The sequence below is a fragment of the Cherax quadricarinatus genome, chromosome 99, assembly GCF_038502225.1.
Source record: "Cherax quadricarinatus isolate ZL_2023a chromosome 99, ASM3850222v1, whole genome shotgun sequence".
NCBI classification, from domain to species: domain Eukaryota; kingdom Metazoa; phylum Arthropoda; class Malacostraca; order Decapoda; family Parastacidae; genus Cherax; species Cherax quadricarinatus.
Genome location: NC_091390.1, coordinates 8,397,704 through 8,469,792, shown reverse-complemented (window position 1 = coordinate 8,469,792; position 72,089 = coordinate 8,397,704).

The following is a 72,089-nucleotide window of genomic DNA, read 5'->3' as shown; positions in this document are numbered from 1 at the left end:
TTATCCTTGAGGACATTCTTTTGCCTGAACGCTCTGGGAGTTTCAGAGTGATACACTAATAAAGGCTTCACTTTGCAATCACCAGTAGCATTGGCACACATCAACAAAGTAAGCCTGTCTTTCATAGGCTTATGTCCTGGGAGTGCCTTTTCCTCCTGAGTAATGTAGGTCCTGCTTGGCATTTTCTTCCAGAACAGGCCTGTTTCATCACAATTAAACACTTGTTCAGGTTTCAGTCCTTCAGTTTCTATGTACTCCTTGAATTCCTGCACATATTTTTCAGCCGCTTTGTGGTCCGAACTGGCAGCCTCACCATGCCTTATCACACTATGGATGCCACTACGCTTCTTAAATCTCTCAAACCAACCTTTGCTGGCCTTAAATTCACTCACATCATCACTAGTTGCAGGCATTTTTTTAATTAAATCGTCATGCAACTTCCTAGCCTTTTCACATATGATCGCTTGAGAGACGCTATCTCCTGCTATCTGTTTTTCATTTATCCACACCAATAAGAGTCTCTCAACATCTTCCATCAATTGCGATCTTTGTTTCGAAAACACAGTTGAACCTTTGGCAAGAACAGCTTCCTTGATTGTCTTTCTGGTGCCCACAATAGTAGCGATGGTTGATTGGGGTTTCTTGTACAGCTTGACTAGGTCGGCTATACGCACTCCACTTTCATACTTATCAATTATCTCTTTCTTCATCTCTATAGTAATTCTTACCCTTTGAGGTGTAGGGTTGGCACTAGAAGCTTTCTTGGGGCCCATGGTCACTTATTTTCCAGAAACAGCACCGAAAATACTGTAATAATACGAAATATTCCGAGTGTATGCTTGGATGTTACCGCGGAGGCTGGCTGGTAAACAATGGGACGGAGCGGCACATGTGAGGCTGGCTGAGGGCACATTGGACGCGTCTCGGACGAAAATCGGTATGCGGGTTTTTAATCGGTATGCGGGGCAAAAATTTTCCGATAAAAGTAATCGTTATGCGGAAAAATCGCTATGCGATGCCATCGTTATGCGGGGGTCCACTGTATATATATATATATATATATATATATATATATATATATATATATATATATATATATTCTTTCTTTCAACACACCGGCCATATCCCACTGAGGCAGGGTGGCCCAAAAAGAAAAACAAGTTTCACTTTTTAAATTTAGTAATTTATACGGGAGAAGGGGTTACTAGCCCCTTGCTCCCGGCATTTTAGTCGCCTCTTACAACACGCATGCTTACGGAGGAAGAATTCTGTTCCACTTCCCCATGGAGATAAGAGGAAATAAACAAGAACTAGAAAGAAAACAGAAGAAAACCCAGAGGGGTGTGTATATATATGCTTGTATATGTATGTGTAGTGTGACCTAAGTGTAAGTAGAAGTAGCAAGACATACCTTAAATATTGCATGTTTATGAGACAAACGAAAGACACCAGCAATCCTACCATCATATAAAACAATTACAGGGTTTCGTTTTACACTCACTTGGCAGGACGGTAGTACCTCCCTGGGTGGTTGCTGTCTACCAACCTACTACCTAGGATATATATATATACAGTGGACCCCCGGTTAACGATTTTAATCCGTGCAAGAGGGCTCATCGTTATGCGAAATAATCGTTATGCGAATGAATTTTCCCCATAAGAAATAATGGAAATCAAATTAATCCGTGCAAGACGCCCAAAAGTATGAAAAAAATTTTTTTTTACCACATGAAATGTTAATTTTAATACACACAAACTGAAAAAGGCATGCACAATTAAATGACACTTACTTTTATTGAAGATCTGGTGATGATTGTATATATATATATATATATATATATATATATATATATATATATATATATATATATATATATCTTTAGTTCAAATTCATGGAAGTATCACATTAATAAGGAAGATTAATTTTTCTTCCTGTAATTAAGTCTTCACTAACATCTATGTCTTTGCCTTAACAAGACTGTGTAAACTCAAGCTACAAAATGTACAAGATTCAACAAGACCTTTGAATCCGGCAGTAAAGAAAGTAGAAAGCAAGAGTTTGTCTGAGAAGACGTATCTCTATGGATTACTGAACTGACCAAGAATATAAATATAAAAACAATCTTCAGAGCAATGAGGAACAAACTGAGTCAGCTCTAGAGCCTAATTCTCAAACCCATTCAAACTGCATACACCTAAGAGAGAACAAATATACGATCAGTAGTCAAGGCTAGAACAGGGAGTGGACTGACTACCTGCCAGTCTGTTGACCCATCATCAGGTTGGATCACGTGACCCAAACGTCAGTCAGCCGGTCATAAACAATTGAACAATTTACCTGATGGTTCCGAGACTTTTGTATGTTCTATATACGTAAGAAATCCTACCTAATAACAATAATAATAGCTAAAAATCATCAATATCAATAATAATAATAAAAGTGATAATACCATGGTATATTTTATATTCTGACAGATAATAATATAATGCCGAAAGTCTTTATTTTAGCTATAAACGGGGACCTTCGTGCTATAATATTAAGTGATAATCATCTTCTCTTAAAATAGTTAAATATTACAAGAAGACCAGTTTCCAAGATACAACAAAGCGCTAAGCCACCTCCATCACATAGTTGCTGCTAACACTACATAAAGACATATAAGAGGCAGTACACTGAAACAGACCTTCTCAAAGCCAACCAGAAATATTTGCCCAAGTAATCGCTTCAATAACCTTTTTTAACTCATGTACAAGATGACTTTCTCTACTACATGTATCACTACTTATATATACCTCTGCTAGTATTACAAATACTACACCTCATTCCATGCCTATATATACCCTCTGTGTCCATGTATTGTTTGTAACAGCTTGATAAAGCTCCTGGAGAGTGAAACATTGCCACAGTAAAATGTCATATAAGTTGCACTTCTGTCCTTTTACTTAACAGAAGGCAGACAAGAAGGAAGGCAGACAAGAAGGAAGGCAGACAAGAAGGAAGGCAGACAAAAAGGAAGTCAGACAAGAAGGAAGGCAGACAAGAAGGAAGGCAGACAAGAAGGAAGGCAGACAAGAAGGAAGGCAGACAAAGAAGGAAGGCAGACAAGAAGGCAGACAAGAAGGAAGGCAAACAAGAAGGAAGGCAGACAAGAAGGAAGGCAGACAAGATGGAAGGCAGACAAGAAAGAATGCAGATAAGAAGGAAGACAGACAAGAAAGAAGGCAGACAAGAAGGAAGGCAGACAAGAAGGAGGGCAGACAAGAAGGAAGACAGACAAGAAGGAAGAAAAGGAAGGCAAGAAGAGAAGGCAGTTATGTAAGGAAGGGAAGGCAGGCAACCAGAAGAAGGAAGGCAGGCAGGCAAAGAGAGAAGGATAGACCAGAAGGAAGAGAAGGCAGATAAGGAAGAGAAGGAAGGCAGGGAGGTACCACCCACACCATGGGCATGCACACCATACCCATGGTGTGGGTGGTAGTCACACCATACCCATGGTGTGGGTGGTAGTCAAACCATACCCATGGTGTGGGTGGTAGTCACACCATACCAATGGTGTGGGTGGTAGTCACACCATACCCATGGTGTGGCTGGTAGTCACACCATGCCCATGGTGTGGGTGGTAGTCACACCATGCCCATGGTGTGGGTGGTAGTCAAAAGATTAGAGGTACATAATGGGTCCAGGGACTGGACCCCAATGTTGTGATAACTGAACAAGTTACAAAGATAATGAACCCCAGGTAGATCTGGTCACAATCATGACGAGTTACAAAGATAATGAACCCAAGGTAGATCTGGTCACAATCATGACGAGTTACAAAGATAATGAACCCCAGGTAGATCTGGTCACAATCATGACAAGTTACAAAGATAATGAACCCCAGGTAGATCTGGTCACAATCATGACAAGTTACAAAGATAATGAACCCAAGGTAGATCTGGTCACAATCATGACGAGTTACAAAGATAATGAACCCCAGGTAGATCTGGTCACAATCATGACAAGTTACAAAGATAATGAACCCCAGGTAGATCTGGTCACAAAGATAATGAAGCATCTATATTTTTTTTTAATTTTTTTAGTGCAATTAATTGCTCAACTTATTATATACAGTGGACCCCCGCATAATGATTACCTCCGAATGTGACCAATTATGTAAGTGTATTTATGTAAGTGCGTTTGTACGTGTATGTTTGGGGGTCTGAAATGGACTAATCTACTTCACAATATTTCTTATGGGAACAAATTCGGTCAGTACTGGCACCTGAACATACTTCTGGAGTGAAAAAATATCGTTAACCGGGGGTCCACTGTATTACAAAACAGATCTTACTCCCAAATCAATATTATATCATAGTGACTATCTGTCCATTTAACTTTGTTTACCATTACTTAATTTAGTCCCTTATATATTTTCTCCTTTATTTTAGCTTTATATAACTACCTTATTTCATATATTCACAATTGTTAAAATAATCAAGGTGCTATTCTCAGGTGCTAAAGTGTAATAAGTTCACTGTTTTGCCATTATATTCCCTAGCTCCTTTATTTGATTACCACTTTATTTGTTCACCACAACTTATATTAGTCCCTTTTATATTGTCTCCTTTATTTTAACTTTAAAGAACTGCCTTTAAATAACTACTTACTATTATATTCCCAAGCTCCTTTATTTGATCATCACTTTATTTGTTCACCACAAATTATTTTAGTCCCTTTTATACTGTCTCCTTTATTTTAACTTTAAAGAACTACCTTAGTTCATATATTTACATTTGTTAAAATAATTCAGGTGCTATTTTTTAGCTTTAGAATATTTACTTTGTCTTATATTTAATTCTAACTATAGATTCACTATAAATCTTATGATTACATGCATTGATCCTGATACCAACCTCTTATTGAATGACTTAAATGAATCAAACAGTAACTGTAATTACTACACAGCAGAACAATCAAAGGCACTTCTCAGAGCCAACAACAACATAACTGTCTTTAACTACAATATCAGATCTTTAAGCAAACATTACGATGACCTCATAGCATTACAAAATTCCCTGCATGCCAGTATGCCCATTATTACTCTCACCGAAACCTGGCTAAAGCCTGATACTACAGATGTCTATGCCATTCCTTATTACACAGCCATACACAACTGTAGGCCAGATCAACAAGAGGGTGGCACAGCTATATACTACTCAGACCAACTAGAATGTATCACTAATACTTGCACAAAGGATGAACATGGGGAATATACAATAGCTAAATTCAAATCCAAATACCTACAAAAACCTCTCAAAGTGATAAACATCTACAGAGTTCCACAGTCAAACATTAGCCGTTTTAGTGAAAACCTAGGAAGTATGATAACTGATGCATGCATGAATAAAGATCACTTACTACTCTCAGGTGACTTCAATATAAATCTCCTGCAAGACCAGGATCCACACGTTACTGAATTCACAAACACTATGAATAACTTGATTTCCTAGACGACAAAACTGAACAAGATGAGTTGTCTGATGCAATTATAATAAACAGTCCAAACATTCCTAGTGAAATAACCCAAGAACAGTGCAAAGAAACTGCTATCAGGATAATGCAGGACCACGTAAACGTTATCCTGCAAATCAATGAAATCAAAGTAACACGTTTGCTAGGAAAACAAGGTAGTAAACACAGTATTATGACCAGACTTCATTCATATGTTAAAAGAAAGGACTTAATTAAATCAGCAATTACAATGAAAAATGGAGTGTACATCAACGAGTGTCTAACGAGAAAACATCAAAACCTTCTGTCCAGGTTGAGAAAACTTAAACAGGAAAACAAAATACATCAGTGTTTCACTTGAGATGGGAAAAAACTACATAGAAAAACATCAACAGGACAACAATATACCATCTCAAATGAACATGATTTCTCTACCTTCCTTAGAAAAGCTGACATTTCTGTAACAGATTAGATAAGTGTCCTTAACACATATATACGTGTGGTACATATAGTGTATGTTACTATTATATTATTGTGCATTATTATTTTTTTTCTTTTACTAGCTAATACCAGCTGCCTCAAATACTTTTTACTTTTTAATTGCTATTAATTGTTCATAATTTTGTGTTGCAAGTCAAATCTTGCTCCAAATTAATGTTATTCATCGTTGCTATCTGTCCATTTAATTTTGTTTACCACTACTTTTTTTAGTCCCTTTTATATTGTGTGTGCAATTAGTGTATATTCCAATTACATTATTGTGTGAGTCCCAAAACTATCTTTTGCTAGCTAGTACCAACTACCTCATATTTCTCTACTTTTTATAGTGCAATTAATTGCTCAACTTATTATACATTACAAATCAGATCTTACTCCCAAATCAATATTATATCAAAGTGACTATCTGTCCATTGAACTTTGTTTACCATTACTTAATTTAGTCCCTTATATATTTTCTCCTTCATTTTAGCTTTATATAACTACCTTAGTTCATATATTCACAATTGTTAAAATAATCAAAGTGCTATTCTCAGGTGCTAAAGTGTAATAAGTTCACTATTTTGCTATTATATTCCCAAGCTCATTATTTTTTTTTTCTCTCCTCTTGTCCATATAGTCACATTTATTAAAATACTCCAGGTGCTACTGACTATCTCAGGTGCTACTGATTTTGCTTTTAATACATTCTTTTATTATTATATTCATTAGCTCCTTTATTTTAGCTGTAAATATCTACTGTAGTTCATAAACTCACTTGTTAAAATAATTAAGGTGCTATTAGATGCTTAAGTGTATAACTGAATTATCTATTCTGTAATAATCCCTTTTTCTTTCAAATTTTTACAAGTTTTAGATTAATCACAGTCTTAGTCATAAGTCTAGTTATAGATTCAATATAAATCTTATATCATTTTACTCAGAAAATCTAGTTTGTAAAATTACTCTCATCGTATGATTACAGGCATAGATCCTGATGTAAACTTTTACAAAATGAATTACACGAATCAACCAGTAACTGTAATTACTACAGAGCAGACCAAGCAAAGACATTAATTACTCAGTGCAAACAATAACATAACCATCTTTAACTACATTACGATGACCTCATAGCATTACTCAGTTCCCTTCATTCCAATATATCAATCATCACACTCACAGAAACCTGGCTTAAGCTTGATATTACAGATTTCTATACCATTCCTGGCTACATGGCCATACACAACTGTAGAACAGACCAGGAAAGGGGAGGAACAGCTATCAACTCGAACAGCTAATCAACTCGAATGTATCAATAAATCTTGCACATGGGACAAATATGCAGAATATATCATAGCCAAATTTAAATCAAAAGACCTGCAAAAACCCCTCACAGTTATAAACATCTACAGAGTACCACAGTCAAACATTTATAACTTTAGTGAAAAACTAGGAAACATGATTACTGATCCTCACATGACTAAAGACAATGTACTAGTAACAGGAGATTTCAACATAAACAACTACACGACCAGGACCAACAAGTAACCTAATTCACAAACACAATGAGAAACTGCCTGCTGCTACCAGCAATATCTAAACCTACAGGAATCTCCAGCAAGCATCTCCTTAATAGACCACATCTGGACAAACACCATATCCCCTTTAAAATCAGGCATAATCACAGACATCACTACAAACCACTACCCAACCTTTCTCATAACTAATCTGGGCAAACTGCCACAAGACATTACTAAGATAACCTTCAGACTACATAATGAGACAGCAGTTAACAACTTTATAGCAGTTATGAATAACATTGATTTGCAAAATGAGCTCGATACATATACAGATATGAATGAATGTATAAATAATTTTCTAAAAGAAAAAAACCAATGCATCTATAACAGACATTGCCACCAAAAAACTAAACAGATCACAGCAAAGAGACTGAGTAATCCCTGGCTAACACCAAGCATCCTCAATTCCATTAACACAAAGCACAAATATGAAAAACAGTATAGAATGGGTCAAATAACTAGAGAACAGTCTAAACATTACTCGTCAGCACTTACCAGCCTGATAAGAAGGTCACAAAAATTGTATTATGAAAATAGATTACATAACATCAAAGGTGATATGAAAAAAACCTGGAAAACTCTACCTCAAATTCTTGGAAATTTGAGGTAGATTGTTTTATCCAAAAACAAAACAATCAAACTAACAAAATCAGATGAACTCCTACTCACTCCAACTGAAACAGCAAACAGACTTAATGTTTTTTTTCTCCACCATAGGAAAAAATCTAGCAAACAAAATGCCAAGCACAAACATCCATCTATCAGACTACCTCATAGGTACCTACCCAAATACACTATTCCTAGTTCCAACCAACCCCATTGAAGTTACACTCATCATAAACACCCTTAAAAACAAGGCAGGAGACATAAACAACTTGCCTGCTTTTATGTACAAAAAAGCTTCTCAAGTATTGTCACCAATTATTGCAGCGCTCTTTAACAAATCCATTGAATCATCTATCTTCCAAACAATCCTCAAAATAGTGAGGGTCACTCCAATCCATAAAGGAAGTGACCAAGCTGACTTGAATAACTATAGACCAATATCTAACTCACCACTGCTCTCTAAAATCTTTGAAAAATTCATTCATAGACGGATCTATTCCTACCTCGTTTCACACAACATATTAAACCCTTGTCAGTTTGGATTCAGGAATAATAAAAGCACAAATGATGCTATCATACACATGCTAGAACAAATATATACCGCACTTGAAAAGAAAGAAGTCACGCTGGGCATTTTCATTGTTTTATGTAAAGCTTTCACTACAGTTGACCATGAACTGCTCTACTCCAAATTAATGCACTATGGTATCAGAAGCCACTCCCTCAACTACCTAAAATCATACCTTAGTAACAGAACTCAATATGTGTATGCAAATGATGCAAACTCTTCCACCCAACCAATCACAGTAGGAGTCCCACAAGGAAGTGTCCTTGGACCACTCCTCTTTCTCATCTACATCAATGATCTACGGAATGCATCACAGCTACTCAAGCCCATATTATTTGCAGATGACACTACATATGTCTTTTCCCACCCAAACACAGTCATACCAGCAAACAGTCAGTGCTGAATTACAGAAAATATCTGCCTGGATGATGACTAACAAACTTACCCTGAACACTGATAAAACCTATTTCATTAAGTTTGGAAACAAAGCTGCAAATGATCCAATTAACATAACACTAAATGAATCATCAGTCACAAGACTCACAGAGGGAAAATTCTTAGGTATCCACCTTGACAGTAACCTTAAGTTCCGGACACACATACAACAAATCACCAAGAAAATCTCCAAGACTGTAGGCATACTCTCAAAGATAAGGTACTATGGCACTGTACCATTCACTTATATACCCTTATCTTACATATGGAATTTGTGCAAAAGGCAGCAGTAAGAATGATAACAAATTCCCAATCACACCAGCACACTCCACCAATTTTCAAAAGTCTGAATCTGCTCACCATTTAGAACATCCATACTTATTCATGTGCCTACTACACACACAGAACAATACACGCAAATATAAACCCCCACTCAAACTTCTCCTCACCAACCTAAACAGGACACATGACTACAACACAAGACACAGATCTCTTTTTGATATATCTCGTGTCCATATCACACTGTGTAAGAACTCTATGCACATAAAGGGCCCCAAAATATGAAATTCATTACCAGAAGATATTAAATTAACCCAGTCTGAAAATCAATTTAAGACTCTTCTCAAAAGCCACTTAATCACCCTAGACTAAATGCTAAATACTCAGTACACACTTGCTCACCTATGTACTTCCACATCATAACTAAAACAATCACTTTGAACCTTGTATCAAATGTTGACAGGAATATAATTGAATTGTTGTTTTTCACAAAAAGCATTTTTGAATATAAATATATCTTTATATTATACAAATTTTGATTCATTTATAATTAATATTCTACTGTACAACTATGAAATAATTATTATCCTACTGTACAACTATGATATACTCCTTAGTGTTAAGTAGACTGTAAGCCAATAATGTTAAGTTGGCCCATAATGCTTTGGCATAATAGAGGCTCTCTTTGCATTGCAACCCACTATTGTAAATACAAAATCTCAATGTACTGTTTGCAAAGACAAAATAAATAAATAAATAAATAAACAAATAAACTGCTTGTTGTTACCAACAGTAACAAAACTTACAAGAATTACAGAGACTAGTGTTTCCCTACTAGACCACATCTGGACCAACAACATATCCCCTTTAAAATCAGGCATAATCAGAGATAATACCACAGACCACTACCCTACCTTCCTCATAACTAATCTAGGCAAATTACCCCAAGACACTACTAAAGTCACTTTCAGACTTCACAATGAGGCAGCCATTAATAACTTCACAATAGCAGTGACAAACATTGACTGGCACAATGAGCTAGAAATCTATACAGATATTGATGAATGTATTAATAATTTTCTAAAAAAGACCTAATACTTCTATAATAAGCACTTCCCTAAAAAACTAAACAGATGACAGCTAAGAAACTGAACAGTCCCTGGCTAACACCCAGCATCCTCAAATCCATAAATACAAAGCACCTATACAAAAACCAGTAGAGAATGGGTCACATAACCAGAGGCCAAACAAAATGTTACTCCTCAATCCTAACCAGCTTGATAAGAAGGGCAAAAAAAAATTGTATTATGAGAACAGATTATTCAACTTAAAAGGTGATATAAAAAGGACCCGGAAAACCCTATCAGAAATTCTAGGAACAAAAAAGATATCACGAAAAAGCACAATTGAACTAGCAAAACCAGATGAATCCCAACTCCCACCAAATGAAACAGCAAACAGACTCAATGATTTCTTCTCCACCATAGGAAAAAACCTTGCCAATAAAATCCCAAGCTCAAATACCCCACCCAATGGCTACCTCAATGGCAACTACCCGAACACACTGTTCCTAGCTCCAACTAACCCAACAGAAGTCTCCCATATTATCAACACACTAAAATACAAGACAGGAGATTTAAATATGATACCACCCATTATATACAAAAAAGCGTGGCAAGTGCTGTCACCAATTATTGCAACACTCTTCAACAAATCCATCGAATCCTCTACCTTCCCATCAGTTCTCAAAATAGCGAGGGTTGCCCTGTTCCATAAAGGAGGAGACCAAACAGACTTGAACAACTGGAGGCCAATATCCAACTTACACCCTCTCTCTAAAATCTTCGAAAAATTAATTCATAAGCGAATCTATTCCTACCTCATCTCCCACAACATACTCAACCCCTGTCAGTTTGGGTTCAGACCTAATAAAAATACGAATGATGCTATTATACACATGCTAGAACAAATATGCACTGCACTAGAGAAAAAAGAAGTCCCACTTTTGATATTGACCATGATTTGCTCCACATAAAATTGTCGCAGTATGGTATAAGAGGGCACTCCCTCAACTACCTAAAGTCATACCTCAGCAACAGAAGTCAATATATGAACACAAATGGAGCAAAATTTTCCGCACAGCCAATTACAGTTGGTGCCCCACAGGGAAGTGTCCTAGGCCCTCTTCTCTTTCTCGTTTGCATAAATGACCTACCAAATGCATCGCAGCTACTCAAACCCACACTATTTGCAGATAACACTACATACGTCTTCTCTCACCCAAGCCCAGTCATGCTAGCCAATACTGTGATTACCGAATTACAGAAATTATTTACCAGGATGATGACTAACAAACTTACACTAAACATTGACAAAACCTACTACATTCAGTTTGGTAACAGAGCTACAAATGTTCCTCTTAACATAATGCTAAATGGATCACCTATCACAAAGCTCACAGAGGGAAAATTCTTAGGAATCCACCTGATAATAGACTCAAATTTCAAACACATGTACAACAAATTTCCAGATCAATGGTTCAGTGAACCGACAAGCTGATAAATTAGACACATGTGCAACTCTTGGATATCTTTTTTGAGGAAACGTTTCACCACACAGTGGCTTCCTCAGTCCATATAAAGGAGAATCTTTAAGAACAGGAGGAGAATGAGGTAATCAGTCCCTCAGCCTTGAGTCGATGTGGCCAGTCCATCAATCTTGAATAGAATATGCCATAAGTGCAGAGAAGGAGCTTATAAACCATAGGCAGGAGAGGTGCAGCAGTCGTAAGTGGTGTTACATTTGTTCAATGTGGAAGTAGGTTATGCCCAAGGGCTAGGAAAGCGAAGAATTCCCAAGTATTAAGATCCCAAGAAGTTGCAGTGTCTGACAGGATTGTAGATCAATGGTTCAGAGAACCGACACGTTGATAAATTAGACACATGTGCAACTCTTGGGTATCTTCATTGAGGAAACGTTTTGCCACACAGTGGCTTCATCAGTCCATATAAAGAAGAATCTTGAAGAACAGGAGGAGAATGAGGTAATCAGTCCCTCCTAACCCTTGGGCATGAACTACTTCCACATTGAACAAATGTAACACCACCTACGACTGCTGCCCCTCTCCTGTCTATGGTTTATAAGCTCCTTCTCCACACTTATGCAGTATTCTACTCAAGATTGATGGACTGACCACATCAACTCAAGGCTGAGGGACTGATTAGGAAGCCTATTGCTTCCTACTTACTGGTCATTCTCTGTGTATTAGTGTTTATTTGCTTTTTTGCGTACATTCCACATGATTGATGGACTGAACACATCGACTCCAGGCTGAGGGACTGATTACCTCATACTCCTCCTCTCCTTACGCCTTCCTCTTTGTATTGGACTGATGAAGCCACTGTGTGGCGAAACGTTTCCTGAATAAAGATTCCCATGTGCTGCATAAGTGTCTCAATCTTCAAATGTTTTGTTAGTGGGATGAATTGTAAAGGACCTGCCTAGTATGGGCCAACAGGCCTCCTGCAGTGCTCCTCCTTCTTATGTTCTTATGTTCCGAGGGGTTGACCTGGGTTTGCAAAGTTAGCCAAGCCACCAAGCCAGTCTGTGGGGGGGAGTCTAGCCCAGCCCTACACCATCCAGCTTTGCCTGCTAAGCCAGCTTTCCGCCCCTGCTGTGTTCATCGTTACAAGTTATCAAGCCAGTCTGTGTAAAGGGTTAAGCCAAACCAGCCAGCAACTAACCCAGGTGACTTAACCCAATATTCAAGCAAGCCATGTGGGAACAGTCTTCTCCATTGCTTTGTGCTTCCAATTCTAGCTGTTCTGAGTGTTTTATCATCCCTGTGGTGTTGTGGTATTTTGTGGGTTGTTTTTAAGCCAGCCTGGATTAGGATATTTTCGTGCCTAGTGCGGGTGTCCCCAGATTGGCTTATGCTGCTCATCCCATAGGCCCAGTCACGACGCGGTGTCTCACCGCACTGCCTCAAGCACTCACACCACCTCCCCACTACCACTATATTTTTTTTTACCCTTATTACGGGTCCTAGCACCTTATTTTACGGACTACATAGGGGGTAAAGAGACAAGTGTGTTCCTTCGACCATGTGTGCCTATGTAAAAGCCTCCCAAGTCAATTGTCGATTTAAGCGCAAATTCGTCGAGGCGTCAACATGTTGAGAGTAGTAGCGAGTGCCGCGCCAGCCATAAGACTCCAACCAACCTTCCTCACCTCACATACTACTCTCATTCTTCACCTACAGTGATAATATATTTTTATAGACATTTGCGTGTGTTGAGACAATTTTCTTTTCCAATGACTCTTGATCAGTGTTCATTACATCCTGTTTGCAATATTTTTTTTCCTCTTACTTCAGTGTTAATTTTCGTGCTTTATTTTATGTCTGTTGTGTTGTGTTCATTTTTTTTATATACTTGAAGTAAGTACTTTAATGTTTTTCCTTGTTGTGTGCAATATATAAGCAGTATAACCTTGTGTTTACACTTCACAATTATCTTGTGTTCACAGTATTGTGTTCCTTGCCTAGTAATTTATACAGTGAAGTAATTCAGTAACTTGTTATCTTATATTCTGCATCACAACTCAGTGTTGTCTCAGTTATTTTTTTTTTCTCCCAGCATTTGTGTGATTCTCTCTATTTTTCTTGCCTTTATGGCCTTGAGTATTTCCCCTGAGATGTCCCAGTCACTTTTGTTTGCTTACTTAGTGTATCATGCCAATCAAAGTCAATATGAATCAGTCCACAGTACCAATATTCCCTTACTGACTGAAAGACAGTACCTAGCTAGACAACGTGTTTGTTCTCACAGCTTGTATCTGAGATTTGTTAAAGTGGTGCAAAATGTGAAGTTCAGATTAAGTTCCTATAGATTTGTTCATTACTTATTAATGTAGCCGAATGGTAAGGCACTAGTAATACTGTCACTCCTTTCTGGAATCCAGCCACAATATCATGCATGCAGGTTTCAGAGGAATCTCAGATGACCCTGGGTGCTGAGACTACTATCCATGCGATGGTGACTTGTTAAAGTAGTCGTTCCTTCCAGGGGACGCTTTGTGAAGAGTGTTACTTGTAATGAGTTATGCCATCTCTTGCTGATGTCGCAAGCCATTGCAGAAAGACGTTTCTCTGGCTATTGTACTCACTTGAGGGTTGTTGTTCCTCGTGTTCCAGATGGTGATACTATCCTCGTTGACAGTAATTCGTGCAATGTAAGAAGTTGTTTCTCGAGCAACTTTCACATGTTGTTAATGTTTGTAAGTGTAGTTCCTTTATAGTTGATACCTCGTGTCACTGTGTATGACTCAGATTGAATATCAGTATTGTTGACTGTGTTCATTTATTTTCCCCTGTGCTTGTGGTGAGAGATAGTAGATCCGTTCTCCCTTGCTCATATTTCATGTTATAGCATTATTTTTTTCTACCGGGGAGAGTCATCCACTCCACCAAGTTTGTTCATTCCTCCAGTAAGAAAGAACCGATCCCATGTGGTCTGGTGTGATTAGATTCCTGCTCCAGGAAGATCTTATTCTGACTGTGAAGCCACCAGCACCCATTAGTGACTTTGTCATAAGTCAAGAATTACTGTATCGAACAGCCGAGTTGGGTACTCCAAGCAGAAGAGTATACCAGTTAGTAATTCCACAGTCACTAGTGAATGTAGCTCTACAGCTAGTTCATGATGCACCAGATGTTGCACACCCTGGTATGGATCGTTCTGTGAAACAAGCCAGAACGAAATACTTTTGGCCACGTATGGCAACTGACATTTCTGAGTATGTTAAGAAATGTAGTGTCTGTATGAAGCATAAAGGAAATGTCAATGGTCCTAATCCAATCCAGGTATATCCAACTACTAGCATACCATGGGAAAGAGTTCTGCTAGATTTGTTAACCAATTTTAAATATTCCCTCCAAGGCAACAAACATCTGTGTGTTATGGTAGACCATTTCACCAGATATTGTGAGTTAGTTCCTATTGCAGATAAGACTGCCAAGACAGTAGCTAAAGTGTTTAAAGAATGCATTATCTGCAGGCATACCACACCTAAGTCCTTAGTAACAGATAATGGAGATGAATTCTGTAATGAGATTCTTGAAAATTTGTGTACCTTGTACAAGATCTCTAAATCCACCTTTGTTCCTCATCATCCTGCCAGCAATGGGTTAGCAGAACAAACCAATAAGAAAGTACAGTGGACCCCCGGTCTACGATCAGCTCCAAATGCGACCAATTATGTAAGTGTATTTATGTAAGTGCATTTGTATGTGTATGTTTGGGGGTCTGAAATGGACTAATCTAATTCACAATATTCCTTATGGGAACAAATTCGGTCAGTACTGGCACCTGAACATACTTCTGGAATGAAATAATATCGTAAACCGGGGGTCCACTGTACTAGATGTTTTGAGAGCCACTATCAACCCCAATAGTGAAACTTGGGATGAAGTTATACGAGATGTTCAATGTGCCATAGATTCTGCTTACAATGCTTCCATAGGTGACACTCCACATTATGCATTGTACGGTGTAGACAAGCGTTTACCTTATGAGTTGTTATATTCCACACCGAAACCCAATTATAACCCTGATGATTTCATAGCAACTCGTACCAGCATAGCTCAAAGTGTTTTTAGAAGAATCCGTGATATACTTCATAAGTCAACAGCAGAATTTACTAGAGTAACTAATAGCTATGCTAAGCCGACAAAAGTTAAAGCGGGTTCGAGAGTAATGCTGACTAATTTCAACAAAACATCCGCAATGCCTAAGCTCGACCAAAAGTGTGTTTGCCCTTATCGAGTAGTTGAGTTGAACATATCAATGGCAATATGTATAAGGTTAGAGAAATTAGTACGTACTGGTCAGTATAAAGAATCGCATTTAGATCATATGAAATTAGTATGCAATGTCGAGGATAATTCTACCCAGACTAATGTGACAGATGCTGACAATCCTCTTGACTCAGTACCCTCTACCTCTAATACTTAGCCAGATAGTCAACCCGAATGTCGTTATTCTTTGCGTACTCGACAAGTAATGAGAAACCCAGAAGTATCTTTTGTAGATACTTGTTCAGATCTCCCTCAGTCAAGGCATGTGTTAGCCATTGCAAAGGAATTCGATCCTCCCAAAGATGATAACCATTCTGCATACGTAAATCTTACCCTCACAGAGTTGGGTTTAAATGTATTTAGCCTGTATAATTAAACACCCATTATGTTAAAACCCATTATGTTAACATCCATTATGACACCATCCATTAGTTCTAAGTTACTTATGCCCTTGCTATTGTATAGAATCAGCCCAAACCCACCTGCCTGTTCAGCCTATAGCGTAGTATTGTATGTCGAGACGACATACATAACATGACCAAGCTGTCAGTATAGCTAGTGAATCCCCTTATATGTATACTTGTGTAGTATATTGTGGATTGTATCATCCATATATATATATTTAGGCTCCCTGGTCAGTAGGCTCAGGGACTAGCATGTGTGATGTCACGTGACACTATTGTGAGCCCTTTGCGCCCGGATCCCTCTCAGTTCCGTTAGACCTACCAGCTGGGCCTCCCTCTTCACACACTCTGCAATATAATGCTACTATCCAACAAGTGTGTTTATCTCCAACCTTCATATCTCCTACGAACCCCATGATGACACCATCCCTCTTAAATGCTCCATCCCACTTTAGTGCTCCATTCCTCTTAAGTGCTCCATCCCTCTTTAGTGCTCCATCCCACTTAAGTGTTCCATCCCTCTTGTGTGCTCCATCCCTCTTGTGTGCTCCATCCCTCTTGTGTGCTCCATCCCTCTTGTGTGCTCCATCCCTCTTAAATGCTCCATCCCTCTTGTGTGCTCCATCCCTCTTGTGTGCTCCATCCCTCTTTAGTGCTCCATCCCACTTAAGTGTTCCATCCCTCTTGTGTGCTCCATCACTTTTGTGTGCTCCATCCCTCTTGTGTGCTCCATCCCTCTTGTGTGCTCCATCCCACTTAAGTGCTCCATCCCTCTTAAGTGGATATAACTTGCAACTGACTGGCTTTAACCAGTTAATGGGTTGTATTTGAGAAGAACCTGCCCAGTATGGGTCAACAGTGCTACTACAGTGTTCCTCATTGCTTATGTTCTTATGTAAATATGTCACTCTGTTATGTATTAGCCTGGGTAATGTATACATATATTGCTATGTATGATAATACATGTATTTATGTTTAGCTGAATAAACTTACTAGGAAGACAGAACTGTTAACTTGTATCATTATTATACATTGTTCTTAAATAATAACTAAAACAAGACTTAAATGTTAAAAATATGAGAGAATAATAAACCTTATTTACATCTCAGTCACTCTCAACTGTCTGTCTAATATCTGTCCAAGTGTCCGTCTAATATCTGTCCAAGTGTCCGACAAGTATCTGTCCAACAGTCTAATATCTGTCCAGCAGCAAGTCTAATATCTGTCCAACAGCCAGTCTAATATCTGTCCAACAGCCAGTCTAATATCTGTCCAACAGCCAGTCTAATATCTGTCCAACAGCCAGTCTAATATCTGTCCAACAGCCAGTCTAATATCTGTCCAACAGTCCATCTAATACCTGTCCAAGTCCATCTAATATCTGTCCAACAGTCTAACACCTGTCCAACAGTACGTCTAATACCTGTCTAATACCAGGCCCGGTGGCCTGGTGGCTAAAGCTCCCGCTTCACACACGGAGGGCCCGGGTTCGATTCCCGGCGGGTGGAAACATTTCGACACGTTTCCTTACACCTGTTGTCCTGTTCACCTAGCAGCAAATAGGTACCTGGGTGTTAGTCGACTGGTGTGGGTCGCATCCTGGGGGACAAGATTAAGGACCCCAATGGAAATAAGTTAGACAGTCCTCGATGACGCACTGACTTTCTTGGGTTATCCTGGGTGGCTAACCCTCCGAAGTTAAAAATCCGAACGAAATCTTATCTCTTATCTCTTAACAACCAGTCTAATACCTGTCCAACAATCCGTCTAATACCTGTCCAACAGCCTAATACCTGTCCAACAGTCCATCTAACACCTGTCCGACAGTCCCTCTAATACCTGTCCAACAGTCCGTCTAACACCTGTAAAACAGTCCGTCTAATATCTGTCCAACAGTCCATCTAACACCTGTCTGTCCAACAGTCCGTCTAATATCTGTCCAACAGCCAGCCTAATACCTGTCCAACAGTCCGTCTAACACCTATCCAACAGTCCTTCTAATACCTGTCCAACAGTCCGTCTAACACCTGTAAAACAGTCCGTCTAATATCTGTCCAACAGTCCATCTAATACCTGTCCAACAGTCCGTCTAATACCTGTCCAACAGTCCGTCTAATACCTGTCCAACAGCCTAATACCTGTCCAACAGTCCATCTAACACCTGTGCGACAGTCCCTCTAATACCTGTCCAACAGTCCATCTAACACCTGTAAAACAGTCCGTCTAATATCTGTCCAACAGTCCATCTAACACCTGTCCAACAGTACGTCTAATACCTGTCCAACAGCCAGCCTAATACCTGTCCAACAGTCCATCTAACACCTGTCCGACAGTCCCTCTAATACCTGTCCAACAGTCCGTCTAACACCTGTAAAACAGTCCGTCTAATATCTGTCCAACAGTCCATCTAATACCTGTCCAACAGTCCGTCTAATACCTGTCCAACAGTCCGTCTAATACCTGTCCAACAGCCAGCCTAATACCTGTCCAACAGTACGTCTAATACCTGTCCAACAGTCCGTCTAATACCTGTCCAACAGCCAGCATAATACCTGTCCAACAGTCCATCTAACACCTGTCCAACAGTACGTCTAATACCTGTCCAACAGCCAGCCTAATACCTGTCCAACAGTCCATCTAATACCTGTCCAACAGTCCGTCTAATACCTGTCCAACAGTCCGTCTAATACCTGTCCAACAGCCAGCCTAATACCTGTCCAACAGCCAGCCTAATACCTGTCCAACAGTCCATCTAATACCTGTCCAACAGTCCGTCTAATACCTGTCCAACAGCCAGCCTAATACCTGTCCAACAGTCCATCTAACACCTGTCCAACAGTACATCTAATACCTGTCCAACAGCCAGCCTAATACCTGTCCAACAGTCCATCTAATACCTGTCCAACAGCCAGCCTAATACCTGTCCAACAGTCCATCTAACACCTGTCCAACAGTACGTCTAATACCTGTCCAACAGTCCGTCTAACACCTATCCAACAGTCCTTCTAATACCTGTCCAACAGTCCGTCTAATATCTGTCCAACAGCCAGCCTAATACCTGTCCAACAGTCCGTCTAACACCTATCCAACAGTCCGTCTAATACCTGTGTAGTCCCAGCTGGTTGTTGTTGTTGGGTTAGTAAGGGTCACTCTCAGCTCAGCTTCCAGATTCAAATTCAATTCAAATTCAAAGTTTATTCTCTATAAGGATTACAATGCTGAGTTTACCAGATATACTAAGCAAATTTCCTAAATTTGCTTGTAACAGATAAGTGAACTATAGATATGTAGATATAAATCCATATGTATTCCTGTTAACCCTTTGGGGCCTAGTTCCTAGGCCTTTTGTGTATCCATATGCTCTCGCGCTACCGTCCACAGGATGGATATGGGGTGCACAATAAACTAGCCACTTCGGTGGCAAAATCTAAATCTGCTGAGTTTACAGAATTTGGTTATTGTGTGGTTTACATGTAGTAAAATAATAATTACAGAGTGTACCACTAGAACACCTAGCATGGCTAGGTATTACAGAGTGTACCACTAGAACACCTAGCATGGCTAGGTATTACAGAGTGTACCACTAGAACACCTAGCATGGCTAGGTATTGGTCCCTCTCAAATCCAGCCGCTCTCACTAGTGGGACTGACCACCTCAAAACTTTAAGGGTGATGGACTGATTACATCGTCTTCAAGTATATTCTGCTTCTATCAACTTTCCTGTACTTGACTGAAGAAGCCTACTGTGTAGGCGAAACGTTTCATAATAAAGATACCTAACTGTTGCATATGTGTCTTACCTAACAACCTGTCGGTATTTTATACCATTTTAATGTTCAATCTGTCAGACACTGCAACACAAGGGTATCTTGGTACAGACCTGCAATCAACTTCGACAACTTCCACTAGTGACAGCGGCTGGATTTGAGAGGGACCTGACCTTTCAACATCTGAGTTCTTACCTCTCCTAGTGGCCTATGGCTAGGTATTACAGAGTGTACCACTAGAACACCTAGCATGGCTAGGTATTACAGAGTGTACCACTAGAACACCTAGCATGGCTAGGTATTACAGAGTGCACCACTAGAACACCTAGCATGGTTAGGTATTACAGAGTGCACCACTAGAACACCTAGCATGGCTAGGTATTACAGAGTGTACCACTAGAACACCTAGCATGGCTAGGTATTACAGAGTGTACCACTAGAACACCTAGCATGGCTAGGTATTACAGAGTGTACCACTAGAACACCTAGCATGGCTAGGTATTACAGAGTGTACCACTAGAACACCTAGCATGGCTAGGTATTACAGAGTGTACCACTAGAACACCTAGCATGGCTAGGTATTACAGAGTGTACCACTAGAACACCTAGCATGGCTAGGTATTACAGAGTGTACCACTAGAACACCTAGCATGGCTAGGTATTACAGAGTGTACCACTAGAACACCTAGCATGGCTAGGTATTACAGAGTGTACCACTAGAACACCTAGCATGGCTAGGCATTTCGGACAGACTTATTTAATTCTTAATTTTAAAATATTACAAATTATGAGGTAAGTTGGTATTATGGCTAAGTAACTAAATACTAGTTTGTGAGTTTAACAATGTGAATGGTTAAAAACAGACACACACATATTTGCCAGTAAGGCCTGAGTGGTTGAGGGGAGAGGATTTGTGTGTTGAGTGAGTTCCTAGGCCTTCTATATCAGAACTGCTTATCTCACCTGACTGATAACTCATCATGCAACAAATATCGTTGGAGCGCAGCTGAATTGCTGCTGGAACTCTTATGTGTGAACTGTGACTGGAGTTTACCTGGAGTTTACCTGGAGAGAGTTCCGGGGGTCAACGCCCCCGCGGCCCGGTCTGAGACCAGGCCTCCTGGTGGATCAGAGCCTGATCAACCAGGCTGTTGCTGCTGGCTGCACGCAAACCAACATACGAGCCACAGCCCGGCTGATCCGGAACTGACTTTAGGTGCTTGTCCAGTGCCAGCTTGAAGACTGCCAGGGGTCTGTTGGTAATCCCCCTTATGTGTGCTGGGAGGCAGTTGAACAGTCTCGGGCCCCTGACACTTATTGTATGGTCTCTTAACGTGCTAGTGACACCCCTGCTTTTCATTGGGGGGATGGTGCATCGTCTGCCAAGTCTTTTGCTTTCGTAGTGGGTGATTTTCGTGTGCAAGTTCGGTACTAGTCCCTCTAGGATTTTCCAGGTGTATATAATCATGTATCTCTCCCTCCTGCGTTCCAGGGAATACAGGTTTAGGAACCTCAAGCGCTCCCAATAATTGAGGTGTTTTATCTCCGTTATGCGCGCCGTGAAAGTTCTCTGTACATTTTCTAGGTCGGCAATTTCACCTGCCTTGAAAGGTGCTGTTAGTGTGCAGCAATATTCCAGCCTAGATAGAACAAGTGACCTGAAGAGTGTCATCATGGGCTTGGCCTCCCTAGTTTTGAAGGTTCTCATTATCCATCCTGTCATTTTTCTAGCAGATGCGATTGATACAATGTTATGGTCCTTGAAGGTGAGATCCTCCGAAATGATCACTCCCAGGTCTTTGACGTTGGTGTTTCGCTCTATTTTGTGGCCAGAATTTGTTTTGTACTCTGATGAAGATTTAATTTCCTCATGTTTACCATATCTGAGTAATTGAAATTTCTCATCATTGAACTTCATATTGTTTTCTGCAGCCCACTGAAAGATTTGGTTGATGTCTGCCTGGAGCTTTGCAGTGTCTGCAATGGAAGACACTGTCATGCAGATTCGGGTGTCATCTGCAAAGGAAGACACGGTGCTGTGGCTGACATCCTTGTCTATGTCGGATATAAGGATGAGGAACAAGATGGGAGCGAGTACAGTGCCTTGTGGAACAGAGCTTTTCACCGTAGCTGCCTCGGACTTTACTCTGTTGACGACTACTCTCTGTGTTCTGTTAGTGAGGAAATTATAGATCCATCGACCGACTTTTCCTGTTATTCCTTTAGCACGCATTTTGTGCGCTATTACGCCATGGTCACACTTGTCGAAGGCTTTTGCAAAATCTGTATATATTACATCTGCATTCTTTTTGTCTTCTAGTGCATTTAGGACCTTGTCGTAGTGGTCCAATAGTTGAGACAGACAGGAGCGACCTGTTCTAAACCCATGTTGCCCTGGGTTGTGTAACTGATGGGTTTCTAGATGCGTGGTGATCTTGCTTCTTAGGACCCTTTCAAAGATTTTTATGATATGGGATGTTAGTGCTATTGGTCTGTAGTTCTTTGCTGTTGCTTTACTGCCCCCTTTGTGGAGTGGGGCTATGTCTGTTGTTTTTAGTAACTGTGGGACGACCCCCGTGTCCATGCTCCCTCTCCATAGGATGGAAAAGGCTCGTGATAGGGGCTTCTTGCAGTTCTTGATGAACACAGAGTTCCATGAGTCTGGCCCTGGGGCAGAGTGCATGGGCATGTCATTTATCGCCTGTTCGAAGTCATTTGGCGTCAGGATAACATCGGATAGGCTTGTGTTCATCAAATTTTGTGGCTCTCTCATAAAAAATTCATTTTGATCTTCGACTCTCAGTCTGGTTAGCGGCTTGCTAAAAACTGAGTCATATAGTGATATACCTTGTGGAAATTATTTAATTTCCGAAGCTATAGTGCCTAATAAGTGTTTAATGCGTTGATTTGGGTCAAAATGTATTTGTATTATGAATGGAACCAACTGGGTTCCCGCTGCGCCTGCGCAGATGTGCGGGGGTATAGGTCGAGCTGGGGCACGAGGAGGCGGCAGTGTTTTGAATGTAGTGAGGAAGCTGTGAAACATGGGATCAGGAAATTGGCGTTCACGGCGGCCTAAGGATTAATATAGGCCTCACTTCCTAATAGGAAGTGTCGTAACTGTTCCTGGTGAAGAGTGAGGGAACGTGATTTACGTGACCATCGTAATAAAGTGGTAAAATGAGAGGATAATAGTAGGACCGGGGTGACGGGTGCGCCGCCATGGAATGTGTCCAGGGGAAATTACCCGTGAGTTAATCCTCACTCATCGGTCTCAGAGCTTAATGGAGTGACCTCTAATGTGCATAATAATTATGAGACGTTAAATCGTCTTGTGAATGGTAATGTAATCAGTGATAATAACATTAAGTTAAGATTTTAGATTTTGCCACCGAAGTGGCTAGTTTATTGTGCACCCCATATCCATCCTGTGGACGGTAGCGCGAGAGCATATGGATACACAAAAGGCCTAGGAACTAGGCCCCAAAGGGTTAACAGGAATACATATGGATTTATATCTACATATCTATAGTTCACTTATCTGTTACAAGCAAATTTAGGAAATTTGCTTAGTATATCTGGTATCTTATTTTCATTAATAAGATATCTTGACATGTCACATAGGTTATTATACTGTCTGTCTCTGTATTCCTCAATAAGTGGACAATTAAGCACATAGTGTTCAAGAGAGTGACCATATGCCTGATCACATAATTTACATTTAGTTTGATCATCATCTGTGTGTCTCCCAAACTACCAGAAGTATTTGTAACCAAGCCTAAGCCTGGCCACTACAACATCAGTCAGTACTTGTAACCAAGCCTAAGCCTGGCCACTACAACATCAGACAGTACTTGTAACCAAGCCTAAGCCTGGCCACTACAACATCAGACAGTACTTGTAACCAAGCCTAAGCCTGGCCACTACAACATCAGTCAGTCTGTTCACATTGCAAGTTGCTCCATAAACATACTTATCTACGTTCATGTTATCATAGTGGGTTATAGATCTACTCAGGCTTCTAACTGCATTCCTATAACAATCATTTTCATTATTTACTTCTCTCCTAATATTATTCCTAATGCTAGACACAGTTATACCAAAATTATATTCTACATTCTCCTTCTCGATACTCTTCTTGGCTAACATATCAACTTTATCATGAAGGAGTAATCCAATGTGTGATGGGATCCATAGCAATTGTACATTAATTCCTTTGTCCCTAATTTTTGAGTATCTATACCTGGCTTCCCCAATGAGCATGTTGTTGGAGTCATTATATGAGCCAAGAGCCTTCAATGATGACATAGAATCAGTAATGATGATAGAGTCAAGCTCAGTGTCATAGGTTAGCTTTAGCGCCATTAGGATTGCAAACAATTCAGTTTGCAGTGTAGACGCCCAGTTGTTAATTCTTATGCCTAACTCAACAAATTTATTATCGTTCTTAACTAGGGAGGTGGCAACAAGAGCAGATGCAGCCCTGCCAGAAGACTCCTGTTTAGATCCATCAGTGTATATAACTTGTGATAACTTGTTACTACCAGCTAGGTGAGAAATTTCTTCTTGAGCATTTGCTCTAACAAGAGATTTAAGGAAGGGATTACTAGCAATGAGCTTCTTGGGAGGGACTTGTAGGTATGTGATATTAAATGAACACATCTTCCATGGAGGGGTGAAATGCTCTTGTTGCCTACAGTGATACAGTTCATGCAGGTTATAAAACTTAATGCAATTGCACGTTTTCACAATCCATTTAGATCTGTGTGTATTTACCTCTAGACACTTGGTAAGATTCACTGTGACAGTGTCTGGTTCGTTTCTCAACATTCTAATACCGAGTACAGTGTTAATTTCAACAATCCTATCACTGATACTAGAAATACCAAGCTCCTTCCTCATGTTAAGAACTTTTGTAGATCTGGGACAGCCAAGAATAATCCTGAGAGCTTCATTTTGCATTAACTCCAAGGGTCGGAGAGAACTTTCTCTAGCTAATATCAACATGGGAGCAGCATAATCAATTAAGGACCTAACATAGGCTATGTACATCATTCTCACGATTCTCACATTTGCACCATAGTTGGGATTGTAGCCAGCAACAGCTTTGAGAGCATTTAGCCTAGCTTTACATTTCTTGTTTAGTTGTGGTATAGTGGATTTGTTAAAGGGTACATCTACACCAAGATATCTGTAAGTTTTAACGTAGCTAATGATTTCACCCTGCAAATAGATGGGTGGGGGATGTCATTTGCTTGTTAATATCTTAGTTTTAGAGGAAGATATTATGAGGCCTAGTCGATTACAAATTGCTTGAACTTCATTAAGAATGGTATTCATCTTCTTATGCCCTGTTGTATGGATCATGATATCATCAGCATAGCTTATAGCTATATGTTTAGGTGAGGCAGGTAGAGCATTTAGGAGAGCATTAATCAGAATATTAAATAGCATGGGACTAAGAACTCCTCCCTGCGGTGTACCTAAAGACATTTCTTTAGAATCACTTCTGAAGCCTTGGTAAAGGACAGAGGATACTCTATTTGACCGGTATCCTATTATCCAGCAGAGTAAGCTACCACCAATATTCATTTTGGCTAGTTCATGTAGTATAACGGTTCTGTTCGCAATATCAAATGCAGATTTTAGATCAAGAAAAGTGGTAAAACTAGTAGAGGTGTGTGCAGTGAGAAAGGTGGAAATACAGTTCTGCACACTTTTACCTTTCATGAACCCATAGAGGTAGGGGGAAAGTTGATGTCTGATTCTGTAGTACAGTCTGTTAAGCATCATTCTTTCAAAAGTTTTACAAAGACAACTAGTTAAGGAGATCGGCCTAAATGTATCAGGCTGTTGGGGCTTAGGGATAGGCACAATGAGACTATTGGTCCAGGAAGTAGGAAGAACGCCCTCAATGTAACTGAGATTATACAGTGCCAACAAAGGGTTATCAGGCACGTGCCTTAGAGTTCTGAGAATATCATAGGTTATACCATCCTCTCCAGGAGCAGTTGATCGACCTTTGGTTAATGCATTATCTAATTCATACTCGGTAAAGAGGCAATCACTCTCATCAATATTTTGGCTCATAAAATTAATCAGTTTCAACATTTCTTCAGAAGTACTCTCTAAATTTTTTCTAATATGAGATGGAAGGCTTTCATGCCTGGATGTTTTGGACCAGTCATTTATGAGGTCATTTGCTTTTTCAAGAGGAAAGGGATGAGCAACATTGCCAGTCTTTTTCCTGGTTATTTTATTTATACCTTTCCAAGCCAAACTCAAAGGGGTGGACCTATTTAATCCACTAACAAACTGTTCCCATTCCTGTTGCCTAAGTTCTTCCTTTCTATTCCTTGCATTTGTTAGTGCAGCTTGGAACGTTCCGAGCAGGTCTGGGGTTCTACATTCACGGTATGCTTTACAAATCCTCCTAGCTGCATGTGTTAGATTGCGCAGCTGTGGATCATTATAATATTTACATTGGTTTTTATTGTTATTTATAGTGGAGGGTTTTTGTTTCCTATTCCTGCCCACTTGATCTATGAGAACACTCTCAATAGTGGTAATTAAATCATCATTAAATTTTTGTGTGCCAATGGGCTCATATACATCAATGACCTTCCAAACGTATCCCAACACCTGAAACCCATTCTCTTTGCTGATGATACGACTTATGTCATCTCTCACCCTAATCTTGCCACCCTCAACACCATTGTGAATGAGGAGCTGATTAAAATATCGACTTGGATGACAGCCAATAAACTTACGCTTAACACTGACAAAACTTACTATATCATGTTTGGTAGCAGAGCAGGAGATGCACAAATTAACATTAAGATTGACAACACTCTAATTACCAGAAATAATGGGGGAAAATTCCTAGGCTTATACCTTGACAACAACCTGAATTTCAGCACCCATATCCAGCATATAGCCAAAAAAGTATCCAAAACGGTTGGGATCCTCTCCAAGATACGATACTACGTGCCGCAAAATGCCCTTCTCACACTATACCACTCACTTATTTATCCATACCTCACCTATGCTATTTGTGCTTGGGGATCAACTGCAGCAACACACCTAAAGCCAATAATAACCCAACAAAAAGATGCAGTAAGAATAATCACTAAATCCCATCCCTGACAGCACACCCCCCCACTCTTCAAAGATCTAAACTTACTCCCAGTTCAGTACATCCACACTTACTACTGTGCAATCTATATCTACAGGGCCTTAAACTCTAATATCAACCTTGACCTAAAACGCTTTCTTGATAGTTGTGACAGAACCCACAGGCATAACACCAGACACAAACATCTCTACGACATTCCCCGTGTCCGACTAAACCTTTACAAAAATTCAATGTATGTCAAAGGCCCTAAAATCTGGAATACCCTACCTGAGAACTCTAGAACTGCAGACACATTCATCACCTTCAAAACTACCATTAGAAAACATCTTATCTCCCTGATACACTCCATCAACTAACTACACGAATACCACCTGGTGGTTCACACTTACACTCGCTCACTCATTTGACCATAAACAGAAATATTAATCTCAGTCTTAAAATAATGAATCCTGTGATACTCCAATACTGAAACTATATACTGTGCCAAAACAAAAGCATTCACATTGCTAAACTCATAAACTAGTATTTAGTCACTTAGCCATAAGACCAACTTACCTCATAATTTGTAATATTTTACAATTAAGAATAAAACTAAGTATGCCTGAAATGCCTAGCCATGCTAAGCGTTCTAGTGGTACACTCTGTAATCACAATTTTACTACATGTAAACCAAACAATAACCAAATTTCTGTAAACTCAGCATTGTAATCCTTATAGAGAATAAACTTTGAATTGAATTGAATTGATCCAAGTGGTTAATAAAGTTGTCTCTGTGTTCTGGTTTGAGAATAAGTTTCCTCCTTCTGTACTTAGCTCCTTGATTGCTGGAGATGTGATCAAGATTGACAGTTGTTAGTCTTGGGAAGTGATCAGATAGAAGATCATCAACTATGACAGAGTCATGCATCGTATATGATGTATTAAATCCAAGACACAGATCTAGTATGCCACCATATATGTGAGTAGGCTCAGTAGTGCCCACAATTCGAACATTATCATGCTCATTTAGCAATCTCACTAGTTTAGTTCCATTGGTGTTTGTTATAGACCCACCAATATTCTTATGTCTGGCATTAAAATCTCCAAGAATGATGGTAGGTTCACTATTGATGCGATCTGGTAGAGCATCAGGTCGAAGCTGGTTCGCTGGGGCATAGAGATTAAAAATGTTTATGGAAAAATCGCCTGCATATACTTTGACACCATTATACTGCATGTTAACTCGACTCTGCAAGGAAAGGAGTGAATGTGGCAAGCTCTTTCTGACATACATCACACAACAGTTGGTTGACCTTAGGTTATAAGCTGCATATCCAGGCAAGTTTGGTGGAGGTGCTCCATCTTTCAATCTACATTCCTGCAAACAGATGACATCAATATTCTTGGTTGCACTAATATGATGTAAGTCAGGCAACCGCTTCCTGATGGAAGCAATGTTCCATGAAAAGATTTGTAATGTATCCATTGTAGTGAGTTATTACAATCTCTTGCTCATAAGATGGTAAAACTATTATGCTTTGACTACAGTGTGCAGACACTTAAGAGCAAATAGCATAGTTTGTACGTCTTTTTCTTCAGGACCTTTATTTTTAAGCATTTTTCAGCATTTTGGTAGCCAGTTAAAAGGCAAGTCTTGAAGGCAAGAGTTATGGGCTTCTTTCTCACAAATTGCTGGAAGCTGAACGGAGATTGCTGCACTTTTGACATCATCACCATGCTCAAGAGCATCATCCTGATTACATATATTTATTAAACTTATCAGGATCTGTTCAAGATGCTCAATTTTTTTCTGGAAATTTGTTATAATACGAGGAAGGTCAGGCGAATCCAATGCCTCTCCGGAGGATGGCACTTCTGGGTTAGTGCTTTCTTTAACACCTATCACCTTAACAGGTACCATGGTTACATTAGTGTTCTCTGTTTCATCATTCATTGCAGGTAGGTCCTGTGCATCTGACTCATCTCCAATTTCCAGGGAGGTTACCTGTGTGGTGTCCGTCTGACTGTTGTAGTTGTGTGTATTGGGAGAAATGACAAACTCATCCCCATATTCAGGTGTAGCCATAGGTATCTGTAGTGGCAGACCAGTAGTTCCATATGTGCTAGCAGGGATGGCTAGCTCCTCCACAGCTGGTGTGTGTGATGGCATTCTGGTATCACCAGAATTGTTTGCAGTGAGGTGGGGTTCTTGCACACTTTGCAGAGGTTCAGTCTCAGATCTGGCTGTGGTAGACTGGATGGTGTCATCCTCAATTACCATTAAAGGACTGTTATCAGGTTTACATCGAAGGTTGTTTGGGTTCTGACTGCAGTCCTTGTGGGAAACTGTAACCCCAACTTCTTTACAGTTAATACACTTAAATTTTTGGCTGTCAGGGCCTACTGTGCATTCTCTAGTGGAATGTTTCCCAGCACACTTACCACACCAAGAATGTATTATTCCACAGTCTACTGCAACATGGCCATACGGCATTTGTAACACCACCTTGGGGGGAAGGTATGTGACTTTTGTGATAGACACAGGCCTTATAGGCTTTAAACATAGAATCTTCATAGTACCTGCAACAAGTACATATACATCTAATAACTGGGGGAGGGATGTCACAGGTCAAGAGAGTTTACCTGGAGTTTACCTGGAGAGAGTTTCGGGGGTCAACGCCCCCGCGGCCCGGTCTGTGACCAGGCCTCCTGGTGGATCAGCGCCTGATCAACCAGGCTGTTGCTGCTGGCTGCACGCAAACCAACGTACGAGCCACAGCCCGGCTGATCAGGAACTGACTTTAGGTGCTTGTCCAGTGCCAGCTTGAAGACTGCCAGGGGTCTGTTGGTAATCCCCCTTATGTGTGCTGGGAGGCAGTTGAACAGTCTCGGGCCCCTGACACTTATTGTATGGTCTCTTAACGTGCTAGTGACACCCCTGCTTTTCATTGGGGGGATGGTGCATCGTCTGCCAAGTCTTTTGCTTTCGTAGTGAGTGATTTTCGTGTGCAAGTTCGGTACTAGTCCCTCTAGGATTTTCCAGGTGTATATAATCATGTATCTCTCCCTCCTGCGTTCCAGGGAATACAGGTTTAGAAACCTCAAGCGCTCCCAGTAATTGAGGTGTTTTATCTCCGTTATGCGCGCCGTGAAAGTTCTCTGTACATTTTCTAGGTCGGCAATTTCACCTGCCTTGAAAGGTGCTGTTAGAGTGCAGCAATATTCCAGCCTAGATAGAACAAGTGACCTGAAGAGTGTCATCATGGGCTTGGCCTCCCTAGTTTTGAAGGTTCTCATTATCCATCCTGTCATTTTTCTAGCAGATGCGATTGATACAATGTTATGGTCCTTGAAGTTGAGATCCTCCGACATAATCACTCCCAGGTCTTTGACGTTGGTGTTTCGCTCTATTTTGTGGCCAGAATTTGTTTTGTACTCTGATGAAGATTTAATTTCCTCATGTTTACCATATCTGAGTAATTGAAATTTCTCATCGTTGAACTTCATATTGTTTTCTGCAGCCCACTGAAAGATTTGGTTGATGTCCGCCTGGAGCCTTGCAGTGTCTGCAATGGAAGACACTGTCATGCAGATTCGGGTGTCATCTGCAAAGGAAGACACGGTGCTGTGGCTGACATCCTTGTCTATGTCGGATATGAGGATGAGGAACAAGATGGGAGCTAGTACTGTGCCTTGTGGAACAGAGCTTTTCACCGTAGCTGCCTCGGACTTTACTCTGTTGACGACTACTCTCTGTGTTCTGTTAGTGAGGAAATTATAGATCCATCGACCGACTTTTCCTGTTATTCCTTTAGCGCGCATTTTGTGCGCTATTACGCCATGGTCACACTTGTCGAAGGCTTTTGCAAAGTCTGTATATATTACATCTGCATTCTTTTTGTCTTCTAGTGCATTTAGGACCTTGTCGTAGTGATCCAGTAGTTGAGACAGACAGGAGCGACCTGTTCTAAACCCATGTTGCCCTGGGTTGTGTAACTGATGGGTTTCTAGATGGGTGGTGATCTTGCTTCTTAGGACCCTTTCAAAGATTTTTATGATATGGGATGTTAGTGCTATTGGTCTGTAGTTCTTTGCTGTTGCTTTACTGCCCCCTTTGTGGAGTGGGGCTATGTCTGTTGTTTTTAGTAACTGAGGGACGACCCCCGTGTCCATGCTCCCTCTCCATAGGATGGAAAAGGCTCGTGATAGGGGCTTCTTGCAGTTCTTGATGAACACAGAGTTCCATGAGTCTGGCCCTGGGGCAGAGTGCATGGGCATGTCATTTATCGCCTGTTCGAAGTCATTTGGCGTCAGGATAACATCGGATAGGCTTGTGTTAATCAAATTTTGTGGCTCTCTCATAAAAAATTCATTTTGATCTTCGACTCTCAGTCTGGTTAGCGGCTTGCTAAAAACTGAGTCATATTGGGACTTGAGTAGCTCACTCATTTCCTTGCTGTCATCTGTGTAGGACCCATCTTGTTTAAGTAGGGGCCCAATACTGGACGTTGTTCTCGATTTTGATTTGGCATAGGAGAAGAAATACTTTGGGTTTCTTTCGATTTCATTTATGGCTTTTAGTTCTTCCCGCGATTCCTGACTCCTAAAGGATTCTTTTAGCTTAAGTTCGATGCTTGCTATTTCTCTGACCAGTGTCTCCCTGCGCATTTCAGATATATTGACCTCTTTTAGCCGCTCTGTTATTCTTTTCCGTCGCCTGTAAAGGGAGCGCCTGTCTCTTTCTATTTTACATCTACTCCTCCTTTTTCTTAGAGGAATAAGCCTTGTGCATACATCGAGTGCCACCGAGTTAATCTGTTCTAGGCATAAGTTTGGGTCTGTGTTGCTTAGTATATCTTCCCAGCTTATATCGGTTAGGACTTGGTTTACTTGGTCCCACTTTATGTTTTTGTTATTGAAGTTGAATTTGGTGAATGCTCCCTCGTGACTAGTCTCATTTTGTCGGTCTGGGGCTCCACGCATACATGTCTGAACCTCAATTATGTTGTGATCTGAGTATATTGTTTTTGATATGGTGACATTTCTTATCAGATCATCATTGTTAGTGAAGATGAGGTCTAGTGTATTCTCCAGTCTAGTAGGCTCTATTATTTGCTGGTTTAAATTGAATTTTGTGCAGAGATTTAAAAGCTCGTGTGAGTGTGAGTTTTCATCAGAGCTGCCTCCTGGTGTTATTACTGCAACAATATTATTTGCTATATTCCTCCATTTTAGGTGCCTTAAGTTGAAATCCCCCAGGAGCAAGATGTTGGGTGCAGGAGCTGGAAGATTTTCCAGACAGTGGTCAATTTTTAACAGCTGTTCCTGGAATTGCTGGGATGTTGCATCCGGAGGCTTGTAGACTACCACAATGACTAGGTTTTGGTTCTCGACCTTTACTGCTAAAACTTCCACTACGTCATTTGAGGCATTAAGCAGTTCTGTGCAAACAAGTGACTCTGCAATGTACAGGCCAACCCCCCCCTTTTGCCTGTTCACTCTGTCACATCTGTATAGGTTGTAACCTGGGATCCATATTTCGTTGTCCAAGTGATCCTTTATGTGGGTCTCAGTGAAAGCCGCGAACATTGCCTTTGCCTCTGCAAGCAGTCCACGGATGAAAGGTATTTTGTTGTTTGTTGCTGGCTTTAGACCCTGTATATTTGCAAAGAAGAATGTTATCGGACTGGTGGTATTGTTGGTACTGGGGGGGGATTTTTTTTCCGGCATTAGTATCTGTATCTGTTGGTTTGGAGTGGAGGCCATCGACTGTGGTTCCACTCCAGGAATGACTGGATTTGGTGTACGATTTCTGCCATTTCCTGCCAGTTTTTTTTCCTTCCTGGCACTAAAAAACCTCTCCCTCTTGAGTGGCTGTGGCTACCCAGGTTTTCCCATGGCCTGGATGTTTTGTATCTTTTTGTCCCCTTTAGATGGTATGCCTGGCAATTTAAGTTATAGCACAGTCTTTCCTGTACTGAAGAGGTACACATTTCAGGGTGAAAAAGCTTACAGGAAGGGAGTTTGCATTTTCCTGTTGTCATATGGGCATGACATTTTCTAGGGTGGTCATAGTTGCATGTCCCATCTGTTTTTCCAGATTTCCCATGCCAGCAGATACCAAGTGCATAGTATGTGCACAGGCTTGGTTTCCGTTTGCCTTGGGTTTCTGTGACTGTATTCCCTGTTGGTGCATGTTTCCCTGTCTTATTCCTATCCTCCCTAGCACCAACAATGGAGCTCCCACCAGTTGTTTTTGGTAATTTATCCTCACTATTGCTATTGGAGTCCTCTTGTTTGCTATTTCCTGCGGTATTTCTAGTTTGCAATATTGGTTTTATCTTATCTTTGACTACACTTGTTTCCCTACTATGGCTCCTGTCCTCTATGAGGTCATTTATATGTATTCCTTCCTGCGTATAATTCCCGACTACCTGGACAAAATCTCCAGCTTCACCATTACTGTCTCCCAGGACAGTATCTCCAGCTTCACCATTTCTGTCTCCCAGGACAGCACCTCCAGCTTCACCATTACTGTCTCCCAGGACAGCACTATCAGCCCCACATTTACTGACTACCAGGACATCACCTCCAGCCTTACAGTTTGTGACTACATGGCCAGTATCAAGGGCAGTACCATTCAGCCCAGACTTTTTATGTTCCCATCTGTTGTAGAAAGCTTCCAGGTTTTCTATGAAAGCAGCTTTGATGTTATCCTCTTTTAATACCCTTGTGATTTTAGTCCACAGATTTTCCTCATTTGGGCATACCCAAAAACACTTCTCTGTTTTAATACTGCTTGTAGCTAGTTCTGGGATATCTGCACAAGGAGCGTGACACCAATTTCCACAAAAATGACAATTTATCCATGTGGAAGCCCGTTTGTTTGACTGACCACAGACTACACACAGCTTCATAATGATTTGAATGGTTGATTTACTGCAATTCTACTAGCAACCTCTTGAATATTATATTAATAACCTTAAATGAAGCTCTAGCTATTTGTATTTCTGTTTCTAACTCTTTTTGTATATTGGGCAGCTTACCGTCACGTTCCTGATTTTTAATGTTTGTGTTTATAAGGGCGCCTACAAACCCATCCGTTTACAGTCTGCTTTATTGTCCAACGAAACTGTTTGAAACCAGTCCCGGGTTCGGACCAGTCAAGGGTTCGGACCAGTCAAGGGTTCGGACCAGTCAAGGGTTCGGACCAGTCGATCTGCTCTGATCAGTGGGTCACTTATTTAAAACATACTGGTCGGTGATTTGAGCTAACACATGAAGGATCTACTGGAAATTATCTACCCGAGTAATATGTGATTTGACTGATACAAAAGTATAACTTGCGTGTTGAAGAGCCGGTGATATCTGGCAGCTCCTACAATGACGTACAGTCGACCTCTTTGTTTATCAATCGCTGTATCTGGCTTTTCTATTTTTTTTTTTCCGTCTCCACCACAATAAATGCTATATTATCACTATAGTTGACTGGTGCAAATTTTGGAGGAAGGACGCTTTTTCTGTAGTAATAATTGCTTCTCGTTGTGTATATTGCGACCGCTGGTAACTACAGGTTATATGAAATTCACAGTAACGTCTCGTATTTCAAGAAAAAGAAACTAATGAAAGTCACTCCACTCCACTAAGTACCATTATAATACTGGTTAGTTGCTACTACAACACTGTATTCTGCTATTCACTGGTATCACTAGATTATATGCGAGTACACTAGCAGGCCAGGAAGATTATTAAAAACAGCTGACCTGTGGTAAGTTTCTGGCGACTTCTGGCACCTGCCTCTATAGGCTTATCACTTCATTTACAAATTCACCTGTTTTCAAATGACACTTTAGCCTTTATCATCAATATACTAGGGAGCCACTGTAGTATACACTATACACTATGTATACTCAATGCTTTCAGGGAGACTTTCTTTCCTCTGACACAAAGTTCAAATATTATTATTTTTTTCACACGGGAAACAGGCCTATGATTCCCCTCTGGCAGTAAACTCTGCTAGGTAATGCACACTAATTCTCCTTTTTTGACTCAGTATATAATGTTTTCCGCCCAAGATTGGTTCCAGGCGCTAGAGGGATGTATCGTATAGGATTGATGACACAAATTAAAGTTCTAGCACGTAAGAGCGACCGTGAAAACACCAGAAAACCGGGAGCACAACGAGGCACGCTGACAGTCATGCTGGGAGGCAGTTGAACAGTCTCGGGCCCCTGACACTTATTGTATGGTCTCTTAACGTGCTAGTGACACCCCTGCTTTTCATTGGGGGGATGGTGCATCGTCTGCCAAGTCTTTTGCTTTCGTAGTGAGTGATATTCGTGTGCAAGTTCGGTACTAGTCCCTCTAGGATTTTCCAGGTGTATATAATCATGTATCTCTCCCTCCTCCGTTCCAGGGAATACAGGTTTAGAAACCTCAAGCGCTCCCAGTAATTGAGGTGTTTTATCTCCGTTATGCGTGCCGTGAAAGTTCTCTGTACATTTTCTAGGTCGGCAATTTCACCTGCCTTGAAAGGTGCTGTTAGAGTGCAGCAATATTCCAGCCTAGATAGAACAAGTGACCTGAAGAGTGTCATCATGGGCTTGGCCTCCCTAGTTTTGAAGGTTCTCATTATCCATCCTGTCATTTTTCTAGCAGATGCGATTGATACAATGTTATGGTCCTTGAAGGTGAGATCCTCCGACATAATCAATCCCAGGTCTTTGACGTTGGTGTTTCGCTCTATTTTGTGGCCAGAATTTGTTTTGTACTCTGATGAAGATTTAATTTCCTCATGTTTACCATATCTGAGTAATTGAAATTTCTCATCGTTGAACTTCATATTGTTTTCTGCAGCCCACTGAAAGATTTGGTTGATGTCCGCCTCAAGCCTTGCAGTGTCTGCAATGGAAGACACTGTCATGCAGATTCGGGTGTCATCTGCAAAGGAAGACACGGTGCTGTGGCTGACATCCTTGTCTATGTCGGATATGAGGATGAGGAACAAGATGGGAGCTAGTACTGTGCCTTGTGGAACAGAGCTTTTCACCGTAGCTGCCTCGGACTTTACTCTGTTGACGACTACTCTCTGTGTTCTGTTTGTGAGGAAATTATAGATCCATCGACCGACTTTTCCTGTTATTCCTTTAGCACGCATTTTGTGCGCTATTACGCCATGGTCACACTTGTCGAAGGCTTTTGCAAAGTCTGTATATATTACATCTGCATTCTTTTTGTCTTCTAGTGCATTTAGGACCTTGTCGTAGTGATCCAGTAGTTGAGACAGACAGGAGCGACCTGTTCTAAACCCATGTTGCCCTGGGTTGTGTAACTGATGGGTTTCTAGATGGGTGGTGATCTTGCTTCTTAGTACCCTTTCAAAGATTTTTATGATATGGGATGTTAGTGCTATTGGTCTGTAGTTCTTTGCTGTTGCTTTACTGCCCCCTTTGTGGAGTGGGGCTATGTCTGTTGTTTTTAGTAACTGAGGGACGACCCCCATGTCCATGCTCCCTCTCCATAGGATGGAAAAGGCTCGTGATAGGGGCTTCTTGCAGTTCTTGATGAACACAGAGTTCCATGAGTCTGGCCCTGGGGCAGAGTGCATGGGCATGTCATTTATCGCCTGTTCGAAGTCATTTGGCGTCAGGATAACATCGGATAGGCTTTTGTTAATCAAATTTTGTGGCTCTCTCATAAAAAATTCATTTTGATCTTCGACTCTCAGTCTGGTTAGCGGCTTGCTAAAAACCGAGTCATATTGGGACTTGAGTAGCTCACTCATTTCCTTGCTGTCGTCTGTGTAGGACCCATCTTGTTTAAGTAGGGGCCCAATACTGGGCGTTGTTCTCGATTTTGATTTGGCATAGGAGAATAAATACTTTGGGTTTCTTTCAATTTCATTTATAGCTTTTAGTTCTTCCCGCGATTCCTGACTCCTAAAGGATTCTTTTAGCTTAAGTTCGATGCTTGCTATTTCTCTGACCAGTGTCTCCCTGCGCATTTCAGATATATTGACCTCTTTTAGCCGCTCTGTTATTCTTTTCCGTCGCCTGTAAAGGGAGCGCCTGTCTCTTTCTATTTTACATCTACTCCTCCTTTTTCTTAGAGGAATAAGCCTTGTGCATACATCGAGTGCCACCGAGTTAATCTGTTCTAGGCATAAGTTTGGGTCTGTGTTGCTTAGTATATCTTCCCAGCTTATATCGGTTAGGACTTGGTTTACTTGGTCCCACTTTATGTTTTTGTTATTGAAGTTGAATTTGGTGAATGCTCCCTCGTGACTAGTCTCATTTTGTCGGTCTGGGGCTCCTCGCATACATGTCTGAACCTCAATTATGTTGTGATCTGAGTATATTGTTTTTGATATGGTGACATTTCTTATCAGATCATCATTGTTAGTGAATATGAGGTCTAGTGTATTCTCCAGTCTAGTAGGCTCTATTATTTGCTGGTTTAAATTGAATTTTGTGCAGAGATTTAAAAGCTCGTGTGAGTGTGAGTTTTCATCAGAGCTGCCTCCTGGTGTTATTACTGCAACAATATTATTTGCTATATTCCTCCATTTTAGGTGCCTTAAGTTGAAATCCCCCAGGAGCAAGGTGTTGGGTGCAGGAGCTGGAAGATTTTCCAGACAGTGGTCAATTTTTAACAGCTGTTCCTGGAATTGCTGGGATGTTGCATCCGGAGGCTTGTAGACTTGAAAAATTAATTGAATTAATTACTTAATAATTAAGTGACTGATTGAAGAAAGTGGGTATAGGGTACACAAATTTAATCGGTCGTGTGGTGGATGATAATTAGCCCAATTAATTACTAGCACATACAATAAGTGTCAGGGGCCCGAGACTGTTCAACTGCCTCCCAGCATACATAAGGGGGATTACCAACAGACCCCTGGCAGTCTTCAAGCTGGCACTGGACAAGCACCTAAAGTCGGTTCCTGACCAGCCGGGCTGTGGCTCGTACGTTGGTTTGCGTGCAGTCAGCAGCAACAGCCTGGTTGATCAGGCTCTGATCCACCAGGAGGCCTAGTCACAGACCGGGCCGCGGTGGCGTTGAGCCCCGGAACTCTCTCCAGGTAAACTCCAGGTAAACATGGGTGGCTAGGATTTATACAAGAGTAAAGTGCAAGAATTAATCTCACAAGGTGTCCACTTAAGTTGTATAATTGGTGATTATTAATTCCCTAACCATGGCTGGGTCTCAGGAAGTTAGTGCGGCTGGCAAGTCCATGGAGGCCAAAACAAAGAAAGCGTCACTACATGCTCGAAAGGGTCATGTTACTAAATCATACAAGTGTATGGAGTTAATGGGACAAGAAACGGTAAACCCTGATGAACTAAAGTTACACCTAGATGACTTAGAAAATAGATGTGAGTCATATAAATTGTGGTATAAGGACTCTGAGAGAGATCTACTGGTGAATTGTGCAGATGATGCTGAAAGGGAGCGGCTGCTGGATCAGTATTATGAAGTGGAGGACAACATTGTGTCCTGCAAAACTAAGACTTTGGAGAAGGTAAAGGGTGTAAACAATGTTGCTGGTCCACCTAGTAAGGAAAATCAGAGGTGTCTACCAAAACTTCCAGAATTATGCATGCCTGCGTTTAATCCAGGAGAAAGCTGGGAGGAGTTTTGGTCTATCTTTAAAGCAGTCGTACATGATAGGAGTGATCTTGCAAGTGTTACCAAATTATGCTATTTAAAGGGACAAGTAAGGGGAGATGCGCATGTTCTCATACAAGCATTCCCAAATGTAGATGATTCCTATAGTGAGGCAGTTGACTTGTTGGAGGTCACTTATGGTAACTTGGAGCAAAGTAGGCTGGATCTAGTAGCTATTTTGGCTAGTTTGAAGACTCCAGATCACAACCGCAACTGCTTACAGCAATTTAGGATCAAACTAGAAAGCACTCTTAAGACCTTGAGTAATAAATATGATCTGGAGGGAGCAGAGTGGTTGTTGAGTGCCTTGATTCAGAATGAATTGAACCACAAGACAGTAGAGTGGCTATCTAACAGATATCACAAGGGTTACTTCGGGTTGGAAGAAATAAGAGCGGGCCTGCAGGAGCTAGTTGTCCAACTGCAGACCAGCCAACCCATTACCTCTAGGAATACCACGTCTACAGACCCCAGTGCACCTGCCAAGTTCCACAAAAGGAAAATTTATCCCAATATCAATAATCATAAGTCACCTACTAAACGGGGTTACGTAGGCACATATCAAGTGACAGGGGCCAGTAATAGTGGTTCTTCACATCAAAGCAAGAGGTGTAAGTACCACAATAAGGGTAGCCCAGTTGATAAGAGGTCAGGCAAAGAAAGAAGAGATTGTATCTTCTGCAACGGTACTCATTTCTCTATGAACTGTAATGCCTATAATTCATGGGATGTTAAAGTGGAAAGATTGGAAGAGCTTGCTAGATGTATCAGGTGTCTAGGAAATCACAATGTAAGGGATTGCCGTGCTAACTTGAACCATTGTTATCAGTGTAAAAAGGGAAGACACCACATAGCTATGTGTAAGGGCGGATCTAATCGTAATGATGGTAACAATAGCACTGATAGTGATAGTAACCCGGACACAACAGTAGCCAACGTAGAGATTGCAGCTAATGTCGGTAATGATGGCCTAGCTGAGGTAGCTTTACCTGTGTTGGATGTGGTGATTAATGATAAACGGCGTAAATCCAAAACTGTAACAGCATTACTGGATCAGGGATCAAAACGTACCTTCATAAAACGTAATTGCCTTAATGGGATGAAGGTACAAATGGGAGATCCTGCTATACTCAAGTTATCTGGCTTTCTCTCGAATAAGAAGGCCCAGGCATACCACACTATTTATGTAACTGTCAGGCTGGGCAATGAGAGAAAACGTATTAATGCCGTAATTGTGGATAGGCTCCAAGAGAAAATATCTACAAAAGGGCTTGGTAACGCTACTGAAAGGCTTTCAAGTAAGGTAAATTTGGCACCTTCTGGTGTAAATAATGATTCTGTGGGGCCAATAGATATTTTGTCATACCCTTTGTAAAGGGTATGACAAAGGAATGCGGAGTCACCCTTCTAAGGACCGCAGGAGGTCACGTGCTGTATGCCAGGCTTCCTCATACTGATAATGAATGACTGGAAGAAGCCATAAATACAGTTACGGTGTGTCTTACTCATGAAATATCACCCCAGTGTAAATATTCTTAAATAGAGGATGAAGTTGAACCTGTGTATAAATTATGGGAATTGGACAGCATAGGGATCAATTTAAATGAAGAAAGTCCAGATGATTCCTTTACTCAAGAACAATACCAGAAGGATGTTAAATTTGAATCTGGACAATACTGGGTGAGACTTCCGTGGAAGCTGAACCATCCAGACCTACCAACTAATTACCGGATGGCGTATGGACAATTAAAGGCTCAGCTCCGCGAACTGAGCAAGACACCAGAACTGTTGACTGCTTACGATGATATAATTAATGAGCAGTTAAATAATAAATTCATAGAGGAGGTACCTCCCGAGCAAGCCCAGGTTTATTGTCACTATTTGCCACATCACGGAGTGAAGAAGGATTCTAAGACCACTCCTCTGAGGATTGTGTTTAATTGTAGTGCCAGGAGTAACAAAAATGTACCTAGTTTGAATGACTGTTTGATGACAGGTCTGTCGTTGACGGAAAAACTGGGAGACATATTATTAAACTTCAGGGTTAAGAATTATGCCTTTACGGCGGACATAAGTAAAGCTTTCCTGAGAGTGGGTCTGCAAGAGGCTGACCATGATTGCACAAGGTTCTTATGGCCCGAGAATCCTAGTGACCCACTTAATCCCCTGAAGACTTTTCACTTCAGGAGTGTATTGTTTGGTGCTACCTCCAGTCCGTTCCTACTCCAGGCAACGATAAATGCACACCTTAAGCGTACAGGTGGTCCACTGAGTGGAGTAATGGGTAAACAATTTTATGTGGACAATTTCCTGGGGGTGACGTCTAATGAAGAGGAACTAATGAGCATATATGAAGGGGTTAATGAAATAATGCAAGGTGCAAATATGCCCCTGAGGGAATGGAACAGTAATTCGTCCAGTTTAAGGGCTCAAATAAATAAAGACAACCCTGGAGTTGAGGTGTCTAAATATAGTAATGTGCTGGGACTGACTTGGGACACAGAGAGAGACTTGTTATCGTTAAAGTCGAATAACTACAGCATTCCAAATAAATTAACCAAGAGAGTCTTACTTGCGGAAATTTCAAAATGCTTCGATCCACTAGGCTTAGTGTCCTCACTTACCATAAGAGGAAAATTGTTGATACAAGAAGCATGGAAGCTTAAGTGTGCTTGGGATGAAACCCTACCTGAGAAATTTGTTGAAAGGTGGGAAGAACTAATAGGTGAATATGTAAAATTACCAATGTTGGAGTTCCCACGTAATGTGGCCAGTCAAGATGGAGAAAATGTACTCCACATTTTTTGCGATGCTTCGAAATTAGCATATGGAGCAGTCGCTTACCTTCAATGTAATAGTGCCATTTCTCTTGTTATGTCTAAGGCTAAGGCGGCTCCAATCAAATCACGTACCTTACCTCAGTTGGAATTAACGGCCATTTATGTAGGTGTCAAATTAGCCAATTATATAAGAAATAAATTGCTAGAAATAAATATCAGCGACACCGTAATTTGGTCTGATAATGAGGTATCCTTACAGTGGATTCGTAATAGTAACAGTAAAATTGAGTACGTACAAAACAGAGTCGCTGAAATCAATCAAATACAAGAGAAATATAACAGTTTGGGTCAGCATATGTTAACCTTTAATCACATTCCTGGTGACGAGAATCCGGCTGACTTCTTGTCTCGAGGCTTGACATATGAAAAATTTGTGAGTGCTTTATCGTGGTTTAAAGGGCCAAGTTGGCTGGTGGACAAAATTAACTGGCCGGTGCAAAAGGCACATATTGCTCCTGTCGAAAATTACGGTGAGCACCGCTCCAGTCAGTAGTCCCTCCTTAGCCATTGATATGAATAGGTATTCTTCCTTACCCAAGCTGATTAACGTGACAAGGTTAGTGTTTAAATTTATAAGTAACATGAACGTCTCATATAATTTTCCCCATCCTCTGAAATACTGGCTACAGAGGGTACAAGAAGAAACCTACAGGTATGAGATTAAATTAATGATGGAAGGAAAAATTGTGAAAGGCTCAATCATAGAAAAACTGGGGCTGTATTTAGAGGATGATGTAATTAGGTGCAGAGGAAGGTTACAAAATGCTGAATTGGCGGAATATGCTGAACACCCTATCTTGCTGCCCAAAACTCATCACCTGACAACCTTGATTGTCTTTAATGCCCATAATAACGTGATGCATGGTGGGGTACAGGATACCTTAAACTGTATTCAGGAAACCTTCTGGATTCCACAAGGACGGCAAAGTGTAAAAAGGGTTATCAAGTCGTGTGTAATATGTTGCCGGGTGGATGCCAGAACCTACGTGTACCCAGGTCCTCCACCATTGCCCAAGGAACGTGTGCAGTTGGTAAAACTGTTTAATGTGACCGGAGTGGACTATAGTGGGCCAATAATTTTAACAGGTACTTCAGATGGTGTTCCTTTGAAGGTGTATGTATGTCTATTTACTTGTACAGCTACTAGGGCTGTTCATCTAGAAGTGGTTCAGGACTTGTCTGCAGAACAGTTCATACAGCTGTTCCAGAAATTTGCAGCTAGGAGATCCTGTCCAAGATTGATGATCTCAGATAATGCCACCAATTTTGTAGCGGGTGCTCAACACTTGATGGAATTAAGTAAGAGTGATGATGTACAGTCTTTGTTGACCCAGCGAGGGTGTGTCTGGAAATATATTACTCCCAGAGCCCCTTGGCAGGGAGGATTGTACGAAAGAATGATAGGTACAGCGAAAAGATGTCTTCGTAAGGTGCTACACAGGAAGAGAATTAATTTGGAGGAATTCCATGCAGTGTTGGTGGAGGTAGAGAATCGAGTAAACAATCGCCCTCTGTCATACATGAGCGACACTCCTGACGTGGAGATCCTGACTCCCTCTCACCTAATATATGGACGAAGGTTAGAAGCTGTACCTATCTATAGAGGTAATCCCAATTGAAGTGATGAGGATTGCAATAACGTGACCGTGTTGAGTGATAAGTTCAAGATGTTAAATAAGGTAATTACTCATTGGTCCAATGTATGGCGTAAAGAATATCTTCTTACACTACGTGAACACTTTTTTGGTGCGCCAGAGGCAGTAAACCGACAGAACATTCAACCAGGTGACATTGTGTTAATTGATACTGAACAACATCGAACATTGTGGCCTCTGGGCAAGGTAGTTACATTATACCCAGATGCACAAGGTGTTGTCAGAAACGTCAAAGTGTTGTGTAGTGGTCAGGAAAGTTTGCGTACCGTTAATAAATTAGTTCCCTTAGAATTAAATGGTGTTCGTTTGCGTACCGTTAATAAATTAGTTCCCTTAGAATTAAATGGTATTCAGTCCAGTGCAGATGGAAATCTAAGGGAAAGTGACACGAGTGATATTGAAGACACTGACCGAATGATGCAAGAAGAAATTGTAGTAAGACCCACTAGGAAAACAGCTGCACAATCTAGAACGGGCTGGAATCGTCTCCTGGAGGAAGACGCAATTTAAGTCGTCTAACAACGACTTCCGCCCGGCCACATTGTGGAAATTATTTAATTTCCGAATCTATAATGCATAATAAGTGTTTAATGTGCTGATTTGGGTCAAAATGTATTTGAAAATGGAATGGAACCAACGGTTCCCTCGGCGCCTGCGCGGATGTGTGGGGGAGAGGTCGAGACAGGGCATGGGGGTGAGCAGAAGTGTTTTGAATGCAGTGAAGAGGCTGTGAAAACATGGGATCAGGAAACTGGCGTTCACGGCGGCCTAAGGATTAATATAGGCCTCACTTCATAATAGGAAGTGTCGTAACTGTTCCTGGTGAAGAGTGAGGGAACGTGATTAACGGGACCACCGAAATAAAGTGGTAAAATGAGTGAATAATTGTAGGACCGGTGGTGACTGGCGCGTCGCCATGGAATGTGTCCCGGGGAAAAATACCCGTTTTTTAATCATCACTCATCGGTCTCAGATCTTAATGGAGTGGCCTCCAATGTGTATAATAATTAGGAGACATTAAACCGTATGGTGGGCTAAGAAGTAATCAGTGATAATAACACCAAGTTAAGAGAATGTGTGAAGTGAAATGAGTCGCCGTTCTCAGAGTGAGCGTCTGTTTATCTCGAGTTCCTGTCCCAAGGATAGTGAAGTTTTTATGGAGTCACGACTTCTAAACCAGGACAAACCAACGGATACCTCGTCCTGCTGGAATAAGAACCGTGTCGGTGTAGTAAGACATCGAAATGTGATGGTGAATTGAGGAAATAAGGAGCATCAATCACCCACAGTTAAGTAACCCTTCTAGATATAGCAGACTGATACTGGCCAGTTTGGTAAGTTGTAATTGGATAGGTTATGGGTGAGCCAGCTACATCAAGTGACCACCAGAGAATATCTGGTAAGTGGTGGGATTATGTACAAGTGTTTTTTCTTGATGGATATATCCAAGTGTAACCCCCCCTTCATTCAGTTAAACTAATATAATCTATACAGTCCACAATTAATTAATAGTGCTGTACTTGTGGGTGCTATCCAATTTATACTGGTCTCGTAAAGATATGGATAAGATTGTGAGGGTCGAGGGGGCCACCTGCAGTGACCAGAGGTGGTTAAGTTTTCTCACATGTCTACCAGGGGTGACTACGGTAAACAACATAGTTGTTGTCTCCCAATGAGATTACTCGTATGCATGTAATGTTGAGGTATGTACAGGTAATCACCCTAGAAAATTTTCCATACTTGTGCTATTTTTAATTTGTATTTTTATATTATTAGTTTATACCTAGTTGTACTTTAGCTCATTCCAGCACAACACATAGACAACATCAGCTTCATTATGTGTATTAGTGACTATACTCTGTATGACCAAATTACTCTAGCTATATACTTGTCCAAACTTCCCACCACTACAGATATCAGTACTAGAACTCAACACACAACTCAGGATATAAATAACCATAATTTAAACCTAGAAGATGATTGATCATGTTGACCTTGATCTAAACCTCCATAATCTGACACCAAATCAAAACCTATTGGAAAGTAACTGCCTTTATTACACAGCATCACAAGCCAGCACTATCCTAAACAATGCTAAAAGTCTATCAGTACTTAACTACAACATCAGGTCCTTAAGCAAACACTATGTTGACCTCCTGGCACTCCTTGAGTCACTAAAGACACCCTATTAAACACTATTCATCAGTTCTCACCAAAGTAATAAAGAAAGCAAAACAACTATACTACTCCAGAAGATTCACAGACACTAGAGGAGATATAAAAAAGACCTGGAAAACACTCTCTCAGATTCTAGGGACCCACAAACTGAAAAAAAACAAGAATATTGTCCTAACTAAACCTAATGAAACACCACTGCATCCCACTGACACAGCTAACAAGATAAACGACTTCTTCTCAACCATAGGATCTAATCTCGCCAATAAAATCCCATGTACCAATGCCCATGCTGGGGACTACCTAGATGGGAATTTCCCAAATTCCTTCTATCTTGAACCAACTGAGCCCACGGAAGTCACCGAGATTATAAAGTCACTTAAAAATAGCTCAGAGAATCTGTCTCATGTCCCACCATTATTGTACAAGCGAGCGGCCCATGTCCTTTCGCATGCTATTTCATTACTTTTTAACAAGTCACTAGAAACTAGCACCTTCCCGAAACTACTCAAGATGGCAAGGGTTACACCAATACATAAAGGTGGTGACCCTACAGATTTAAACAACTATAGGCCAATATCAAAGTTACCATTGCTATCCAAAATCTTTGAGAAACTCGTGCACAGGAGACTATATTCATTTGCAAAAGCACAAAACATACTCAACCCCTGCCAATTTGGATTCAGGAAAAATAAAAGCACTAATGATGCAATCATAAAAATGCTAGATCTGCTTTACACAGCATTGGAAAATAAGGAATATCCAATAGGAATTTTCATCGACCTTAGAAAAGCTTTTTACACAGTAGACTATGGCATCCTACTCAACAAACTTGACCGTTATGGTAAAAGAGGCATACGCTTGCATATTTCAAATCTTACCTTACTAATGGTATCAGTATGTCACCATTAAAGACACAACATCAACAACATGGCCACTTGATACTGGAGTTCTGCAGGGAAGTATCCTTAGTCCCCTACTCTTCCTCATATACATCAATGATCTTCCAAACGTATCCAACACCTGAACCCCATTCTCTTTGCTGACGACACGACTTATGTCATCTCTCACCCTAATCTTGCCACCCTCAACACCATTGTTAATGAGAAACTGGTCAAAATATCGACTTGGATGACAGCCAATAAACTTACACTTAACACTGACAAAACCTACTATATTATGTTTGGAAGCAGAGCAGGAGTTGCGCAAATTAACATTAAAATCGACAACACTCTAATTGCTAGACATAATGAGGGCAAATTCTTAGGCCTATACCTCGACAACAACCTGAATTTCAGCACCCATATCCAACACATAACCGAAAAAGTATCCAAAACGGTTGAGATCCTCTCCAAGACATGATACTACGTGCCGCAAAATGCCCTTCTCACACTATACCATTCACTTACTTATCCATACTTCACCTATGCTATTTGTGCTTGGCGATCAACTGCAGCAACACACCTAAAGCAAATAATAACCCAATAAAAAGCCACAGTAAGAATAATCACTGAATCCCATCCATGGCAACCCCCCCCACTCTTCATAGATCTAAACTTACTACTGTGCAATCTACATCTACAGGACCTTAAATTCCAATATTAACCTTGACCTAAAACGCTTTTTTGATAGTTGTGACAGAACCCACAGGCATAAAACCAGACACTAACATCTCTATGACATTCCCCATGTCCGACTAAACCATTACAAAAATTCAATGTATGTCAAAGGCCCTAAAATCTGGAACACCCTACCTGAAAACTCTAGAACTGCAGACACATTCATCACCTTAAAAACTACCATTAGAAAACATCTTATCTCCCTGATACACCCCGTCAACTAACTACACGAATACCACTTGGTGGTTCACACTTACACTCACTCACCCATTTGACCATAAACAGATATATCAACCTCAATCATAAAATAATGAATCCTAACTAGTAATAAGTTGGCCTGTGATACTCCAATACTGAAACTATGTACTGTGCCAAAACAAAAGCATTCACATTGCTAAGCTCACAAACTAGTATTTAGTCACTTAGCCATAATAACAACTTACCTCATAATTTGTAATATTTTAAATTTAAGAATTAAGCTAAGTCTGCCCGAAATACCTAGCCATGCTAGGTGTTCTAGTGGTACACTCTGTAATTATTATTTTACTACATGTAAACCACACAATAACCAAATTCTGTAAACTCAGTATTTTAATCCTTATGGAGAATAAACTTTGAATTTGAATTTGAATTTGAATAAATTAAGCTGTAAAACACTTCAGTGACTCTTGAACATTTATCACAAGGGTTATTTTGGTCTGGAGGAAATAAGACTAGGTCTAAAAGAATTAATTATGCAGTTGCAGACCAGTCAACTAACTCATTTTAAAGATGCAACACATAATAACACTGAGGTATCTGACAAGTTTCACAAAGGGAAAAATTATCCCAATGGTAATATTCAAATTTCATTTTGATAAAAAGAGTTGCATAGGTGCATATCAATTAGCAGGAATCAGAAATAATGATTCTCCACACGGTAAGAAGAATAAGTACCCTCCTAAGGGTAGCCCAGTTAATAAGAAACCAGTCAAAGAAAAGAGAGATTGTCTCTTCTGCAAGGGTACTCACTTTTCCAAGAATTTTAATGCATACAATTCATGGAATGATAAAGTTGAAAGATTGGAAGAACTTGACAGATGTATCAGATGTTTAGGTAATCACAATGTAAAGGGTTGTCATGCCAAATTAAACAACTGTTATCAATGTCACAAAGGAAGATACCATATAATCATGTGTAAGGGTCTACATGATAATGTTGATAATAATGATAATGTTGACAATCCTGACACAACAGTAGCTAATGTAAAAATTGCTGCTAATGTTAATAATGATGGTTTTGCTGAAGAAGCCTTACCTATGTTACAGGTAAAAATTGATGATAAAAGGCATAAATAAAAAAATGTAACTGCATTAGTGGACCAGGGATCCCAACGTACTTTCATAAAATGTAAATGTCTTGATGGAATGAAAGTACAGATGGGAGATCCCACAACTTTAAAATTATCTGGTTTTCTCTCAGATAAAAGGGCTAAATTGTATGACACTGTTTATGTAACTGTCAGGTTTTGCAATGAGAAAAAACGTGTTTATGCAGTAATTGTAGATAGACTTCCAGAGAAAATATCTACAGTAGGACTCAGTAAAGCTACAGAGAGACTTTCACATAAAGTAAATTTAGCACCTTCTGGTGTAAGTGATGATTCTGTAGGCCTCATGTCCAGAAACCTTATGTCGAGAAACCTCATGTTCAGAAACCTCATGTCCAGAAACCTCATGTCCAGAAACCGCATGTCCAAAAACCTAATGTCCAGAAACTTCTTGTCCTGAAACTTCTTGTACAGAAACCTAATGTCCCAAAAACTCATGCCCAGAAACCTCATGTCCAGACACCTCATGTCCAGAAACTTCAAGACCAGAAACCTCATATCCAGAAACCTCATGTCCAGAAACCTCATGTCCACAAACTTCATGTCCAGAAACCTAGTGTCCAGAAACTTCATGTCCAGAAACCTCATATCCAGAAACCTCAGGTCCAGAAACCTCATGTCCAAAAACTTCATGTCCAGAAACCTAATGTCCAGAAACTTCATGTCCAGAAACTTCATGTCCAGAAACCTCATGTCCAGAAACTTCATGTCCAGAAACCTCATGTCAATAAATATCATGTCCAGAAACCTCAAGTCCCGAACCCTCATGTCCAGAAACTTCATGTCCAGAAACTTCATGTCCAGAAACCTCATGTCCACAAACTTCATGCCCAGAAACTCACGTCCAGAAACTTCATGTTCAGAAACTTCATGTCCAGAAACTTCATGTTCAGAAACCTCATGTCCAGAAACATCATGTCCAGAAACATCATTCCCAGAAATTTCATGTCCAGAAACCTCATGTCCAGAAACCTCATGTCCAGAAACCTCATGTCCAGAAACATCAAGTCCAGAAACCTCATGTCCAGAAACTGCATGTATAAAAACCTAATGTCCAGAAACTTCTTGTCTGGAAACTTCTTGTCCAGAAACCCCATGCCCCGAAAACTCATGCCCAGAAAACACATTTCCAGAAACCTCATGTCCAGAAACCTCATGTCCAGAAACCTCATGTCCACAAACTTCATGTCCAGAAACCTCATGTCCACAAACTTCATGCCCAGAAACTCATGTCCAGAAACTTCATGTCCAGAAACTTCATGTCCAGAAATTTCATGTCCAGAAACCTCATGTCCAGAAACTTCATGACCAGAAACCTCATGTCGAGAAACCTCATGTCCAGAAACATCTTGACCACAAATTTCATGTCCAGAAACATCATACCCAGAAATTTCATGTCCAGAAACCTCAAGTCAAGAAACCTCATGTTCAGAAACCTCATGTCCAGAAACTTCAAGTCCAGAAACCTCATGTCCAGAAACTGCATGTCCAGAATCCCCATGTCCCGAAACTTCATGCCCAGAAACCTCACGTCCAGAAACCTCATGTCCAGAAACTTCAAGTCCAGAAACCTCATATCCAGAAACCTCAAGTCCAGAAACCTCATGTCCACAAACTTCATGTCCAGAAACTTCATGTCCTGAAACCTCATGTCCAGAAACTTCATGTCCAAAAACCTCATGTCTAGAAACCTCATGTCCAGAAACCTCATGTCCAGAAAATACATGTCCAGAAACTTCATGTCCAGAAACCTCATGTCTAGAAACTTCATGTCCAGAAACCTCATGTCGAGAAACCTCATGTCGAGAAGCCTCATGTCCAGAAACTTAATGTCCAGAAACCTAATGTTCAGAAACTTCATGTTCAGAAATCTCATGTCCCGAAACCTCATGTCCAGAAACTTCGTGTCCAGAAACCTCATGTCCAGAAGCCTCATGTCCAGGAACCTCATGTCCAGAAACCTCGTGTCCAGAAGCATTATGTTCAGAAACCTCATGTCCAGAAGCTTCATGTCCAGAAGCCTCATGTCCAAAATTCTCATTTCCAGAAACTTCATGTCCAGAAACCACATGTTCAGAAACTTCATGTCCAGAAACTTCATATCCAGTAACGTCATGTCCAGAAACTTCATGTCCAGAAACCTAATCTCCGCAAACTTCATGTCTAGAAATTTTTTGTCCAGAAACCTCATGTCCATAAACCTCATGTCCAGATACCTCATGTCCAGAAACCTCATGTCCAGAAATCTAATGTCCAGAAACCTCATATCTAGAAACCACATGTCCAGAAACCTCATGTCCAGAAACCTCATGTCCAGAAACATCTAGTCCAGAAACCTCGTGCAAATCCTACATGTTCAGAAACCTCATGTACAGAAACCTCTTGTCCAGAAACCCCATGTTCAAATCCTACATGTCCAGAAACCTCATGCTCAGAAACTTCATGTCCAAAAATCCCAAGTCCCGAAACCTCATGTCCAGAAACTTCGTGTCCAGAAACTTCATGTCCAGAAGCCTCATGTCCAGGAACCTCATGTCCAGAAACCTCGTGTCCAGAAACTTCATGTTCAGAAACCTCATATCCAGAAGTTTCATGTCCATAAACCTCATGTCCAGAAACCTCATTTCCAGAAACTTCATGTCCAGAAACCATATGTTCAGAAACTTTATGTCCAGAAACTTCATGTCCAGTAACGTCACGTCCAGAAACTTCATGTCCAGAAACCTTATGTCCACAAACTTCATGTCTAGAAATTTTTTGTCCAGAAACCTCATGTCCATAAACCTAATGTTCAGAAACCTCATGTCCAGAAACCTCATGTCCAGAAATCTAATGTCCAGAAACATCTAGTCCAGAAACCTCATGTGCAAGTCCCACATGTTCAGAAACCTCTTGTCCAGAAACCTCATGTGCAAATCCCACATGTTCAGACACCACATGTACAGAAACCTCATGTCAAGAAACCTCATGTCCAGAAATCTCATGTCCCGAAACCTCTTGTCATGAACCCTCATGTACGCAAACCACATGTCCAGAAACCTCATGTCCAGAAACCTCATGCCCAGAAGCCTCATGTCAAGAAACCTCTTGTCCAGAAACCTTATGTCAAGAAATCTCATGTCCAGAAACCTCACGTGCAAAACCCACATGTCCAGAAACTTCATGTCCAGAAACCTCATGTCCATATACCACATGTCCAGAAACCTCATGTCCAGAAACCTCATGTAGAAAACCTACATGTCCAGAAACCTCATGTCCAGAAACCTCTTGTCCAGAAACCTCATGTGCAAAACCCACATGTCCCGAAATCTCATGTCCAGAAACCTCTTGTCCAGAAACCTCATGTCCACAAACTTCATGTCCAGAAACCTAATGACCAGAAACTTCATGTCCAGAAACCTAATGACCAGAAACTTCATGTCCAGAAACCTCAAGTCCAGAAACCTCATGTCCAGAAACTTCATGTCAAGAAACTTCATGTCCAGAATCTTCATGTCCAGAAACCTCTTGTTCACAAACTTCATGCCCAGAAACCTCATGTCCAGAAACTTCATGTCCAGAAACTTCATGTCCAGAAACTTCATGTCCAGAAACCTCATGTCCAGAAACTTCATGTCCAGAAACCTCATGTCCAGAAACTTTATGTCCAGAAACCTCATGTCGAGAAACCTCATGTTCAGAAACCTCATGTCCAGAAACTTCATGTCCAGAAACCTCATGCCCAGAAATTTCATATCCAGAAACCTCATGTCCAGAAACCTCATGCTCAGAAACCTCATGTCCAGAAACCTCATGTCCAGAAACCTCATGTAAAGAAACTTCATGTCCAGAAACCTCATGTCCAGAAACCGCATGTCCAAAAACCTAATGTCAAGAAACTTCTTGTTGTGGTTGCAGGGGTCGAGTCTTAGCTCCTGGCCCCGCCTCTTCACCGGTTGCTCTTCACCGGTATGAGTGTGTGTGCGTGTGTGTGTATGAGTTTGTGTATGTGTGTGTGTGTGTGTGTGTGTGTGTGTGTGTGTGTGTGTGTGTGTGTGTGTGTGTGTGTGTGTGTGTGTGTGTGTGTGTGTGTGTGTGTGTGTGTGTACTCACCTATTTGTACTCACCTATTTGTGGTTGCAGGGGTCGAGTCACAGCTCCTGGCCCCGCCTCTTCGCTGATTGCTACTAGGTCCTCTCTCTCCCTGCCCCATGAGCTCTATCATACCTCGCCTTAAAACTATGTATGGTTCCTGCCTCCACCACATCACTTTCTAGGCTATTCCATGGCCTGACTACTCTATGACTGAAGAAATACTTCCTAACATCTCTTTGATTCATCTGAGTCTTCAACTTCCAATTGTGACCTCTTGTGTCTGTGTCCCATCTCTGGAACATCCCGTCTTTGTCCACCTCGTCTATTCCGCGCAGTATTTTATATGTCGTTATCATGTCTCCCCTGACCCTCCTGGCCTCCAGTGTCGTCAGGCCGATTTCCCTCAACCTTTCTTCATAGGACAATCCCCGTAGCTCTGGGACTAGTCTTGTTGCAAACCTTTGCACTTTCTCTAATTTCTTGACGTGCTTGACTAGGTGTGGATTCCAAACTGGTGCTGCATACTCCAGTATGGGCCTGACGTAGATGGTGTACAGAGTCTTAAACGAATCCTTACTGAGGTATCGGAACGCTATCCGTAGGTTTGCCAGGCGCCCGTATGCTGCAGCAGTTATCTGATTGATGTGCGCCTCAGGAGATATGCTCGGTGTTATACTCACCCCCAGATCTTTTTTCTTTAGTGAGGTTTGCAGTCTTTGGCCATCTAAACTATATTGTGTCTGCGGTCTTCTTTGCCCTTCCCCAATCTTCATGACTTTGCATTTGGCAGGGTTAAATTCTAGGAGCCAGTTGCTGGACCAGGCTTGTAGCCTGTCCAGATCTCTTTGTAGTCCTGCCTGATCCTCGTCCGATTCGATTCTTCTCATTAACTTCACATCGTCTGCAAACAAGGAAACTTCTGAGTCTATCCCTTCCGTTATGTCGTTCACGTATACCAAGAACAGCACAGGTCCTAGGACTGACCCCTGTGGAACCCCGCTTGTCACAGGCGCCCACTCTGACACCTCGTCGCGTACCATGACTCGTTGTTTCCTCCCTGTCAGATATTCTCTGATCCATTGCAGTGCCTTTCCTGTTATGTGTGCCTGGTCCTCTAGCTTTTGCAGTAACCTCTTGTGAGGAACTGTGTCGAAAGCCTTCTTGCAGTCCAAAAATACGCAGTCGATCCACCCCTCTCTCTCTTGTCTTACTTCTGTCACCTTGTCATAAAACTCTAGTAGGTTTGTGACACAGGATTTTCCTTCCCTGAAACCGTGCTGGTTGTCAATTATACACTTGTTTCTTTCCAGGTGCCCCACCACTCTCCTCCTGATGATCTTCTCCATGACCTTGCATACTATACACGTTAGAGATACAGGTCTGTAGTTTAGTGCCTCATGTCTGTCTCCCTTTTTAAAAATTGGGACTACATTTGCCATTTTCCATACCTCAGGGAGTTGCCCAGTTTCAAATGATGTGTTGAAGATCTTTGTTAATGGCTCACACAATATCTCTGCTCCCTCTTTAAGGACCCATGGAGAGATGTTGTCTGGTCCCACCGCCTTTGAGGTGTCAAGTTCGCATAGCAGCTTCTTCACCTCCTCCTTGGTTATATGTACCTCATCCAGCACTTGCTGGTGTGCCCCCCTGTTCTGATTTCTTGGAGTCCTACTGGTTTCCACTGTAAATACCTCTTTAAATCTTGTGTTGAGCTCCTGACATACCTCTCGGTCGTTTCTTGTGAATTCCCCATCACCCTTCCTCAGTCTGATTACCTGGTCCTTGACTGTTGTTTTCCTCCTGATGTGGCTGTACAACAGCTTCGGGTCAGTCTTTACTTTTGATGCTATGTCATTTTCATATTGTCTCTGAGCCTCCCTTCTTATCTGTGCATATTCGTTTCTGGCTCTTCGGCTGATTTCTTTATTTTCCTGAGTTCTCTGTCTTCTGTACCTTTTCCATTCTCTATTACACCTAGTTTTTGCCTCCCTACACCTTTGGGTGAACCAAGGACTCGTTCTGTTCTTCCCATTATTTCTGTTTCCCTTGGGAACAAACCTCTCCTCTGCCTCCTTGCATTTTGTTGCTACATAGTCCATCATTTCTTGTACTGGTTTTCCTGTCAGTTCCCTCTCCCACTGAATGTCTTGAAGGAAGTTCCTCATGCCTGAGTAGTTCCCCCTTTTGTAGTTTGGTTTTTCCCAGCCTATTCCTGCTACTCTCTCCACTTGGAGCTCAACTATGTAGTCGAAGCACAGAACCACATGATCACTAGCTCCCAGGGGCCTTTCATACATGATACCCTCGATGTCCGAACTACTCATGGTGAATACAAGGTCCAACCTTGCTGGTTCATCCTCTCCTCTCTCTCTGGTAGTGTCTCTAACATGTTGATGCATGAGGTTCTCCAGTACCACATCCATCATCTTGGCTGAGACGTAGGTATTTTATACCATTTTAATGTTCATTCTGTCAGACACTGCAACACAAGGGTATCTTGGTACAGACCATCTACTTCGACAACCTCTACTAGTGAGAACGGCTGGGTTTGAGAAGGACCTGCCCTCCCAAATCAACCTACGTCTCACCTCCTGGCACTATATAAGGCCCGATTCTGTCACTTCAACTTCATATTGTTTCAGACAACGGAACAATGCTCTTCTCCAGACTGAGGGACTGACCACCTCAAAACTTTAAGGGTGATGGACTGATTACATCGTCTTCAAGTATCTTCTGCTTCTATCAACTTTTCTGTACTCGACTGAAGAAGCCTACTGTGTAGGCGAAACGTTTCAAAATAAAGATACCTAACTGTTGCATATGTGTCTTACCTAACAATCTGTCGGTATTTTATACCATTTTAATGTTCATGGAGAAGAAGTAACAGATTGGAGCTTTTTATAGCGCCAAGAGGTGAGACGTAGGCCACTAGGAGAGGTAAGAACTCAGATGTTGAAAGGTCAGGTCCCTCTCAAATCCAGCCGCTCTCACTAGTGGAAGTTGTCGAAGTTGATTGCAGGTCTGTACCAAGATACCCTTGTGTTGCAGTGTCTGACAGATTGAACATTAAAATGGTATAAAATACCGACAGGTTGTTAGGTAAGACACATATGTGTCTTACCTAACAACCTGTCGGTATTTTATACCATTTTAATGTTCAGGTTGTTAGGTAAGACACATATGTGTCTTACCTAACAACCTGTCGGTATTTTATACCATTTTAATGTTCAATCTGTCAGACACTGCAACACAAGGGTATCTTGGTACAGACCTGCAATCAACTTCGACAACTTCCACTAGTGAGAGCGGCTGGATTTGAGAGGGACCTGACCTTTCAACATCTGAGTTCTTACCTCTCCTAGTGGCCTACGTCTCACCTCTTGGCGCTATAAAAAGCTCCAATCTGTTACTTCATCTCCATATTGCTTCATACTATGGAACAATGCTCTTCTCCAGACTGAGGGACTGACCACCTCAAAACTTTAAGGGTGATGGACTGATTACATCGTCTTCAAGTATCTTCTGCTTCTATCAACTTTTCTGTACTTGACTGATGAAGCCTACTGTGTAGGCGAAACGTTTCATAATAAAGATACCAAACTGTTGCATATGTGTCTTACCTAACAACATGGGCTATATACAGAGAGGGAGGAGAGTCAGGTCTTGTATGGGCTACATACAGAGAGGGAGGAGAGTCAGGTCTTGTATGGGCTACATACAGAGAGGGAGGAGAGTCACGTCTTGTATGGGCTACATACAGAGAGGGAGGAGAGTCAGGTCTTGTATGGGCTACATACAGAGAGGAAGGAGAGTCAGATCTTGTATGGGCTACATACAGAGAGGGAGGAGAGTCAGGTCTTGTATGGGCTACATACAGAGAGGGAGGAGAGTCAGGTCTTGTATGGGCTACATACAGAGAGGGACGAGAGTCAGGTCTTGTATGGGCTACATACAGAGAGGAAGGAGAGCCAGGTCTTGTATGGGCTACATACAGAGAGGGAGGATGTCAGGTCTCGTATATGCTACATACAGAGAGGGAGGAGAGTCAGGTCTTGTATGGGCTACATGCAGAGAGGGAGGAGAGTCAGGTCTTGTATGGGCTACATACAGAGAGTGATGAGAGTCAGGTCTTGTATGGGCTACATACAGAGAGGAAGGAGAGTCAGGTCTTGTATGGGCTACATACAGAGAGGGAGGAGAGTCAGGTCTTGTGTGGGCTACATACAGAGATGGAGGAGAGTCAGGTCTTGTAAGGGCTACATACAGAGAGGAAGGAGAGTCAGGTCTTGTATGGGATACATACAGAGAGGAAGGAGAGTCAGGTCTTGTGTGGGCTACATACAGAGAGGGAGGAGAGTCAGGTCTTGTGTGGGCTACATGCAGAGAGGAAGGAGAGTCAGGTCTTGTGTGGGCTACATACAGAGATGGAGGAGAGTCAGGTCTTGTATGGGCTACATACAGAGAGGGAGGAGAGTCAGGTCTTGTATGGGCTACATACAGAGAGGAAGGAGAGTCAGGTCTTGTGTGGGCTACATACAGAGAGGGAGGAAAGTCAGGTCTTGTGTGGGCTACATACAGAGAGGAAGGAGAGTCAGGTCTTGTATGGGCTACATACAGAGAGGAAGGAGAGTCAGGTCTTGTATGGGCTACATACAGAGAGGAAGGAGAGTCAGGTCTTGTATGGGCTACATACAGAGAGAAAGGAGAGTCAGTCTTGTATGGGCTACATACAGAGAGAAAGGAGAGTCAGTTTTGTATGGGCTACATACAGAGAGGAAGGAGAGTCAGGTCTTGTATGGGCTACATACAGAGAGGAAGGAGAGTCAGGTCTTGTATGGGCTACATACAGAGAGGAAGGAGAGTCAGGTCTTGTATGGGCTACATACATGTGTCTGTTACTCTGAGCTGATCTTTAATTAATTAAGAATAATATAAATTAGTCAGTTTACCTTAATTAATCACCTAGTTGAGTTACTTACCTGTTTTAACTTTTAAAGTTTAAACAACATGATTTTTCCTGAACTACAATGTAAACAAGTCACTTTGTCTGGCTTTTCTGGGTCATCCTGGTGGATAATTTACACTATGTATGGTAATTGTCCTCAACTGTACCTGTGTCTTAATAAACTTACTTACAATATAACATAGTTTGTGATGAACGTTTCTTTCTAACTAATAACTTCTGAGATGAGTAAACTTAATAAACATATACAAGTCTAGCCTCTAAGTTTTTATTTAGGTACACATAAACAGTTACATAAATTATCATACATAGCAGTATATGTGAAAGTTATCCTCCAGGATAACACAAAATAATCAAAGTGACTTATTTCTGTTTGGGTCCTTGTGTTAATTGTTGATTAAACTTTACAGTTAAAACAGGTAAGTAATTTAACTATGTGAAAAGTAGTTGCAATGATAGGAAATGTATTAGAGATAAGGTCAAGTCAATGTATTAATATTAAATAGAGGATCAGATTACAGTACATGTAGCTTTCTGTAGCTACATTCATTAGGTACCTCTTGCCTCTGTTCTCTTTCTGTAGCTACATTCATTATGTTCCTCTTGTCTCTCTTCTCTTTTTGTAGCTACATTCATTAGGTACCTCTTGCCTCTCTTCTCTTTCTGTAGCTACATTCATTATGTTCCTCTTGTCTCTCTTCTCTTTCTGTAGCTACATTCATTATGTTCCTCTTGTCTCTCTTCTCTTTCTGTAGCTACATTCATTATGTTCCACTTGCCTCTCTTCTCTTTCTGTAGCTACATTCATTATGTTCCTCTTGTCTCTCTTCTCTTTCTGTAGCTACATTCATTATGTTCCACTTGCCTCTCTTCTCTTTCTGTAGCTACATTCATTATGTTCCTCTTGTCTCTCTTCTCTTTCTGTAGCTACATTCATTATGTTCCTCTTGTCTCTCTTCTCTTTCTGTAGCTACATTCATTAGGTACCTCTCGTCTCTCTTCTCTTTGTGTAGCTACATTCATTATGTTCCTCTTGTCTCTCTTCTCTTTCTGTAGCTACATTCATTAGGTACCTCTCGTCTCTCTTCTCTTTCTGTAGCTACATTCATTAGGTACCTCTCGTCTCTCTTCTCTTTGTGTAGCTACATTCATTAGGTACCTCTCGTCTCTCTTCTCTTTCTGTAGCTACATTCATTATGCTCCTCTTGTTTCTAATATTAAACTCGTTCATATTACAAGAAAATAAGCTGACTGATTTCCTTTCCCACGTTTAATTTGAGTTAGGAAGTGTTAGGGACCATTTGGGTACCTTAGCTCTTTTTTTACCTTTTAGAAAATGTTTTGTAATGATATTGGTGGGGTTGTTTATTTAGTGAGGGGATATTCTGCTGCAGGTGATCTGAACCGTAAGTCATACTGTCTACTGTCTCTCTCTACGATACAGTTTGACTTTGAGTCTTGATAAAAGTTGAGCCTTATCTAATGAGAAGTATGGTTTAGAGGAAAGGCAGTTCTATTATTGTTCAGGGCTGTGGTGACATGCTACCCATGTAGGTGGAGGCCTAGTCCTGGCTATTACAGCCTTTTTAGGGGTGGTGTTGTGGCATGCAAAAAGTATGTTAAAATTTATTTAGTATATGTTACACTTCCATATAGGCTGCCTCCCAACCGGTGAACTGGGTGCTTAGGGTTTATTGATCAATAGAGTACCTGTCATTAAATCAGTACCATGGTTCATTAACCAATCACAGGCAAGCCCACCAAAGCTGAAGCAATGTGGCAGACTTGCCTACCTGCTGGTTGAGAATGGTGCGCTCTCTCTGGCTTCTGCTTTGTCATATATCACCGTGGTGTATACTTATTATTATATCTGTACATATTTTACATAATGTACATATTGTATATAGTGGGTGAAGGCAAAATATACATAATAGTCTACTGCTGAGTTTGTTTGTTCCATTACCGTTATGACCATGTCTGACAGGCCATTCATTACCTGTGTTCGTAATAACCAGCAATACTAGCAGAAATAACAGCAACAGTAGCAGCAATACTAGCAGAAATAGCAACAACAGAAGCAGCAATTCTAGCAGAAATAAGAGCAACAGGAGCAGAAATACTAGCAGAAATAACAGCACCAATTGCTGCAATACCAGCAGAAATAACAGCAACAGTAGCAGTAATGCTTGCAGAAATAACAGCAAAAGCAGCAGTAATACAAGAAGAAATAACAGGAGCAGTAGCAACAATACAAGCAGAAATAATAGCAACATTAACAACAGCAAGAGCAGCAACAGCTTCAACAAAGCCAAAACAGCTGCAGAAGCAACAAACAAACAACTTTAGCGTCAACAGCAACAACAATAAAAATAATACATAGGCCTGAGCAAGAACAACAACAATAACAACATCAGCAGCATTAACAACAACAAAATTATTATCGTTGTTGCCAAATATCAGTGTAGCATTAATAACCAGTAAAGTAATTTTTTTATTAAGACACTGATTCCCACCAATTTAGGGTGGCCCTAAAAATGAAAAACTTTCTCCATCATTCACTCCATCACTGTCTTGCCAGAAGGGTGCTTTACACCACAGTTATAAAACTGCAACATTAACACCCCTCCTTCAGAGTGCAGACACTGTACTTCCCATCTCCAGGACTCAAGTCCGGCCTGCCGGTTTCCCTGAACCCCTTCATAAATGTTGCTTTGCTCACACTCCAACAGCACATCAAGTATTAAAAACCATTTGCCTCCATTCACTCCTATCAAACACGCTTACGCATGCCCGCTGGAAGTTCAAGCCCCTCGCACACAAACCTCCTTTACCCCCTCCCTCCAACCTTTCCTAGGCCGACCCCTACCCCGCCATCCTTCCACTACAGACTCATCCACTCTTGAAGTCATTCTGCATCGCTCCATTCTCTCTACATGTCCGAACCACCTCAACAACCCTTCCTCAGCCCTCTGGACAACAGTTTTGGCAATCCCGCACCTCCTCCTAACTTCCAAACTACGAATTATCTGCATGATATTCACACCATACATTGCCCTCAGACTTGACATCTCAACTGCCTCCAGCCTTCTCCTCGCTGCGACATTAATTACCTATGCTTCATATCCATATAAGAGCATTGGTAAAACTATACTCTCATACTTTCCCCTTTTTGCTTCCAAGGACAAAGTTCTTTGTCTCGACAGACTCCTAAGTGCACCACTCACCCTTTTCCCCTCATCAATTCTGTGATTCACCTAATCTTTCACAGACCCATCCGCTGACACGTCCACTCCCAAATATCTGAATACATTCACCTCCTCCATACTCTCTCCCTCCAATCTGATATCCAATCTTTCATCACCTAATCTTCTTGTTATCCTAATAACCTTACTCTTTCCTGTATTCACTTTCAATTTTCTTCTTTTACACACCCTACCAAATTCATCCACCAACCTCTGCAACTTCTCTTCAGAATCTCCCAAGAGCACAGTGTCATCAGCAAAGAGCAACTGTGACAACTTCCACTTTATGTGTGATTCTTTATCTTTTAACTCCACACCTCTTGCCAAGACCCTCGCATTTATTTCTCTTACAACCCCATCTATAAATATAATAAACAACCACGGTGACATCACACATCTTTGTCTAAGGCCTACTTTTACTGGGAAACAATCTCCCTCTTTCCTACACACTCTAACTTGAGCCTCACTATCCTCGCAAAAACTCTTCACTGCTTTCAGTAACCTACCTCCTATACCATACATCTGCAACATCTGCCACATTGCCCCCCTATCCACCCTGTCAAACGTCTTTTCCAAATCCATAAATGCCACAAACCCTCTTTAGCCTCATCTAAATACTGTTCACATAAATGTTTCACTGTAAACACTTGGTCCACACACCCCCTACCTTTCCTAAAGCCTCCTTGTTCATCTGCTATCCTATTCTCCGTCTTACTCTTAATTCTTTCAATAATAACTCTACCATACACTTTACCAGGTATACTCAACAGACTTATCCCCCTATAATTTTTGTCACTCTCTTTTGTCCCCTTTGCCTTTATACAAAGGAACTATGCATGCTCTCTGCCAATCCCTAGGTACCTTACCTTCTTCCATACATTTATTAAATAATAACACCAACCACTCCAAACCTATATCCCCACCCGCTTTTAACATTTCTAACTTTATCCCATTAATCCAAGCTGCCTTACCCCCTTTCATTCTACCTACTGCCTCACGAACTTCCCCCACACTCACAACTGGCTTTTCCTCACTCCTACAAGATGTTATTCTTCCTTGCCCTATACACGAAATCACAGCTTCCCTATCTTCATCAACATTCAACAATTCCTCAAAATATTCCCTCCATCTTCCAAATACCTCTAACTCTCCATTTAATAACTCTCCTCTCCTATTTTTAACTGACAAATCCATTTGTTCCCTAGGCTTCCTTAACTTGTTAATCTCACTCCAAAATTTTTCTTATTTTCAACAAAATTTGTTGATAACATCTCACCCACTCTCTCATTTGCTCTCATTTATTTCCCCCAAACGAAACTCCCTTACCCTCTTCAGCTTTGATTCGCTTAGGGCCAGGACATCCAACTTCTTTTCATTCATAACATCAGCAATCATCTGTTTCTTGTCATCCGCACTACATCCACGCACATTCAAGCATCCCAGTTTTATAAAGTTTTTCTTTTTCTCTTTTTTAGCAAATGTTTACAGGAGAAGGGGTTACTAGCCCATCGCTCCGGGCATTTTAATCACCTTATACGACACGCATGGCTTACCCTGTAAAGTCATACAGGGTATATATCAGTGTAGCATTAATGATCAGTAAAGTCATGCAGCATATGTCAGTGTAGCATTAATTATCAGTAAAGTTATGCAGGGTGTGAAAATTTGTGTGGACTGCCTCCAAGTGAGTTGCCTACCCTGGCAAGCTCTGTTGACACCGAGTTCTGAGGTGGGTACCTCAGCCTCACAAGTGGCTTATAGGACAGACTTTTACAAATGATTGATGTTGCAAGAAACTCGCCTGCATGCACGTATAAAGGACTAACTTACTTGGTGTTGCAGCATATATCCTGATCTTCAACTTCTCTAAGCTTAGCCTTAGCCCCTTTGGATTTCCCCTCAGAAACCACGTGCAACCGGGAGCCTGAATTCCTGCAATATTCAATCGTTTTAAGTGACCTGCCTGCACCTCAGAAATTCCTATATCCAAGAGGGTGTGTATCTCCTAGTACAACTATGCAGACACAGACACTAGCTTCCAGACTGCCTTGAGACACTGGTACTTACTGGGCATGCACTGCCAGCTGCACAAAGGGCCTACAGATCAACTCACTCACAATCTCCCCAGACACTGGCCAGAAATCTACAAGATAAAGTGGAGGTCTTGTCTAACTGTATGGGCCTGACGGAGGAGGTCATCTACAGTACATCGAGGTGCCTCTACCAGATTTCCCCAGGTCTCAAATGTGAAGACACGTGGGGGCGCCGTCTGCTTATCACGGCACGTCTTGTCCAGTTGGTGTCTGTCTTAAGAAGAATGCTATTGTGTCTTTGAGACTCGCACCTCATCATTCAAGCTAGGGCTGCCAGTTCTCCCTAGTTAACTTAACCTAGTGTTTGCCTACATTATCGGCCTATTACTACCTATGTTAAGGTCTTAGGTCTACATTATTATTATCTGCAGTTGCCTTAGTAAACCTAATATTAATATACTAACAGTAAAACTACCTACTCCTTCCCTGAAGGGTAAATCTATAAATAAATAAGTGCCTACCATCCACGCCAACTCGGGGAGAGAAATGTGTTTATGTTCAGGGAGAACGCTTTTTGTTTGGGTGGGTTTAAGAGCCACCCAGCTCAGCAGTTCCATTATGGCTATGCTGGATCTGTCCTGTGGAACTTTAGGGACCAAATAAATTTCCACATCCTCCCACCGGCGAAGGTAGGCGCTAAGTCTAAATCAAGTTCACCTTCCGCGAGCCCCCACGGCAGACCCTGGACACGAGTGCTGTCTGGCCACTCTCGTCGAGCAGACTCCGGTCTAACTTCAACCATCCAGTTTCCCCTGCGTGGACCTCTGGGGGTGTAAACTTGTTGGCTCCGGTGATCTTAGCACCCTTTCCTTTAACTTTAACGTCTTTCGTATGTCTAGCCTTGACTGAGCAGCTCCTTACTTTCCCACCCAGTGGCCCACATGCCCTGGTAGCCTTTCGTCCCACTGATACGAGGTTCCCTGGATTTAAAGGCAATCTATCTCCCTCTTTACGTACCCTGTAAAAGTGTTTTCCCAAGGTGGCCGAGTGTTCGTCACTCCCTACCTGGTTCAGCTTCCCTGGCTTTTCATCGTGTATACTGGTATTCATTATCACTACTCCCCCAGTTATCATGGGGACAGCTTCTCCTCTATCTGGCGTGGCAGGGAATTCAGGTGGAATCCTGCTGCCTATGATGTATCCTACTGGGGATCTGTATAACCCGATTCTTTCCCTAAACGTCCGTCGTGTAGACAGGAAGTCATCTATATGATTGGCTCCCACCAGGATACCTACATTTCTGACTGTGTCAGTGGTAATTCCCTGGTCTGCCAGCTTCACATCAAGGTCTTTCAATCGCTTAGCTGCTGCAGCAAGACCTTTCGCTGTAATTGCCCTGGGTAATGTCTCTACCACCAAGGCTGTAATGTCTCTGCGATGTCCACCTAATTTGACTGTGACATCCACCACATCATAAGATTTGGGTGGGACCTGACTTATAGCCCCTCCCAACATCATGCTAACTTTCTTTGTGATCTTCAACTTTAATTTAGCCACTAACTTCTTTGTTATCAAGGATACTTGTGCTCCTAGGTCAAAGAATAATCGGGTTGTTTCGGACCTGTGCCCATTCACAACCTTTGCCATGACAGTAGGTAGGGCAGCAGCTCCGTGATTATAACTCGGATTAGAGACTTCACTCCCACTAATCACGCTGGCTACCATTTTAGGCTCGGACTCACCTTCTATCTCTACCTGAGAGATATCCCTACTAGCCTGGGGTTCCCTTAAATTATTGGGACATAGTGCAGTATGGTGCTTACCTTTGCAACAGACTCGACACTCACTGAGCTGGGTGCCGCAGTCTCTCGCAAAGTGTTCCCCACAACACTTGAAGCAGAGTCTCAACTCCCTTAGTCTCTGTTGCCTACTGCTCAGTGTTGTATACTCCAGGCAACTCGTGCTAGCGTGTTCGCCTTCGCAGAACACACATATTCTGGCATGAGTGCCTCTAAGATTCTGCTTAGAGGTTCTTACCTTAGACACTTCTTTACCATAGTACACTCCAACGTTAGTCGTACGAGCTTTAGACTGATCTCTCGAGATCTTTGAGTGACTGTCTGGGTTTTTATGTGGTGATGGTGGTGACTCTTCTCTCACATCTATACTCAAATGAGAAACGAGATCTCCCAACCCCTCAACAATCTGTTTTATCGTGAACCTATTCGTCCGATATTTTAAGTGTAACTCATGCACTGTAGTGCTAGCCAGTTTCCTCTGAATTACCTGGCTAAGGACCCATTCTGAATCATCCTCATCATGCAAATCTTTGAAACTATTTGTCAAGCTCATAATTTCAATACGGAACTTCTCTAGACTTTGACGGTCATGTCGGCAAGCCTCTAGATCCAACAACCGATAAAGTATGGCCACTTTTATCTCTTCAGTGTTGCCAAACATGTCTTCTAATTGGTCTTTGGCATGTTGGTAATTAGTGTCAGTAACCTGGTAGTGCCGGACCAGGTCTAAGGCTTTACCATTGAGCTGCGACCGCAAATACTGCAATTTGATGGCATCTGACAAATCGTTCCTGTCATCTATCTGGGCTTTAAACTGATCCCAGAAAGCAATGTACTCTGTTAAGGTTCCGTCGAACGTTGGTAAATTCAACTGGGGCAATCTGGGCAACACATTAACAGGCGTGCTGTTGTTCGTGTTCCTTGAAACATTTGTTCCCCCTGCTGTACCGGCCTTCAAAGTCTTTATTAACTGCCTGCAGAGTCTCATCTCTGTTTTACACTCTGCCCTTCTTTCGTCATAGTCCGTCCGTGCTACTTTGACTGTATATTCAGACTCACCTGTAGCATAGGCCTCTGTCTCATAAAGGATAAATGATCTCCCAAAGGCCTCCAGTCTTTGCTCCAAAGGTTTCAGGCAACTTTCTAGTTCCTCCCAGTCTACATCCTGATCTTGCCTGACCATACGACACTCCTCACATGCTTTGCTCAGGCATCCCTTATAGGCTCCCATAGACCGCTTTAATTGACTTACAGCTGGGACAGCTGGTATTACATCTTCACCTACCATAGTTGTGGTTTAGTTAAGATCACGGTACTAATTTGTACTTCAATTAGCCCGCCCAAGAGCACGAACGGTATTAGGTGAGAATGAACGAGTCTCAAGGCTTCTCAACAAGCTTAACAATTCCCTTTATTACATTGACTCTACTCTGAATCAAAAATGTACACTGTTAGCTCTCAAATCCCAATCGAAATGTGTATCGGTGTGAAAGCTTAACCTAGCAATTTCCTGTAAAATGCCAGCAAATAATTACAGGACTTAACCTAGTCTCAGGTACAATTCACAAATCCCACATTAACATGAATCAAAGACAATGAAATCACACAATAAAAAGTGCAGTATACAAGTTAAAATCACTTGGTTAGCCCAAATAAATTCAACAATTCAACTTGTGAAACAGTAAATGAATAATGTATGTAAACAGCTTGGCCTAGCTTACTCAGTCTAGCGTGGATGGATGAATAATGTAAATCCTAACCTAGCTAGTGTGCTATAGCTTAAACCTGGCTTTTAGAACTCCCTGCAAATAGTAACTAGGTTAAATCTGTCCTAGCTACTATAACTGTTGTAAATATTGCACAAGCCTAGCCTAACTGTGGCTACCTTGCAAATCCACTGTAAGTAATCAACACACAAGTCTCCTAAGGCTCTGGATTACTTGTAATCAATGTAAATAATTAAATTCACAAGCTTCTCTAGCCTACCTGGTCTGCCTGTAAATTACTGCAAATAACAACTTCTGTGTATAGTCAGCTTGGCCTAGCCTCTGTGTAACTCTGGGCCTAGGTGTGCTAACTTAACCCAACTCTGTTAAACTGGTTCCTAACTGTGGCCTAGCTATGATAGCTTAACCTAGCTATTCCACATCACGGTTTCGAAGGACCACTTTCGTGAAAATTTGTGTGGACTGCCTCCAAGTGAGTTGCCTACCCTGGCAAGCTCTGTTGACACCGAGTTCTGAGGTGGGTACCTCAGCCTCACAAGTGGCTTAACCTAACCTTGTCAAACACTGTGTAAAAAAAAAAAAATATCTACCGATCATCGACTGTTACAATGTTAAGTGTGTGGACTCGCTTATTAATTCATAAGTAAATATTGTTCACAAAGTCGAGGAGTTACCACAAGTCTCCAGCGCCATAGTTCCTTTTAATTTCTCAGTTGTCAAGACAGAAAATAGTACTGACTTTTGAAAAAAGTACCTTACATAAATGTGCATTTAGTGATTCCCAAAAGACATTTAGTGACACATGCAAACTTACATCAATATCATCCACAAGCACTGACGCCACTTTCCAGTGTATTACGTAACACAAGAGTCAACAGGAGTTCCACACCGAAGGTCGTCTTCCCCTCGAGAAGGCGAGTATAAACAATCAATTGTCAGTTGCCTTCCAACTACTCTGGCGACCCGACCTTCGTCCATAGAGCTCGATGAATAGGAAGAAATTAAGTTGTCCACAAAGAGTGTTAAGTGTTCACTTCATGAGCCAGGTATTTCTAGAAGTGACAGATGTGAAGAAAGACAGGCAGGTGTTCTTCAGGTGTTTATCAAGAGAGACTGGCGTAAACTAAGGGAGCCAGGGATCCACCAGAATAGGCAAATGTTCACCAAGAAAGGCAGGAGTACTCCAAGAGAGGCAGATATCCTTCAAGAGAGGCAGGTGTTATAAAAGAGGAGCAGGTGTCCAACACATGAGCTAAGTCTTCACCACGAAGTTGTGAATAAAGTGAGCTAAATGTAATTCAATTCATCTAGGCATTCCTAAAGTGATCCAGTTGGCCAGCAACACAGCCACGTGTCTACTACCAAGTGAGCCAGGCACTTACCAAGTGTGACATATCTAGCAAGTGAGCCAGGTACTTACCAAGTGTGACATATATCTAGCAGGTAAGCCAGGTATTTACCAATTGTGCCATATGTCTAGCAAGTGAGCCAGGAACTCACCAAGTGTGCCATATGTCTAGCAAGTGAGCCAGGTACCCACCAACTGTGCCATATTTCTAACAGGTGAGCCAGGTACTCACCAAATGTGCCATATTTCCTCAAGTGAGCCAGGTACTCACAAAGTGTGCTATATTTCTAGCAAATGAGCCAGGTACTCACCAAGTTTGTCATATTTCTAGCAAGTGAGCCAGGTACTCACCAAGTGTGCCATATGTCTACAAAGTGAGCAAGGCGTCTACCATATGAGAATGTGTCATGTAAGAGAATCATGTGTGTACCAAGTCAGACTCATGACAGCTAAGTGATTCAGGTGTCTATCAAGTGAGCTAAGTACCAAAGCAAGTGATTCGGGTGTTCATGTAGATGTCCACCAAGTAATCCAGGTGTTCAACAAGTAAGCGAGGTGTTCAGCAAGAAAGCCAGGCTAGTTGTCTATCATCCGTCTCTGCCGCAATCTGGAAGTAGTAACGTCTAAAGGAACCAAGTATGGACTCGGGAGTTCCAGCATTTGTACGTTTCCTGCGAATTTGGGCGCGCTTGATGAGGCTCCTGGGAGGCTTTCCTTACTGCTGGACCAACTACATCACTGGATACAGTGACTCAAGTCACCCGCACCTCGTTGTTCATCACTCTCACTTTGATCGACTCTTCTACAGCTCGCCACACATTACCAAAGCTAAACCTAACCATCGGAATCACCACACTCACAACCAATCAGCCGGTAACACGAGCAGCCAACATCACAGCAAATGGATGAGTGGTTCTGTTGATAAAGGCCCAGACAAACACGGACAGTGTACAGAGTGTTGCATTGTGTTTCCAGGACTACATTCCACTAGGGCTCTCACAATATGGTCTCACTTTATTATCGCATTTTATGTGTTTATTGTTGTTGCTTTCGTAGTTTACAAACAACATCTTAACTTGAATAAAATAAGCAGTAATTCTGGCGTACATCTCATTTTGGTCACTGGTTTTGAAGTAGCGGACCTGCTGGTAATATTGTGTACGTGTTTACACATATTGATGAGTCGCAACAGTCTCGTCAAGCTGTTGGTACACCTGGATCGCATCACACCTGCTTATCTACCATTATCGTTCAGGATTAATCGTGATACGTTTCTCATTTTGGTATTATGTTTTTTCGCTGCCATGGAAGTTTTACAAGTATACTTCTTCATAACAGAAATTAATAACTTGATGCCAACCTTATATGTAATTTGTAGAAGTTTGAAATTAAATCTTTCAATGATTAGTTACCTAATATCGGTAACGAATATTATAACATATCATGGTACTGGTTGTCTGGTGGCTGCTCTGATAAATAATGTTAAACAAGAAGTTGAGCACATAGAGAAGCTTCAGATGAATGAAGAGACAGAAAGCATGAGAGAAAGAACAGCTGGTTATAATCAACATGCTCAGTGGCTACAGAAAGAGGCAAGGAAGGTGGCAGTGGCTTCATGTAGACGAGTGTCAGAGCTGTGTCAATGTCAAATATTGATTAACAAACACTTCTCAGTACCCACACTCACCCTCATGGCACGAAGCATCTTCACCGTCATAGACTGCATTTACCTGGCTATTAATTATGAAGAAAAATTTCACCTATTTTTATTTGCTGTGTTTTTTATGTATTGTGCGCTGGAGATTGTCATCCTGTGCTGCACTCCAGATATTGTTACTGATGAGGTACGTTATACTGTGATGTGACTATTATTATTATGTGTATTTACAGCTCTAAAACTGAAGGGGGGTTATAGATCACATGAAATAGAAATAGAGTTAGGCTCAAATGACACTGAACAAGAGCGTTTCATTGATAATAAATCTTCCTTGTTGGAATGTTACATAAAAGAGGATGAAATCCAAAGTATTACACACACACACACACACACACACACACACACACACACACACACAGTCACGCAGATGTGGGAGCACAAGGCTCCGAGAAACTTAGTGTTTTTACAGTGCGCAGTTACTGCTCGCAGTAATCAGTGGTAGTGACAACGTCAATGAGCAATCCTATGAGTGATAACCAAAGTTATTAGTTAAAAAAAGTCGAGAGGAAGCCTGAAATCATTAATATTTCAAAGTGCCAAACCGTTAGGGGCCTAGTAGTCACCTGTTGCCACACAGATTCAAATATACGAAGATCAAAGTGAGTGTGGAAGCGGGTGTTCAAGAATTACAAGAGACTGGTTAACAAGTGAAATGTGGGGCACCATACAGTGAGAGTGAAAAGGTTTATAAGCAAAAGGAGAAAGAAAAAATAAAATATATAACAAGGGAAGGTGGCAGGAGTAGGCCTGCTGAAGCAGTGACGTCACAACAGTTGTGTGCAATTATACATATAAAGTGTAGCCACCGAATGTGAAGTGTATTCTATTATAAGTGAAAAGTGAAATCACTTGAGGAACATGGGATGTGTGAGCATATATGGTTATAAACATCACAGTTGAAGGATTTTCAAAATAGTGATAGAAGGCCTATGCACAACAACTACATCATCAGCATCTGGCAACTTGTCATTGCTCCACTGCCAGTGCAAGTATTGCTCACCTATTGTGGTTGCATGTCAGATTCTGGTCTCTGCATCACTATTAGATACTGGTCACTCACTCCTGCAAGCTATTACCAGAATTAGAGTAGAAATAGCAGAGACAAGGTGAAGATAGTGTTGACGAGTGTGAAGGCTTGCTCAGTCCTGTAACAACTTCAGACAGTATTACCCAGGCTGGCTCCTCCTCAGGAAAATTAGTGAATAGAAAAAGAAATAATAACAGACAAACATAAACACTTTATTATGTAGAAAATATAAAATGTACAACACTTAAATATGAAATATTAATCCTACATTAAAGAAAATGAAAAATGAAAAATATAAATGATAACTGAATTCAACGCTAATTTAAAACTTGGGTGTCTGGTGTTGGTGACACTGCTTGTTGAAATCGTAGCCGTTGCTGATATGGGGGGGAGGGGGTCGCAGGTGTTGGTGACCACCACTGGCTAGTTCTTCACAGAGAATCGCCGTGATTATTATCCCGATGACAGGAAAGCAGGTTCTTTACCGCTGCAATGATGTGGGGTTACGTCCTGCAATTTCATACAGGTACACAGGCACTTAGATCCAAAATGGGGAAGTCTCTGGACGTTAGTCCTTCTCCATCCGCTCTTCTTGTTGATTGACAGGTGACCCTCACTGTCATCCAAGCTGAAAAGATAGACAGGTTACCCACTGCTTAAATAATCACTCTCCATGGCAGTGTGCAATACTCAAAGACGTGGTGATTATTACAACAGTCAATCTAGAGCAAGACTGAAACGGCTAAGTTTATTATTGGTCAAAAGTGAAGCTTTTAACCAATAAATCCACTAGAATACAAGGCAGGCATGTACTTACAGTAGTGTTGGGAGCTGTGAGTCGAGTGATTTACTGTTTGACCAGAGCCCCACACGTCACCTTTCGAGAAGGGGGGGTGGAAGAGGGAGGGGAAGGGTTAGCGGGAGCTAGACTGACCCTACGTTAACAAGCAGCCGGCAATCAAACTATCACTTTAGGGGTGGGGGAGAAAAGGCAGGAAAAACGGGAGCGTGACTTCCCCTACCCTAACTAGTAGCCGGCAATGAAACTATCACTTTCGGGGAGAGGGAAGAAAGGCGGGAGCTTGACTTACCCTTCCTTAACTAGTAGCCGGTAATGAAACTATCGTTACTATATCTCTACTCCTATCAATTGAACTTTTCCCTCACACTCCCCCATACCAAGACTTATAGTCAAGGAGTATAAGAAGAATAGGCGAGGAAGTTGCATAAGGGAACAAATCTTCTACTGACTGTC